At 39.8% G+C, this 61,015-nt stretch overlaps 3 protein-coding genes across 5 annotated transcripts in view; 2 read left to right on the top strand and 1 right to left on the bottom strand.

Moving 5' to 3' along the window:
• The first annotated feature begins 4,032 nt into the window (after positions 1-4,032).
• Positions 4,033-11,810, top strand: odad3 (outer dynein arm docking complex subunit 3). Its single transcript, XM_008408789.2, has 13 exons — positions 4,033-4,223; positions 4,400-4,512; positions 5,284-5,310; positions 5,452-5,643; positions 5,851-5,952; positions 8,232-8,357; positions 8,593-8,715; positions 9,456-9,602; positions 9,714-9,874; positions 9,985-10,141; positions 10,229-10,378; positions 11,353-11,440; positions 11,532-11,810. Exons 1-13 carry the CDS (start codon positions 4,145-4,147, stop codon positions 11,639-11,641), a joined length of 1,575 nt encoding a protein of 524 aa, XP_008407011.1. The 5' UTR covers positions 4,033-4,144; the 3' UTR covers positions 11,642-11,810.
• A 3,641-nt stretch (positions 11,811-15,451) lies between these two features.
• On the top strand, positions 15,452-34,359 carry rgl3a (ral guanine nucleotide dissociation stimulator-like 3a). Of its 3 annotated transcripts, XM_017306398.1 has the most exons (17): positions 15,452-15,773; positions 16,606-16,871; positions 23,031-23,320; positions 26,717-26,761; positions 26,880-27,049; positions 27,258-27,409; positions 27,507-27,818; positions 27,903-28,006; positions 28,085-28,169; positions 30,949-31,035; positions 31,123-31,155; positions 31,427-31,548; positions 31,631-31,726; positions 31,837-31,948; positions 32,022-32,303; positions 33,076-33,190; positions 33,504-34,359. In XM_017306398.1, the coding sequence occupies exons 2-17, from the start codon at positions 16,680-16,682 to the stop codon at positions 33,656-33,658; spliced, it is 2,352 nt and encodes a 783-aa protein (XP_017161887.1). In that variant the 5' UTR covers positions 15,452-15,773; positions 16,606-16,679; the 3' UTR covers positions 33,659-34,359. The 3 variants fall into 3 exon arrangements, with proteins under 3 accessions (XP_017161887.1, XP_017161888.1, XP_008407032.1); XM_017306399.1 differs by lacking the exon at positions 15,452-15,773 and having other exon boundaries at positions 15,781-16,871; XM_008408810.2 differs by lacking the exons at positions 15,452-15,773; positions 16,606-16,871 and adding an exon at positions 21,424-21,647.
• Positions 34,360-50,340: 15,981 nt separating this feature from the next.
• Positions 50,341-61,015, bottom strand: part of nfil3-5 (nuclear factor, interleukin 3 regulated, member 5) — an 11,771-nt gene continuing 1,096 nt past the window's right edge. The window contains exon 2 of the mRNA XM_008408822.2: positions 50,341-55,568. Coding sequence (XP_008407044.1) covers positions 53,178-55,028 — 1,851 coding nt within the window. The 5' untranslated portion in view covers positions 55,029-55,568 and the 3' untranslated portion in view covers positions 50,341-53,177. The remainder of the gene's footprint in view (positions 55,569-61,015) is intronic.

The following is a 61,015-nucleotide window of genomic DNA, read 5'->3' as shown; positions in this document are numbered from 1 at the left end:
ACACACACACACACACACATTCCTTTGTGTTGGTTTTAGAACAGTGTTGGTTTTTCTATCGTGAAGGTCTGTAACACATAGTGCGTACTGAACCCCATGCCTGATTACTGTCAGTGTTTGTCTTCTCGATCCCATTCGCCGGAAATGCCACAGAACGCCGGAACCATGTTTACAGTCAGAGCAAACATCTCAATCAACGGTGAATCACTTTCACAGTTTACAGAAATACCAGCTGATGCCAAAACCTTTCACATTATTTGATACTCTATAAATACTGGACCTTTTTTTTTTTTTTTTCTTGATAGGAAAACCTGTATATATGCACTGGCGCGTGTTTATTATGTATCTTTTGGCTTCAGTCTTGTTGAGACTCTCGCTACGATGGGACTCCATATATTGTATCGCCACCTACTTGCCTTGGTATTTTGGACTGGTGTTAAAAGTGCTGTGATTGTCCGGCCATGATGCAGAAATCATGACCTCTCAGACTCTCCGGACCCCGACCCCAAACCTCCCAGTTGTTTACAGACCCCTCTTCTTGCCTTGCTCTGTCCCTTCCCTGAATCTCTCCGTCTAATAAGTGCTGCATGATATTAACATGGCCTTTTGAATGCTCGCAACTAACATCTTAGGTGTCTGGAAGCTTTTGTACTTCTTCTTCTTCTTCTTCTTCTTGTCTGTCATGCTGTGAAAGCTGTAAGCTGATATTTTTATCCCCCCACTGAAATCACTGATGACATTCCATATTTACTGGGTGTAATTCCTGATTGCAAATACTCGTATTTAATAATTGTAGTTCTGTTATGGGTAAACACGTGAAGGATGATTTGGGTTTGATGGTTGGAAACGGGTGAGTTTCTGGATCCGAGACAAAATGGTGAGTTTCTTTGTCTACAGATAAAATGACTGACAATTTGACAGAAGTCCATTTAATTGTTTAATTGTCATTTTTTGATTTGTGACTCCCTCCAACAGCATACAGGGTGTATACATTCTGGACTTTGTGTGACTGTAATTTGTGAAAAAGTCTTTGAAATCCCTGAAGAAACATTTGAAAATGGAGCGACTTAAATAAATTATTTGAATCTAAATGTCCACTTTTTTTTACCTGCTTACTTTGTCACATGCTTATATACCAGGATTGTATTATAATCTTGCTATATATGTTTATATACCAGGATTATAAAATAACCTTGTCCTTAAAACCCAATAGTTTGGGCTTTAACTTTTAAAGAACATTGCCAGCTGTCAAGTAGGATGGTGGCAGCGACATCCTGAGGGTGGGTTTCACTGACGGTCAGATGCGAACGTCAGACATTACTCAAAAAGGAGAGCGTAATGAAAAACCTGGACTACTTCTTAATTCTTCAACTTCACCTCAAATCATCCCAAATACAAATCGACTGACTTTTGGGTGGATAGATGGACACTAACGATAAGCTTCTGAAAAGGAATTTCCAAAAAGGCAACGATTAAGAATTTATGGAATACTCTGGAAAGCTACGCCTGTGAAAGCTACGCCTGTGAGAGGAAACCTAACAATTTAAATGGATTTTGCCATCCATTCTGCAAAATATTCAGCCACAAGTCTGGAGAAGATATTGGCTCATGGATAGTTTTGTGTCTTTCTACATAATATAGACCATGTGTAAATTGGAGGAGAAAAAAATCACAATAAATTCCAACTTGCGCTCTCAATTCTCTTTTCAAAAAATCTTAATTCAGTTCACTAGTAGAGAATTAAATCCACTTTTGCCTGCTAAACTGCCTTTGTTGTTCATTGCATAGATTAAATGTGATGTCAGAAATATTCCTCAATGAAATTTTGTCTGTATTGACCTCATCACATGTTGGCTACACATCCATGATCAAATCTGTTCTACCACACCCCAAAGTTGCCATATTGGATTGGTATCTGGTGACAATTATATCCCTGGAGCACAGGGATATCATTGCCACGTTCATGAAACCAGTTTGCGATGATTTAAGCTTGGTGACACGATGCTTTATCCAGCTGGAAGTTGCCATCAGAATATGGGGGGTCATAAAGTGATGGACATTGTCGGTAACAACACTGTAGGGTTTACACCAATGACGATGCTTTGGTCAGAGTCAATAAATGCTCTTGCTGTCCCATCTGAATCCTCGGCAAGTCGACTTCACCACTTTTAGATTGCCAAAATGCACAGAGTTAAAACAAAGGTTCACACGTGACTTTGGAAGCCCAAAATGAATAAGAATACATTAACTTCTTATCAAAACTGTAGGTTAAATTAGAATCAGCGTCAGGAAAACGTCTAACTTCTATTTCCGTTTGTCACAGTGGAAGACCTGGAACGCAACGATGGATCAGCCGAGAGGCCCTACTTCATGTCACAAAATCTCCTCGATGTCATGAAAAAATCCAACGACACGCCCAAATCTGTCGACTAACTCCCTATGTGTGTGTCTGTGAATGCGCAGATAAATTACTGTGCCATTTCATTTGATTGTGTTTAGGTATAAACGAGAAGACTTTTTTTTTTTTTCTTTCTTTCTTTTAACATGTTGATGAGAAATTGCCAACACGGGCAACTTGAAGTACATAAGTTTGGGTATTGCTAATTTAAGTGCAATAGAATGCTGAAAGGCCTTGTTTTATAAATAATGTCATATGTTTTATTTTAACTTTTCTGTTCATTTTATTCTGACACTCAGAGAGCATGAAAACTTTTATAGGTCAGACAGAGAAAACTTTAGATTTACAAGCTTAACCAAATAAATTGCACTGTTTCAAATTAACTCACCAAAGTGGTAGAAAAGCCATTAAGAGATTATGAATAGCCCAAATGCTTTAAGCTTGATACTACTTTTTTTTTATTTTTTATATTGCTGTTTTTAATGTCTGACTGACTATCTAACATTTTTATTGTGATAATTTTGACTTTATTGCCTGTGTTTTGTTGATAAATGTTTGTTTTTATTGTAAGTTTTGGAAATGGAATAGAAAGCTCTCCAGTTTGTAAGATTTGCGGTAAACAAGATTGTTTTCTCATAAGCGATTGTCAAACTTATTTTTTGTTTGTTTGCTTGTTTTTTTTATACATCAGAAAAAAAATTAAATGGGGTGGAAAAGTGTATGCAATTTGTAGCTATTAAAATTCCTGAAACCTGAAAACATGAAGTTGTTTGGAGTCCAATCATTTACAAAGATATGCTAAACAGCTCATTTTGTGTTGGCTCCATTATTTTTTAATAATGGAAAAACAAAAGAACATTTGTTGTTACTACATCATCAAAGCTTATTTATCTTAACATTTCAACTTTACCGGAGCTTTTTGTTTCATATTAGACAGTTTGTTGTATAAAAAGCCATTTTCAACCAGCCCTGGACTCTGGGGACATCCATTGTTTATTCTCTAAACTTGGCTGAATACAGTAAGGGCTTTAGAAGAAACGATAAAATGTCTTGTTGCTGCTGTTGAGCATAGATTGAGGAATATTTCTGGAGGAAAATGTACAACAATGCACATAGAGACATGATGTTTTTTATGTTTTGGTTCTACATTGTTCTTAGTGCTGTTTAGCACATAATTGATCATTTTTGGGACTGTATCATCATCATCATAGTCTTCATCATCAACCACAACGTCATTTATAATGCGCTTTAACGCCAGCCACAGCTGAAACAAATTTATTTTGGAAAGACACATTCTTGTTTATAAAAAAGGACGTTTGATATGGATCTACTGTTTCATTCTGTTTTTTGTATGAATCCTCCAATTTAAAAAGTTTGTTGCTGTACATTTTTAGTACTGGATATCCACAGCTTTACATTTTCTGAACCAAGACCCAAAATTACAGTATTTTATGCCTATATATCTAACTATTAATCCACTTTAGATATTAATGCAAAAGCCCAATACGTTTTGCCTTGAATTTCAATTGTAACCTGCCGAAGTTATATTATATTTTTGGGCCTACGTGTACTTTCGTGCTTGTTGCTAGGATTTGTTGTACATATTCTGTTTAAATAAAGGTTGGGGGGGAATGAACGCAGCCTTCGTTTACACGTTGCTAAGCAACAGTACAGCCCTTTGAAGCTGCTTCGAGTTGAGTAAACTCCCACAGTTTTTACAAACTAGGTCCAAAATTAGCGTAAAAAATGTTGTCTTTTGGTCCAAACGTGAGACTGTCACTGCAGGAACAGAAAGCGGAGCTTCAAGATAAAATTCAACTGCTGGGTAAGTTTGTGACTTAACTGACGGTTTTGGGTTTTCAGCTGTTTTCATGTTTGGTACTAGCGCTGCTAGCTTACATTGACGTCTTACTTTTAACGGAGCTTTAGGCTAACTTAAAACGTGAATGACTACAGTGCTTACATTTCTTTGTTGCTGCTATTATTAAATGTGTCCACTAGAGTGCGAAGGGACTGCATTTTATGAGCGTTCTCAGTCCGTTATCAAGAAGAACCATGAGATCATCCTCCAACTGAGGCCGGCGAACCAGAAGCTGCACAAAGAACTGGCACAGGTCATCCTTTTACTAAGATGTATCCTATTCATCAGTCTTAAACATAAACTCAGTTGTTCTTTTCAGTGATTATGCTGTGCTACTGAGAGACTACATCTTAATAAATAAATTATTTCTTTCATTATTTCTTTCATTTGTGCTTATTTCTAGTTTAGTTATCCAGAAGCACAATGTCAGCCATTTGATTTCAGTTTTATTTACCAATCGATACAGGGAACCCAGCAAGCATCTGGGAAAAAGTTGCTAAACTAAAACTGAACTTTTTGACAATGTGCAAAAGAAAAATTAAGTCTGCTTATTATCCTGAACACCACATCCCTAGCATGAAATACTGGGAGCAAAAGACTTTATAGACTGACATGGTGGTTTACCTTCCAGCAATACAACAACCCTAAGCAAATAGCCAGAGCTACAATGTCAATTTTTTTTTTAGATTAAAGCATATTCATGTGTCAGAACTAATAGGCCTAGACAAAGTTGAAACCTATACCCAATCTATGGACAGACTTGAAAGTGGATGTTTGCAGACGCTCTCCGCTTCTCCTGACTGAGCATAAGCTATCGTGCAAAAGAGATGTTGAACAAGTTCTACATGTCTCTAGCCAGTTCAGACATACTGTAATGAGACTTGCTGCACAAAGTATTTTGTGCTTCGCTCATGTAAATTTGTGCAGTATGTGGTTAGAACTAGTTCAAGAAGTGTGGATGCTTGTGCGAATGTATAAAATGCTAATAATTTTTTTTAACAAATTTCTGTGTGTTTTAAATTAGGTTGAGCAACACAACTTGTCAAAAGAGGTGAGAGGCAAAGTTTTTGTTACTAATAAGTACGCTTGATAGGTGATATTTCTGGTTTCAAAAACATCTAAGAGCTGTTAAATGTTTTAAATTGTGCGTTGTGTTTGCCCGTCAAAAACTGCTCTCTTTTTTTTTCCTCAGAAAGCAATTTCAAAACTAGAGCAAGAGCTGTTGTTCCGAAGAAGACGTCTCGATGCTCTAACCCACACCACCCTAAAGTACCAGCAGCGCCTTGATGAGCTTAGAATGGAAGAAGAGAGAAGGAACGAGGATCAGAGCAAGACAGCTGCATCCGCTGTAACTTGGGAGTTTGATCTAGAGGAAGACGCAATGGTAGTTTACCCTCTGATCTCTAAAAACGTGTCAGGCTTTAAACACTAGCGATGGTTATCGGCTTTTAATCAACTGAACTAGCCGACGTTCGTAATGTTCTTTGCGATATTCATTTTGAATACATTGACATTGCAGCTATTGTATATTAGCAACATACTCCTTAGATCTACTAGTGGGATTATTGCTTGTTTGTGGGCATCTCCTCAGAATTTTCGTATGCTGGAGAACCGTCTGGATAAATTTCAGTTCAAGTGCAAGGAGGCTGAAAAATGCAGGAAGATCAATGTGAAGCTCAAGGCACAGATGCAGGTAGGCAGATGATGATGCGCCTTCTTAACGACACACTTTCTGTTTTGCCCTGTTTACGTGCAGTTGGTCATTTTTGACAGCGATCCTCATTAGCTGGAAAAGACACGGTAGGGAAAAAAGCTGCTCAACCGACCTGGCCCTACGTGAGAAAGTAATTGCACCCTTGGCAACAATAACATAGCAACAAAAGTACCACTCTGGAGTTGACGCTATGACCGGGGAAGTGAGGCCTGCAGTTCCTTAGATATTCTTGGTTCCTCTGTTGTCTCCTGGATACATCACTTGTGACCTAATTATGATAAGTGGGTCACTCCAGTGAACGTGTATTATTATTTGCATTTAAAACCATAAAAATGTTATTTATACAACTTTGTTTCTCATTTATTCATAAATTCCTTGCAATCGGGGTGTGAGGGATTACTCACACTCTGTAAGATATTTTAGCCTACTTCATGTTTCCAACCAGGTTCTATTAAAGTGATTTCTTGTTTCTACAAGTCAAGTATTAATCAATTCAGTTTGAGTCAGGTAAACACATTCATTCGTATTTTAGTAAGGACAGGATTTCACGAAGGGCCATAGCTTATTTTTTTTTTTTCCAAATTAATGAGATCATTATTTAAAGATGGCATTTTGTATTTATTCTGGTTGTTGTTTAGTATCAAAATATATTTGATATGAAACACCTGAATGTGAGAAATAAGCAGAAACATAGGAAACCTATAGGGTGCGACAAATAGTCCCTTATGAATTACCTGCTTGACAAGAAGCTCATTCGTTCATTGTTTGGTCTGTGGTTCATATTTGTTAAGACTTTAATCATCACAACAAAGGATGGGTAATGTGCCGCTCTGGAGAGCAAAGAGGTGCTTTTAATGTAGGACTAGTTGCTAAAGGTGAAAGTCCACAGAAGTACAGTACTTCCTGACCCAGTTTGTTGATTATCTGTCTGAATAATAAAAATGCATAGTCACCACAGTAACACCGTGTTCTGTAAATAATACCATCTACACTCCCTGAGCGGCTTTGTCAGCACCACAATACATGAGGAGCTGATACGTCCAGAGCAGGGAGGCTGAATTCCTGGGCTTGAAATGAACTCTAATACATTATTTAATGCCAATAAGATGTTTCATCGACTTTTTCTAACCAAACTTCTCACCTCAAGCTTTTAACTTCCTGTCTGGTGTTTGGGGATGTTCCTTCAATATTTCCACATTATGTTCTTTTCTCAGGATCCCGTCTATTTTCTGTAGTGCACCAGTCCCTCGCAAAGCCGAGCATTTCTCTTTTATTTTCTCATGACGGCAAACGAGGAAGCTGGATGTTTGAAGTGTTTTCCTAAGACGTGCCCAATGGAGTTCCTCTAAATTAAGCCAATCAGAAGCAAAGCCAGGATCTTATGGGCTTCTGAGCTTAAGAAATTTAAAAAGTTCTCTAATAACTGATTTCTAATTCAACTTTTAGCAAACATTAGCAGTCCTAGCTGTCATAAAACAGGCACAAACTGTCTGATTTAATATCAGATAGTGAGAAACAAATACTTTTATGTTTTTTTTTTTGTTTTTCATTTTTTCAGAATGAACCATCACAGACTGGACTTATTCTTATAACAAACCAGATACTTTTTAAAATCTTTGTCACAGAGGATGTCGAGCTTTGAGTTTATCAAAGCGATAGTAATTTAAGCTCTTCCTCAGATGTATTAATATTTCATTGATATTGTAACAAGTAATTATAGAAATTCATATACCATTTTATTAACATCAATAACTTTAATACCAAAATTATGCTCCTCACCTGTTGTTCTTTAACCTCTTCTGTTGTGGGGTCGTTTTAGTCAACTGTTTTTGTGTGTGTGCGCGCGTGTATTTGGATTAACAAAATTTTCAAAGTATTTGTTAATTCAAATTATCTCTTAATATTTGAGAGGTTATCTTCTATTTTCTGTAATTTTCTGTAAATCGTGGAGTTTAATTGACTTGCATATGTTTGTTACTTTTTATCCTTTTTTGTTTTGTAATGATTAGAGGACCTAATTGTTCAAACAAACTGATGAGGTGAAAAGCCACTAAGCTATTTATTAGAAATCTAAGACTGTATACATTCACATTTCACATAAGGAGTATTATTGTTGAGGATTTAACTTGACATGATAGGATTTGAAAATGAAGTATGTGATGCTTTCTCTCTTTCTTTCTTTTTTTCAAATGCTACCCTCCTTTCTTGCACTTTGTTTCCGCATGGTTTCATGTGGCTTTTCCATTTCAACCAACCAGGATGAGTTTCGGAGTTACGGAGCACAGATCGACAACTTAGAAAAGGAATTGCTGAAGTACAGACAGGAGCTTCACAACCTGGAGGGCCTAAATATGGAGGCTTACATCTCGAAAACAACTACCGAGGTGAACCACCGAATGTATCCGGAAAGATATTAATATATTATTCTCTCTTTGTCCAAAATTTGTTTTTCACCTGCTTAAGAGTGATGATTTTCTAACATTTATCAACGTCAGCAAATACGTTTTTGGTCAGATCATTTTATGACACATTTTTGCCATGTTGAATTATTTAATTAGCTCCCTGGTCCTTCTTGTTTTTAATCTTTTTAACCGTGTGTCTCTGTCTGATGTCCATCAGGCTGAGTTACACCAGCTGGAGGAAGAGCTGTTGAAAGAACACAAGGAGAGAGAAGGTAACATAGCGAGATTAAGGCAGAAAGCTGATCAGCGCAAGGTTCAGACTGAAAAGCCTGACAAAAAGGTGAGATGTAAATATTCTTTACCTCGGGAGAATGGTCCCATTAAAAGTCATTCACTGATTTAGATTTAGATGCAGATAAGCTTAGTATATACATTTTTTTAAAAGTTACTTGTCATCTAAGCATAAGTGATTTTGGTTTGTCCGCACTAGGGCTGGAGCAATTAATCAAATTAATTGTGATGAATCAATTGTTGAAATAATCGCCAACTAATTTAGTAATCAATTAACGGAGCAGGCAGGTTCAAAAAAATGCCGCTTTCTAAAAGAACAACACTCTCAGACCTTCAATTAATCCAAAACTTTGCCAATAATGTATGCATTTAGCATTTACGATAAAAAATATATATATTCTATCAGAACTCCTCAAGCGGCATTTTTAACCTCACCCGATTCAAATTCTGTTTTAAAAAAAAGACCTATTAACCAACCTCGTGATATTCTATTGCTAATTGGTTAATCGATAGATTAGTGTTACACTGTGCTGATGTTGAGTCAAGAAGAAAAGGTTGAGCTTTTCACATGTTGTTAGAATTTTTTTTTGTAACCTGCAGAAGCGTCCTTTGCTACAAATAATCAAGCGTACACTAAAGGAACGCTATGTTGTTGCATTTTAGGTAATAAAATGTTTATTTTCCTTTTTTTTAAAAAGACATTTAAATATTTGTCTATTTGGCTATTTTAATATCTAAATGGTAAATGGACTGAACTTATATCCGTATATTGACCCTGGTTTTCTGCAGGCTCAGAGAACAGTTCTGGAGGCAGATGACTTGGATAGCGAGGCCCAGCAAAGCACCAGGGTCGTACCTGAAGAAGAGAAAGTCAACCCCATCTTTGAGGAGATCTTGAAAAACCTCAAGGAAGCCACCGGAGTCTCAGATTTGCAGGTATAAATGTTAAAAACAAAACAAACAAACAAAGAAAACACTGTAAACCTGACAAAAAAAACCCCAGATTCATGCATGCTATTCTTTTAATCTTCCATGTCATCCACGCAGGACGTTTTGGAGCATTTTACCTCAGAGAAGGAGAATTGTGAAAGTTTAGAGAATCTGAAGAAACAGAATGAAGAGGCCCTGGAGAAGCTGAAGGAGGAGAAGGAGCTGCTTAGGCAACAGTTTGATAAAATGAAATACTCTGGGGAGGCTAAGCTGTCCAGGTGCAACCGATTCACAAGAGATCACTCACCTCGTTTATGTTTCTCCTCATTTAAACGACCTGTGCTTAAAAGACTTTGTTAAGTGGTTCTCTGTTTTTTCTTTTTGTTAGTAAGATAAAGAAGTTGGAGGAGTGTGAGCAGCAGCTGCAGGATCAGCTACAGAGACGTGACGCAGACGCAGAGCGCCTGGCCAACAACGTGAAGGCCCTCGGCGCCATCAGAGCCGGAGTTGAGCACCTGGCAGGGAAACTGCAGGACATCTCTCTCGTAAATCACAGATGCCACTCGACTTTTACGTCAACCTTTCGGCTAACGGTGCAGTTCATTTTTGTTTTGATTTTGTGCCTCTTCCAGAAGGAGGCCAAACCTTTCAAATCCTTCCCAACTTCAGACGAGTTTGTGCTGGAGCTTTTGAACCAGTGTGGCACAAAACTGTGGGTCTTACTAGAGGAACTTGAAGGGAAGGACATGGCCTCTGTCATGAAGGAGATAGAAGAAGATGAGGTAAGTGTATGACTATGTCACAGAAATAGTCGGCACTTGGGAAACCATTTTTCCCTGTACGAAAATAAACCTGCGTGGCAATTCTTGAGACTGTTTAAGACAAATCTGTCTGGGAGGAAAATCAGATAAGGCGATGACCAAATTTGATTAGAGTTGCTGATGATGCACCGTTGAATCACTCAGGTCTGACTGGTTAGTTTGCCTAAACTTCCAATTCAGGGACCAGGTTTCGTGTCAAGATTCATAAAACTAGCAGGTTTTTAGTTATTAACGTTAACGCCGTCACAAGGAAAGCTCCACATGCAGCTCTTTTCTGAGGTAGTCCTAAGTATCTGAGCCTAAGTTACAAGCTTGTGGTTCCAGAACAGTTTTGTTGTTTTATTCGGCTATAATCAACAATATATCCACAACAAGATCGACACTGGCCCAATAAGTAAATTTGGGTTGATATTAACGACACATGCTTATTTCCGTTTTGTCACCACTTGTGTTTCAGGAAGGGGGTGGGATGGGGTTGGCCATGTTTAGTTGCCCTGTCATGTGACAGTGATTGTGATGCAGCACAGGAGTAAGGCATCTGGGTCGCTTTTGCATGGTGTCAGAAATGTAGAGAAATATATATGATATATGTCGTAATAATATCGGGCTGTTGGATTTAGCTCAAATGTAATATAGGGTCGATTCATATAATTTATCAGGTCATAAGACAGAAAGCTCACGGTATCATTTTGGGGTCTTAACCTTCATTCTTATGTTGTCATTTGTAAGGCATGTTGGATAAAAACATCTCCCAGTCACTAGAGTAGATGAAATCCCAAAATTCTCAAAACATGTATGATACTGAATACTGAATACTAGTTTTCTGTAATGAATAAAGTCTGATTAGTCTCAAAAAGGCTGCTTTTACAGAAAAAGAAAGCTAAAAACAAATTCAAAACACCTGTTTTTTTTTCCTACTTCAACATTATTTGCAGTTCTTCACCACGATTGAAGGGAGGCTTCCCAAGACCAACACCAAAGTGCAACTGCCATACAAACCAGTAAAGGACATTGGCAAAGAAGGTGGGTTGTAACAATCCACACAACCACTCACACTCGCACACACACACACACACCATGTAAATGTCTCTTTCTGTCCATGCTTGTGTCACAGAGAGTGAACTCAGAGAGGATGAGCTTGACATCATATCACGAGATGCCCTGAAGCGTCAGTCTCAGCTCATCATTGAAAACAACTTGAGCAAAAAGCCTTGGAAAAAATAAGTCCTGATCCAAAGTAACAAGAACAACACAAAGTGTTGCACCACTGTGAAGTAGAAGGAAAATAACACGTGGTGAGGCTGTTTTTCCAAATAAAAATGTGAGAAATGGCGTACTCAGAAGAATATTCTCAAGTCGGATAAGGCTGCATGCATAATTATTGTATGTAAAGGAAAACTAGCACTGTCACAACACACAATCCTCACACAGTGTGAAAAGCATTGACGTGAGAGTCATAATCATCATGTCCAGCAGGGCCAGAGAAGCTGGTAATGTAGCTAATACATGGCAATCCTCCATACCCTCTAGCGGGTAAACAATGGTTACAGGGGCAGTATTATGTAAACAAATTAAACGGAGCGTTGCTTTGATTCATTCATGAGAAATCCTTGACTCTCCCATGGCAACCATTTTGCTTGCAGAAACACGTGGTTTCACAAAGCCCCACCTTTTCCTCGAAGCTCCTCCCCGGAGACACGGTTTCCATCTGAGTTTTTGCCTCAAAAAGCCCCGCTCCCCCACAGCTACCCCAGTCAGCAATGTGAAAACACCTGGTGGGACTGCGGTTCTGCTGAGCTTATCATAGGAACTACTTTGAAGGGAAGCATTGGGAAAAATGTTGAAGACTTAATGGAGAAGGTGCTCTATTAGGCGGCGTGACGGAAAGAGCAAGAGCTTGTTAAAGAGACGGTGGCACAATTTCAAGGCGTTAAATTGCAAAGTCAAATTTCTTTTAAGTCAGGTTTGATGTACAACTGAAAGTTGCATAGTTATTTGATTGTGCTATAAAATGTCACTATGTGCATGGAAAATATATAATACTGCCCCTTTAACAAACAACCAAAGGTGCAATAGAATCCTTTATATCCATTGTAAATTTGTTGCAAGACTTGACAAGCACTGTTCACAAACTCTCCATCTCTAATCTGTCTGAGCCTGAGCTATTTCACAAAGAAAAATAGACAGAAATTCAATCGCAATGCCAGCATTGTGTCTGAATTTCTATTTGTCTTTTACATAACCCAAAAGATTTGTGACTATATTTGCAGCAAAGGTGGCTCTACAAAGAATTGACTCTAAGTTGCTGAATGCAAATGCATGCCACATTTTTAAAATTTTTATTATGGTAAAAAAAATTCTAACTATTCACTAATTTGCGTAGGTATCACATTAAATCCCAGTAAATTGCATTGGAGTTTGTGGTTGTAGTGTAAAAACAAAGGGAAAATTTTCAGGAGTTAAAATGTTTCCGTGACAATTCAGTGTGTTAAACATGCCTCAGTTGCTATAAATACAAAAAAAAGTCTAACAAAAATGATTAAAAATGTTATTAATTAATGATTAAAATTTAATTAATTAATTAAATTAATTATTAAAATGATAATTAATGTCTCATTGTACATGTTGGCATCGTCACCGAAAATCATCAGTTGTTAGGTGATCCTCATTAAATGATCTGTGTGTGTGTTGTCGTGTCAGCTTTGTTTTGACATCAGCCGTGTGCTGCTGAGGGTGTTGCACCAACACAGATACTTCCACCTATCACCAGGCAACATTTCAGCCATTGCCTCCCGGGAGTCAACGACAGAAGGTTGCTCCAACTTATGAATCCTTTCACGGTGAATAGAGTCAAGTTTTGAGGACTTATTTGTCCTCTTTTTTTTTGCTTCTAGTGACTGAAACCAGTTCACTGTGAATACTCTAGGTTTCAAATTGCAGATATGACGCCGCAGAGCCACGAAAGCCTACACCTATGACATATTCAGACTCTATTGTTCATTGGGATGAATCAGAACCCTCTGGTATTGTGCATGGTTACATGCAACACGTCAGGCTGAGTACTGCAGATGCAATTCTGAGAATTCACGTGTTGTTAGAGCCGGCTCTTGAACATCAGGCGCTCACCTTTGTTCTCTGACCTCGCAAATGTCTGACCTATGCCAGAGGGGATTTCTGTTTTTAGTTGCAAAGCAAACGTCTTACACATAGACCCAGCAGCTGTGGCCAAAGAAAGCTTCGATCCAAGTAGTTCAACAGGTGCCTGGTTCTCTTTGTGTGTGTGTGTGTGTGCGTGCGTGCGTGTGTGCGTGCGTGCATGCGTGCGTGTGTGTGTGTGTGTGTGTGTCTGTGACGTAAGGAAGGTGACAATAAAGCAGCTGTGGTGTAATGTTCGCTCCAGTTCTGTTGTTATTTTCCTTTTCTAAAATTAGTTTCTCCAGAGTTTGTGTTTCGTTCGTCTTTTGTGCACTCTTTGTTTGATCCTGCATTCGTAGGTAGTCAGGCTGGCAAAAGGTAATCCAAGCTACTGCCAGACCTTGTGAAGAGATGTTAGATGTATTCATTTAATAAAGAATTCTGTTTATTTATTTATTAAATGTACAATTAAATAACAAGTCATTATTTGCATTCATCGTGCGTTCATCTCAGAAATAATTATTTAGGTATTAATGTATTTATTTTCCAGCTTCTGTCACCTGTGGCGGTGTTGTCCCTGCCTGCAGACGGACAGATAGACATGCATGATGTGCTGCAACACAAGACTTAATAATTACATAAAGACACTTACTGATTTACGCTTTCAACACATAATTAAGTCAAATTTTGATCAAATATTTGCACATTCAGTTATTTATGTTTTAACTTTCAAATGATTATTCATGAATGTTTATGTAATGTTTACATCTCCAATCCCTATTAACATCACATGTATGAATATTTATTTAATCATCAATTGATGTTTTGAAATTGAAGTTTTTTTCACCTAACAGGAAAGAACTGCCCAGAACAGTGAGATATGTATTCATATCATAATAAGTACAGCTCCTACTTAAATGTTTGCCAAGTTCATTTTTAAAATGTGTTTTGTAATTTAATTGGACATTTGAATGTATTATTGTTCCGACATTATTTAAATGATCACATATTTATTTTATGAATGTATTTGTTTAATTATGCCGCTTTTTACACTAATGAGAAAAAACAAAGATTCACCCTTAAAAAAACTAAATTAAATATTCAAAATATAAACGGCACAAGTGCATAAAAATAAACGAGGATATCAGTAAAGGATAAATTATCACAGTAATTTTAATTTTAAAAAATGAATCTTCCCCAAACGTTGCTTTCTCTGCTTTCCTTCTTGCTTGGACAAAGACTTTGCGCCTCGTCAGTATTTCCAATATGGCGTAGACCTTAAATATTGTTTTTAAATGATTGGTCCTACGCAATATTATTAATTTCTGAGAAAGTAGACTTTGACTTTTCATTATTTGCAGACCTTAGCGAATAAAGTTTTTTTTTTTTTTTTAGGTTTCACGTTATAAACTAAATTCCTAAAATAAAAAGTTTTGATGATATTCCCATTTATTGAGATACACCTGTTATCCAAAACAGTCACATCTTTGACAGGGCGTCCATCCATCCACGGTGAAGGTTACGTATGACCTCATGCTGTTTCTCATCAGCCAATCAGTATTAGGAAGAGTTCCCGACCTTTCAGTCGCACGGTTTGAAACGTGGTGTGTGTTTGTGTGTGTGTGCTGCTTCATCGAAATGGCTCGCAAACAGGTTTTTAGACATGTCTGTTCGGGTTTCAGCCTAAAAGCTCTGACTGAGTGAGTTGTCATCGAGACGCACCTGTCCGTCACTGCGTCAGGTGTAACTTTATTTAAAACCGCGATGTCGCTGTTTTCGACTCTATTCAGAGTAAAATAAAAGTATTTCTAATTTTTTGTTTTGGTTTTTTGCGCATTCCTTCATCGAAAGAATCGTCGTACTTACGTACAGTCTCGTGCCTTTTTTTTTTTTTTTTTTTTTTTTTTACGCACGACTGAAGTGAAAATCAGGGCAGCGAGTTTGTGCATTGTTTTCATGAGCAGAGCATTGAGCCGGAATGATTTGATTTTATAAAACAGCAATTTTACACATAACAGAGTAGGCTGCAGCTAAACAAAGAGGAGGCCTTTAGCACAGACTCATGCGCAGGGCATCATCCACCCACTGACTCAGAGAACAATCAGCCCTCAGAGATAAATGCCAGGTTCTTTTCCTCCACGCATTCATTTCTGCGTGAATGCTGTGGCTGGAGACACGCAGCCCCGAACGTGGACAGACAGGCAAAACGAGCCGGGATAGAGTTAAGTAAATGCATGTTTTCTGTGTTTTTCTGTATCTGCCATCTTTGTGCTCAGATTTATTCTGGTTTTTTTTTTTAATTTATTTTATTTTTGTAATTATGCACCTTATGAAATACCTCAATGTTATTTATGCATTATATCTGCCATAGCTGGTACTGAAAATGATTTTTGATGACTGCCGTAGTACTCAAGAGCTTGGATTAAGTGGCCATTACTTGCACTGTTTTTGTAATTAGTGCACAAAAACTGAATATAACCTAATGTATAAATTAGAATATAATTAAAAAGGTGATTTATTTGTTTTACCATGTGAAAAGGGGAACTTTATACAGATTCTTTATTGACATGTTTCAGGCATTTATTTTTATTTAGATTCAAATTTACTCTGATACGCCGCAAAATCCACAAAATCTTACCAAGTATGTCTAGTTCCTAGTGCAGATATCGTAACACACTTCATATAAGACAAAACTAACTTACAAGTAACCTTTTAGCAAAATATAGGAGCTTATTTTAAGTAAATAAATCCTTAATATTGATGAAGAAGTACTAGTTCCATTGGAAGATTATTTCACTTGCATAACCAGGCAAAACTGCCTTGTTATAAGTGATATAATATAAAATGGCTCTCTGGTTGGTGAGCAGTGATGGGTTCCAATGATTTTAGGCTGACATTTCAGACGTTGGCTCATTCACTAGCATGTTTTCCGCCTAAGAGCAGATCATAGTTAAATATGTGGCTGTTTTTAAATACCTGCAGACTCTGATATCACTCTGACAGACTGAAATAAGATGAATATACGCGTTTTCACGCTTTCCTCCCAAACACAGATGAGGCAGCAGGTGTGGGAGATCTCTCGTGAGAGGTGTGTGGGCCTGTGAGCGTGACCGACTCAAACCGGGAAATGAGGACCACTCTTCCTTTGTGCGGAGGCGATGATGAAGCCTGTGGTCATCAGCGAAGCCTCAGCAGGGTGGGCTGGATGAAGAGGCTGCTGTGGCTCAGGTCCAATCACTGCGGGGGCATCCACATGGACACGGAGCCCGGAGTGTGGCTCAGGAGCTTCCATCTGCTAGACACGGAGGGACAACATGAGGTAAGGCTGGATAAAGATGGTCTCCTTTGAAAGCAGCGCATTATGGCTGGCTTCTTGATTTGGATGCTTTGTATGGGGAATAGTTCAATAAAGGCAAAGTATCAACACATCTTTTCCCCTAACCTGCAGTTGAGACCTCAGTTTTTAGGTGGACCAGAGTTCGCCTTTACGATCCATATCAGATATCAATTATACATTCTCATCTCCCCAAACGAACCAGACGGTCTCTAGACAAACGGACCGGAGTTCAATTAAAACGAATTGAGCAAGGCTGATGTGAATGTCATTATTTAAGAATCTGGTTATTAAAACTTGACTGGTTCTTGCCATTTTGGACTTCATAGAAACACCAGTTTGTGTCGCTAGCAAGGGACAAAGTGACATACCAATAACTGAACTTCTTATCCAGAAGGATCAGTGACCCAGATCTTTACCGCTGTGGACAGACTGAGGGGGTCATGAGTTTGGTTGTGTGTTTTGTGGATTTGGAGAAAGCTCAAGGTTGTTTTTGAGGAGGTATAGCTGGAGTATTGGACAGCAGGGGAGCTTTAAATGGTAATTAGGTCCATTTATGCCAAATCCAAGAGCTGTATCCACAAAAAGCCAACTTGTTCCCAGTGCAGGTTGGCTTCTGCCAAAGCTGCACCTGGAGCTCTTCATGGAGAGGATCTGGTGGAAAGGAGAAAGGATTGCTTGGGAACCTCAGGATTTCATCACTGATTTTAGCAGATAATATCATTCTTAAAGGTTGGCAAATTTAAAGATTGAGCTTTAGCGTGCACCACAGAAGGGTGAACCAGCTGGAATGGGAGACGGATCCTTGAGGCCATGGTTCTTGTCCCTCAACATCTAAAGGCTCCAGTTTGGGAATATAAGAAGGATGCCTCTCGTTTGAGGTTTTCCAGGCACGATACTCTGGACTAGTTGGGTCTGGAAAATGTGACTTACTTGCAATAGTATCTCTTTTAACTTTTCCTCATATTGTGTAGCGTTATTGGAGGCATAGTCATATCTCCTTTCAGTAGAGTCTGACTAGACTAGAAGGGAAAATGACGGTAAATCAAATGTCTGAACTGATGTGTAGTTGGCACAAATAAAGTGTTGTACCAAAAAGGCTGCCAGTTTTTATATTTTGTACCAAATGTAAAAATTAGTCAAGGTGAAAGAAAAGTGTAATAAATGTTCTTTACAAGTTTAACATAAAATAGAATAAAAATGTTTTTGATTTTATCCTGGGTTATTACAGGGAACAAGACGGTTTGTAATGCAAATTCTTTCTCTTTTTTTTTTTGTCTTGGGACTTCCATTATTGCATCATTTCATATAGTTTCAGAAAACGAATAAGGAAACACAATGTAGAAGATTTTCCAGGAAGATAGATTGCTGTTTTGTTTTAGCTGAAGGAAATACTGATTTAAAAAAAAAAAACATATATACATTATTATTATTATTATTATTATTATTATTATTATTATTATTATTATTATTATTATTATTATTATTATTTTGAAAACTTTAACCAGTTTGGCCTCAAGATGAATGTTATAATGAAGAAAAAAAATTAAATACAAAAAAATAACCAGCACATTTATGACACGACCAGGATTCAAACATGGACTACTGCAGTCGATCCTATGAGGTCAAATTATTGACGACTCTGACACTACCGGGGACAAAGGAACATTGTTATCTTTTGGTACTGCACTTTCTTAGCATGTACCTGAGAGCAGACAGTAAAAATGATGAGGGGAGAGTTTGGCTCAGCGGGGATAGCTTGTGTTGCTCTACTGACAAGGCTCTTCTCTCTGAAATCGGTCAATATTTCTTTGGTTTTTGAAAAGTTATTCTTCAGAAACGAACGGTCCTGATCATCAAGCAGAGGCGGAAAGAGTTTGATGTTTTTCCGCAGTCGTGCTCTGGCTTCTTGGCCCGCCACCACATCAACCTTTCATGTGTCTAATTTGAACTAATTGATGTCTCTCCTGCCACTCTTTTGTTTGGCCTTTGTGAATCGCTGAGGCTAGAGAAACGTGAGAGACAGAAACTCATTAGACAAACAAAACGCTCGTTATTCATCTTTTGACTTAATGAGCAGCAGAATCCTGACCCCGATTAAAGTTCTGCTGATGCTGTACAGAGATTTGCTTTTATCACGAGTACGTCCACAAATCTGTGACGCAAGTGTTTACAATGTAATAAAAGGCACTAAATGTAGAGGTTTTCCCATGATGCCGTCCGGGGTGTGTCATACGAGTATTTTTAGAATCAGAACCGACCTGTTTGACGTGGTACTTTCTCTTGACTTCCTAAGGTGACAGGCAGGAATGTCAACAAAACTCTGGCATCTTTCTATTTTTATTAGTTTTCTTTCTCACCTGACTGTTGGCCCACAGTCAACTTCTTTGATGCATTTGATTAATCATCATTTATATTTTATTTCTTTCTATGAATCATCTCTCTCCTGATTGTTAGACATAAATAATACTTTAAGTACCTGTAACAAAAGTTGTAGGTCCAGTTTTGAGTCAAATATTTTTTTAAGGTGAAATTGTTTTTGTTTTGCTTTTTGATTCAGTCATCAAATGTCAGTATTATTTAGCTTTCTACTTGTATGTTGATTATATATATATATATATATATATATATATATATATATATCTTTTAAGTTTTCGCAAATTAACAAGTGAAACTAAGATCTCTATGGGAAATGATTTTTAAAACAACCGTGTTGATGGTAAAAGGTTAATAAAATGCATGTATGAATGAATAACTTTCTAACATGTCAACTGCAGTCTAAACTCTCTCCCAGCGGCTGGTGAAGTTAAAATTAACACTATACACAATATAAAAGAGATAGTTGGACAAATTCACAAAATGCAAGAGTAAGTGAAATCTGTCACTTCTGGGATACGGTTTGAAGTTGCTTACTATGGTATAAATATCAAGCCTTAATGTTTTAAATAACTTTAAAGTTTAAAATCTGTTATATTTTGTCTCTTTAGGTTTTGTTCCTGGGTTTAAATGACTATTTATTGTCTTGGCATGAAAACAATGAAAGTTCTTTTTATTCTTGGAAAGTTGAAAGTTTAACGACTGATCCAAAGACAATTCAACGAACGGAATCAATACCAATCAATAAGAATACAGCAAACCAATGAGAGTGTTTGTCACCGCTGTTGTAAAATCTATGCGCATGATTTACAGTCCACTAGATGCATCATAGAAACCCAGCTGAATGATTTTAGCTTGTAAACAAAGTTAATCGCCACACTTCCCATTTCCAGTGACAGGATAGGTATCTATATACCTCAGCAGGAGGATGACGCTGTGCTTATGTCCAGCAGACATCCCGCAAGCCGTTGTTGGAGTAAGCACTTTTTGCCATTGGTTTCTTTTTTAGTAAATGGAATAAAATGTGGAAGTAGAGAATGTGTAAAACTATTTTTCATAAAGGAAGTCGTTACTTTGTTTTGCTTCTAGTTTTCACTGTAAGACTTGGGGAAGTGGGGAATTCACATCATAACATCATAACAGCTGAATTTAATGCAGTCAATCAAATGTTTAATATAGTAATTGCTGTGGATGCACAGAGTGTATGATAATTATTTTTTTGTCCTAATTTTCAGTAAGTTTTGGTTCACGCCTAGAACGTGTCCTCATCACCACATGCCAGACTCACCTAAACTGACTGACGTTAATGCAGAAAAGTCTTGACTCTATTCTGAGCTCCCCTCGGCCCTGCTTTTATATTTTATTAAAAAAAAATGTTTGTCCCATTTAAAAAAAAAAAAAAAATCTGGTTCTAATTTAGTTTAGTAAATTCTAATATAAATTACATAGTTTGTAAGTTGAAAATGGAAGACAATAAATGCGCAAACGAAAGAATTGTTGAGTTAATTTTGTTTCTTTTCTGGTTTTAATGAAGATTTTCACATAGGTTTTACAGGACATATTCAAGTTGGAACCTGTGATTTTATATGTAATGAAATCTCTCTACTTGCCCTTCAGGCTCAGTGGTTTTACTGAGGACTGCGCTGTTCTGGACCAAGCTCTCTTATCATATCCCCATTCCTGATATTGGGGGCACAAGTCTGAGTGTCCCCTTGACCACTAGCAGAACCAAAGCTGCTTTTTTCTCTTATTTTTCTTCAAATTTGTGATTTTTCTTGCGGCTCTCCTGTTTTTTTTCCCAGAGCTTTTATTTTTTTTTGTTTTTGAGCATAGAGTAGCTACTGAACAGTGTGTTATATAACAGTGAAATAGGTTTTCCCTTTATTTTAAAAGTTGAATGAATTGATAGGTTTTGCTTTATTCCTCATTTAAAACTGACGTTTCAGCAACTGAGGGGATTTACACCGTTATTCCTGGTAGTTCAACTACTATTATCAGTTTTCTATCAGTATAATAATAGTCCTCCAAACAATGCCAGTATCTTCAGTGTCAACATCAGCACACCTGCTGTCGTCTGCTCCTAACCGCTTATTGGTCAGCCTGCACTGGCCCCGCCCACACCTGCTTCCTGGCTCCGCCCACCTCATACTAAACGTTGTCAGACTTCTTCCTCCTCAGTATCCCACTGCTTTACGAAGAGTTGAACCCGTTGATTTATTTTTTGTTAGTTTTGATAACATGGATGTTTTAAGTTTACTTCAAAGTCGAGTAAAGCGGCTCTTTTCCTAACTACCCGCAGTTTACGTTGAGATTCAGGAGTAAAACTAAGAAGGATTTATTCACCGCATCTCCTGTCAAAACATGGGAAAATGGCAGTTATCGATGGTATGTAAATTTAACTTTAGTTGTTTGACCTTTAAGCCCGCAAACCAGGAATCTTTATTGTGTTTTTTTTTTAATGCTGTTTTTCGTGGTGCGCACGTCGCTTCGTGTGAACCTGAGTGTTTCTGTTGACGTGCTGACAAACGCTTGCATTAACTTAACAGGGTTATAAATCACTGCACCGCCGTGCTTAACGCTCTGGTTGCAACTTGTTGCATACTTTGCTTCTCTATTACGTGTGTGCCAAAATAAGACTTCATGTACAGCAACATGTTGCCAACCAGTGCTCATACGAAGCCAGGAAAGCTTATTGTTTTCAGTTGAATTATTTCATTTTATGGTCCTTACGTTTTATTTAGTCAATATTTGTTAGAAAATATTACCTGATAGTGTATATTATTGATGATTGGGGGTCATATAAATATCAACTTATCTCACTGGAGATTATTTGTAGATGTGTTTTAAAGCCACCAATCTAAAATGGCAAAAAGACGAGGAAAAAGTACTCAATGTGTCGCATTGTAATAGGTTTAGCCTCAGCTTTGAAATAGATAATGTGGAGTCTCACATAGCAGCCACAGAATCACTTCAGTACATTTTTTGTGAATTTTTATGCAATTAATCAACATGGAGATTTTCTACAGTCACTTAAAGCTAATTGTCTTTTTTAGGGGTTCCCTCTCAATACATCCCCACAGCATAATCCTACCACCACCATTTTGGTGGTGGTAGGATTATGTAACATGGTTGAAAAGTGGTGACTAAATAATGTTTCACCAGAAAACATTGCTGCTTTGCATTTTGTCCCAAAGTTTTAATTGTGGTCCTGTCTAACCTTCTTTTTACATTTAGTGTAACGGATATATTGAAGTACAGTTTGTGCAAGTTTTATTTTTAAACAGTATTTGTGTTTGTAAGGCTCCTGACGATATGCATTTGGAGATTTATTGTCAAAAAGCCTGTGGAGAATTCTGGAACACTTAATTTCAATGCATTTGATCAAATATTGGGATAAAATGTCCAGTCCATGTGGTGTAAGGTGAGGCTGTGCCTGATGCAGTGCCCCGTTTAATTGAACCGATTCAGAGGAAATGAACCAATCCTAACATGGAGGAATCTAACGGTCTCCGTGTTTTAAAAACACAAGCGGCGTCAATGAGCTGTTGAGTCATTGGTTACTTTGCAGTTTCTGTCGTCTTGTTGCACTTAAAAGCTGCGTCAAGGAAGGTTAAGAATGAAAACCATCCATGTACAGTTTCACCCGAATTCCGAGTACAACTCTAAAGCAGCTCCACGTTTATGGAAATTGTTTTTATTTTGTGCAAATTTTCCCTCAGTGTTTGTGTTGACTCATTTTATTTATTTATTTTTTTTGCTTTGCTGCAGGAACCAGTGCAGGAGTGGGGCGAGGAGGAGGAGGACGGGGCCATTTTCGGGATCACCCTTCGAAGGGAGCCCGCCCCGCCGGGCTCGGACTCCCCTGACCTCTCGTCGGCCTTCGGCTGCGTCCAGTACCACACGGTGAAGGTTCGCAGGCTGAAGGCCGCCACCTTGGAGCGCCTGGTGTCCCACCTGCTGGACGCGGAGCACCGGGAGCCCGACTTCATCCGGGTGTTCCTGTCCATGTACCGGGCCTTCACCTCCACCGGCGCCTTCATCGAGCTGCTGTTTCAGAGGTGAGTCTGTGGGCGGGCGCCAACAGAAGTCATGAGGACCCAGTCAGCCGCTCTCCCAGCCGCCATATGAGCTCATTGTTGCTGCTTGATTTAGACTGATCTGTTTAACAGAAAACATTCAGTGTGCAGGAGGGAAGGAAAAAACAATAGTTTGACATTTTCTGCAATCCTACATTGTTTGTGAATAACAATTCGTTCGTAAGCTGTCTGGAAAAGCATGAAATTTGATCAGACTATTTTTCTAGCGTACTGATGAGAAGAAAAAAAAATCAGCTTAAGGCTTTATTCCCCAACTCAATTGTTCGAAGGTTGTTCAGCTTTCCACCTTCGCTTTCTTCTGTCCTTCCATTGTTAACGTTCATCCCTGCTTTTATCATTTTTTTCTTCCTTTTAGTCTTATTTTCTTGAATAATATCTCTTAGAAGAAGGTGATGTAGAGTTAGAATTTTATCACACCACTTACTTAAAGAAGCAGGGTTTAAACGTCCCACTAGTTGCATTCAATATTTTCAAATTCGCCGATATTTGTGGAACAAATTATAGAGACAAAACTAAGAGTTCTGTAAAATATTGTCAGTTTTGTTTTGGCATCATTAATTGAAATTCATTGACAACAATAAACGATACAGTGCTGCACACGCCGATGCCTCCCATGTCTTGTACCGGCCTTCCTCACTTTTCTTTTCTTGCATCCTCCCTTCCTTCCTGGTGTCCAGTCTTTCCTTCTTTAATTGCGCTCTTCCTTAGTTGTGCTTTCATTTATAATTCCTTGTGTTTTTCTTTCCTTTGTGTCTTTTATTTATTTATTTTTCTTAAGGCTTCATAATGTCTAAATCGATCTTGGCAGATTTTAATATTTTATAGTTTAACCAGGAATAAAATGAGTAAGATTTCTTGGTGTTTCCATCTGGAGAATTATGTTTTATTTCAAAAGATTCCCCATAAATGTACAATTCTTAAAAAGAAAAAGTTGTGCCATAACAGGACCTCCTCTCATCTGGAGCTGTGACGCAGAGATGTTCACTGTACTTGCTTTCAAACTTTTCTGACATTGATTTATTTTTCCCAGCTTGTCCTAATTTTTAGGAAGGACGTCACTGCCGTCAAGCGTTAGCGCGGCGTCTGCGTCAAATGGGTTTACGACCGGCCAGACGCACATATCAGTTTTCAACACAGACAGCAGCTTTAACAGCTTCCTCGCGTCCCATCAGCTGCTCTCAGAACAAATCTCTGCTTGTTTCTATAGCAGGTTTTATCGTCACGTGGTAAACAAAGCTTCCTAAGCTTTGTTGCATTGTGAGCGCTTCACGACTACACCCTCTAGACCCTCCACGCCCAGCGGCGTACCTGGTTAGATTTTTATTTATTTTTTTCTCTCTCCCTGCTGGAATGTCTTAGAAAGAGCGTCGTACGTTTTAGCACATTTTGTCCTGAAACAACTCCTAAAAGACCTTCGCTACGCTGCCTCACGTCTTAAAACAGCTGCTTGCTTTAATTGGCGCACTGATGGATTTGTTATTCGTCAGACAGCCGCCCTCATCGGAGCTGTGCTGGTGGCGGCAGGCTTCCTGTAAGCTTCAGTGGACAAGGAGGTCGGGGCAAACTGGAAAAGGTGTCATCCCAACAGGATTCAATACAGGACGTTCCATTTCTGTCATTAGATTATACAACTCTGCTGCTTACTCATCATTGGTGTCAATTTTATTATAATTGTGAACTCTTAAAGATGGATTTACACTTTTTTTTGGAGTTGCTTAACAACTTTGTTCAAATTTCAACAGAATAGCTGCTGATAGAAGTTAAGTTTAAGAATTTAGTCGTGGAACCTGGTTTTTATAAAAAAGAATTTTCAAAGCATAGGCGGTGAAATTGGCCCTCATCATGATGCAGCTACTGCCATGCTTGACAATGGGTCCAGTGGTCTTGGGTTTTAAATCCTCAGTCATTTGTGCTTGAAGGGAGTCCATTTTAGGTCAGGCGTGTCTTTCTAGGTCAGTCGTGGTCTTTTGAAACCAGCTTCACTGGTCTTCCTACATCTTATGGATTATGATAGATTATGCCCAGTTGGATTTCATTTCACACATTGGGTTGGTGTTTCAATGAGAGGACGATCCTAAACAAACATCCATAGTGGTTTTGGTGAAAAAATGTTGCCGTTTGGATCTAACTGGGTTATAAACGGGTCAGATCCTCCTACTGGGTAATTCCCTCATGGATGGGTTTTCTTTCAACTTGTCTAACCAAGTCTGTGTTAAGAAGGGTCAAAAAGTTGCCATCAAACAGAAAATAAAAATCATTTAATGAGTTGCAAGATCTGCTAAAATTTGGTGAAAAACTGACCAAGGCTTTATTAAAAACTGGAAGTGAAGTGGAGAATTCTAAAAGAAATTGTGACTGGTGGTCATTAAAATGTTTGGTGAAAGCAAATAAAGGAGAAATAACAGAACTCAGGGCTGTTTTTAATAGTGAAAGAGCATTTCTACTGTATAAGCTTGAGCTGTGATCTAGGGCTGCTGTTGTTGGTCAGGTCCATGATGAGGTCAGCCGACTACCTCAGTAAATTACCAGGTTTATATCCCAAGCCGACGTCTCTAATTGTGACAGAGTGGTTCAAGGAACAGGAGGCGTCTCTTTCTCACATGGTTCATCCACCAGAGTCCGAACCTGAAATGTCCCTGACCTCAAACACCTGCTCAAAGCTTGTGAACTAATACGTTTTATTGATCTCTTCAGACCTTTTAAGAAGAAAATTAAATCAACCCACTCCAAAATGTGGCCAAGAACTTGTTGAAGCAACTTGCTAAGGGGTTCTTATCTAAATATTAGTTGTGTAGCTATAAATTTGAGTCTGTACAAAAGTGGTTGATAAACATCAATAAAATGGCAAAGTTCATCATGAGTGTTTGTGATCGTCTGATTGCCACCAAATACTATTCTGTAGTTTCCCATAAGCTATAATTTATCAGCGACTTGAGCGTTGCTCCATGTCTGTCGGTTTTTAAATCGTTTTCAATCACATATCAAAACCATAATCATCAGGCTCTTGTTGTAAAACTGCAGTTCGGTTTCTGTGAAGCAGACAACGCGGAGCGATACGTTAGTTTTACCGCACCTATGTTTTACAGCAGGGTTATAAATCCCAGAGGAAGACGGGTCTCTGTTTACTCTCTGTGCCAAGGCCAACGTCTCTGTGGGGACGGCGGAGTGTTGCAGGACATTTCCACAGGATGGACAGTCTGGCCGTTCAGCTGGAGCAGTCTCCATTGTTTACAGGATGATTTCTGTCACCACTTAGCTGCCATGTGTTTTTTTTTTTTTTTTTTTTTTTTCTTTTATCTGATGATGTGTTGATTTATAGTCCAGCTGATAAGTGGTACCGTTTCCCTTTCCCTTTAGAGACGAAGCGCTTGCCAACTTGGACAACGCGGTCAGTCTGCAAAGGTGAGTTCAGTCTCAGCTATCATGGCTTCAGCATCAGAGCTTCACCTGCACAAAACAAGCAGCTGTGACTTAATTTCTAAGCTTTACGTGTTTTCTTCCTCCCTCTGCTGCTCTTCAGTCCCGCTCTCCCGGTGGTCCGGCTGTGGTTGGAGGAACACAGCGCTGACTTCCAGGAGCCGCCTCAGTACCAGGCCCTGAGGCTGCTGTGTTCCCGCCTGCGCCATCGACTCTGCTTCAGACGTTTGCTTCAGACTGCTGAGGCTTTGCTCAAGAGACTCCAAGAACAAGGTGCAAAAAAAACAAAAAAACTATCAGTCTTTGAGCTTCACTTTCAACTCAACTTTGTGTCGATCTATCTCACAAAATCCTAATAAATACACAGAGGTTTGTGGTTGCAAAGCGACAAAATTCAGACAAGACTAAGGAGTAGGTTCTGCGAGGCCCTGTAGCGATCTGCTGATCATTCATTTCTCTCATTCACGTTGTGTTTTGACAGATTGCAGCCGCTCCGTGTCGGAACAGCTCAGTGCGTCTCTGCAGCACTCCAGTCTCAGCGATGGAGGAGAAATGTCCTCTAAACCAGACAAACACAACTTCCTGGACTTCCCAGTTAGAGAAGTAGCGGAGCAGCTCACCAGATTGGACGCCGTATGTAACATGCACACAAATCCACAGTTTTTGGTGGAGTTTAGTTGATGGATTCATCTCTTACGACTTCTCCTTAATGTCCCCACCAATCCTGCAGGAGCTGTTCATGAAAGTGGAGCCGTTCCACTGCCTGGGCTGCATCTGGTCGCAGCGCGACAAGAAGGAAAACCGTAATCTGGCGCCAACGGTCCGAGCCACCATTTCCCAGTTCAACGCAGTGACCAACCGTGTCATCACTTCCCTTCTCTGCCCATCCTCACCCAACCCATACACTTCCTCCCCCGTCTTGTCCCCATCCTCGACCTCCACCTTTCTGTACCCGTCTTCGGCACCCGGCTCGCCTAGCAGCTCGCACGCCAGTCCGGTTCACAGGGCGCGCGTCATCGAGTGGTGGATCGCCGTCGCACAGGTCAGGATCCAGACAAATTGCCGCAAAGTTCAACAACAAATGTTTACGTGGACCTGCAGAGTGAGCAGCGTTGTTTCTTCGCAGGAATGCAGACAGCTGAAGAACTTCTCGTCTTTGAAAGCCATCCTGTCCGCCCTGCAGTCCAACGCCGTGTACCGCCTCAAGAGGACCTGGGCCGCCGTGAGCAGGTGTGCTGATGTTTTCAGAAAGCGTCAGGATTATGTCTCCGAGAATCTGGACTGACCTATGAATTGAATGTCTTTTAGGGAAAGCACGACCGTCTTTGATCACCTGTGTGAGACGTTTCCCGACGAGAACTGCGTCCTCACAAACGGAGAGATTCTAGTTGAGGTAAACATGTTTTTCCGTCCACCTACATGATTGAAACATCAAATTATAAGTGAGCTCCACTCTCAAATAACATGGGATAAAAATGAAGAACGAATCTCGTATATTCCTGAAATGAATCCCTTTTCCCCTGATGTTTCATTTATCAGAGAACCCTTATCTGACAATTATGACAACCACTGAAAAGTCGCACTCTAGTTACCCGGCATAAACTTCTCTGATGAAGTAAAACTGCTTGTGTTTGCAAGGAACTGGAGCAGAAAGTCCTGATTCTGACCATTTAAAGAGAAACGATTCCTGCCAAGGATTTGGTTTGCTACAGAGCACCACAGCTGAATTTGTAAGGCTTTTGAATTTGCTGCCCATGTTTTTCACTTGAACAAGAGGAAATACAATCAATCAGCTTGACTGATCACAATTTTATGCTTATTTCTGACATCTGGGTTTTGGTTTTTGGAAAGATTTTGGTTGATTCTGATATTTTTATTTTTTTTTAAGTGTCAAAGTGAAAGAAAAGACAAGAATAACACTGAAAAGATTTTATTTTAGCGACCCCGCTGTGAAAAGTTAATGATTTATATCTTGAGTTGGTTGAGCGGTTGCCATAATACAGCATTTTAAACAGCCTTTAGCATCTTATATTGGCGATTTTCAATTTTAGCAAAGCTGGCATCAAAAGCGAGAAGTCTCTATGCTCATCCTATTGGGAATGTAGATCTTTTCCTTAACTGTGAGGTTTCCAAAAGGCTGAAGTATTTAAAAATCCAGGTTGATGGCTAATAAAATGGAGCGACTTTGCTGTAATACTTCTAGCTTTCCTGTTATAAGTTGAAAATGTTACCATCTCGGCCTTGTGCAGCCTGAATGAACCGTGGCCATGTGTTGTAGAAAACGGTTTCCTTTTTAATAGCTTCTTAAATCTGTGCTCACTCTGATTTCATTTTAATCGTCTCACTGATGCTGAAAATATCCGACTTTTGCATTTCTTTCCCTCAGTAACAACAGCTACTCTGAAGAGTGTTATCAGTTCAGTCTGGCGCTGGTCTCGGATCGGCCACCAGTAGATTTCTTGGTGGATCTCAAGGAAAATCTTAAAGATGTACATGTAAATCTGCACAGTATTAAAGTAACTACCTCACCTTCTCATCTTCATCCAAAAATAGTTGGTTTTTTTTGCATAGTTTGTTTTGCTGGTCAAGCATTTACTAGAGCAAAACTCTGCAGGATGTAGTCTGTACTTCAGTCTGTAAGTTTGCTCTACTTTTCTCTAAAGATAATCTGTGAAGGACTTAAAAAAAGGATCTGAGGGCAATTTTATTACTATGTTTGGAAAAAAAAAGACTCATTTTTAGAAAGCGATGCTGTCTTTTACAACAGCTCTGTTTTCAGGGAAGCAGCATACATTCGTTTTGGTTTTAAAACACCTCTTCATCATACAGGTGTTTTTTTTTTTTTGTTTGTTTTAATCTGTCTTTTCGATTGAAAATATAACCACCATCTTAAGTTTTATTTTATGCTGGGACGTTTTGAAATTGTACAGATCTTATGACTGAGTGCTTATGCTCAATATATTTTCAGGTTAGTTTTGATTAAAAAAAACCCAATGAAAATCCCAGAAGTTTTTACAACTTGGCGTACTCATCTATAGAAACCCCGTGAGCCAACTGTGACTGAGAAATATCCAGTTCAAAGCAAAGAAACGTCCAGTAGAACCAGTCCAGTCTGGACAGGAGCAGCACAACAGGAAGAAATTGGGTGAAACTGCTCTGACTTGTGGAGTTTCATTTACCGTCTCAGTGCAAAGACGAGGGCCGATGCTGAATCTGGGACGGCAACAAGTAAATGTCTAGATCCTGCATGTTTTATTTAACGCCAAGCACAGCCTGGGTAAAGCAGAGCAAGCGGACATTTCTCTGAACCTGCAGCTTTCCTCAACGCATAGCATCTATTTGTTTGGTTGCCAGGTGGACTTTTTTTTTATTGCTCAAGGTGTTTCACACATTGGATAACTTTTCACCTTTTCTTTTTACTGTGAGCAACAGCCGATAAGGATGTGTATTCAGTGACTCTTGCAGTCGGATACTCCAGTTTTTATAAAACCAGCCCTCTAATGTTGCACAATGGCTGAAGCTTAACTGGTCATGTTGCGCCCTCCCACATCCCCAGCTCCACTCAGCCCTGCAGGAAACGGTTATATAACGCGTCCACTTGTTTGTTGTCGCCTCGCTTTGATTCACGAGCGTTGACACGACTCCTGTCCCCTCTCTACGAGAGAGGAGTCATCGTGAAAGCAGCGCAGCGCGTAGCTGTAAATCATGACTGCGTCTAGACCCACGGTGAAAGGAAACCCCGCGATTTGCTCTGAAATCGCCTTTCACTTCCCAAATTTCAGTTCTGACCACTGAGATAAAATAAATGTGTCAGCTGGTAGAGAAACGTGTGACATAAATCCTTAATTGTCTCCCTGAATCATCAGATCCACTTCCCTTTAGCTGATTTGGTCTTTTAAACTTCCTCCTCCTCTGTTTGTGCTTGAAAATGGAAAATGTTTTCAAGTTCAGCAGAAAGATAAAGGAATTAAAAAGTGATTCCTGCATTTATTATAATGATTGCAGGCTTGTGGTTGTGGAAAATGTTTCGCATCATATTCAATGTTTCAGACAGAGTAGCAAGTTTAAAATACTTTTATTTTATGAAGAAATGAAAATCTCAGGTCAGAATATTTTAAATTTCTAGTTGTTTTTCTATGTGCTTCATGCTTGGTGTTTGTTTTCCCCCTCAGAGCTTCAGCTGTGGTGTGGTGCCGTACCTGGGGACGTACCTGACGGTCCTCACCATGTTGGACACGGCGCTGACCGACACTGTGGAGGTCGGTTCTTTACCTGCTCTTCTTTATGGTCCAATTCAGAGCTGTCTGGTCCCATTATAACTTTGGTTATTTAAAAAATTTTTACAGGGGAACCTCATCAACTTTGAGAAACGGAGACGGGTAAGTTCTGCCCCCTAGTGGCGCTTCATAGGAATGATTGAACGAGCTGAAAGCATTGTGATTCCCAGCACTCCTAGTGGATGGATCTTTATAATAGTCAAACTTTTCATTTATATATTCAATTAAAATTGACTAAAGAGAACTTCAGGGTCTGCAGACTTTGAGTGTGGATACCTCTGGCTTTTTATGACGTGTGCAGAATGTGATTTATTATCATCAGTTTTATATGTTTCATGGCTTACTCTGTGTTTTTTAACTTTGCTTCCTTTAGGAGTATGAAATCCTCTCTCAGATCCGACAGCTGCAGGCTTTCTGCTCCCACTACAGCCTCTCGGTGAACTCTGACCTCACAGCCTGGCTCCAGGCTCATACTTTGCTCACGGAGCAGGAGAGGTAAAACCAGGAAAACCAAACGGTTTTGATGGAGGTTTCACCAAACCTTGCCATGTCTCATATTGTCTTCTTGTTTCCATAGCTACGAGCGGTCTCGGGACTTGGAGCCTCCTGTTGACCCCTGCCCCAACTCTCCCAACTCTTGGAGCCGCCGCCTGCTGGCCAATAAGCTCGCTTTGTAAGTTTTGAAAGATCAGCTGTCAAAACTCAAACAAGCTACTGGTTGCTGTCAGTTTTTTTTTTTTTTAAGTGTAACCTTTTTTTTTGTTTGTTTTTTTTTATATGCAGGTTGCGAACATCGCACTCGGATCAGATCAGCGTGTCGTCGTCTGGGTCCAGTGGTTCAGACCTGGAGGACCTCTCCACGCCTCAGCCTTCACCCTTCCGGCTCAAGCTGAAGGTAAAAGAGCCCCAAAGTGTCCAGACTAATGCTTGGACTCCATTAAACTCAACGTTTTCCCCCTTGGCTTCAGTCTCTCCCAGGCTCGCTCCACAACGTAGCGGAGGACTTCTCCATGTCTTCCTCGTCCTCACCGAGCCTCTCCAGCTCCTCCTGCTGCTCCTCGCAGCCTGACCTCTCCTCTTCTTCTCTGGCGCTCAGCCCGGAGTCCTCATCGTTGTCGTCGTCTTCATCGCAGTCCGCCTGCTCTCCTCAGGCTGTGCTGCCTCTCTACAACAAGCAGATCGCAGACTCGTGCATCATCAGGGTCACAGTGGAGTGCGTCAGCAACGGAAATGTCTACAAGAGCATCCTGGTACGTTGGCCAAACTACTGGAGATCTGCTTCAGTTAAAAAAAATGATCTATTCCTGCTTTTATTCTGTTGTGGTTGCAAGAACCACTCGATTTATAATTTACTTCATAATAATGAAATAAAATTGTTTCAAATTACTTAAAAATTATTATTAATTTATTATTGTTGAGCAGCTTGAATAAAATAAAAGGAAGAATTTACTTTTTTTATTTCTGTCAATTTTTCTGTATGAATAACAAATTAAGAATGAAATGAAGTTTATTACTGTTCTTGTAATAGTAGTGGACAATGTAATATTGCACATTAAAAACAAAATTTAAAAATGATTGCAATATTTTCGAACTGCACCAATGTACAAATTTGGGCCGATGTTGATATCCGATATTAATATTGCTGCATATATGCAATGTCTGATATTTGCAGACATTGCATATAAATTTGACTAATCTTTCAACGCCTTAAAATAGAAACCGCCTCTCTGCTTCAGTTAAACTTCCCACAATTCTTTGCTGCATCAATTTCATGACCCACCTCCTCCACTCCAAAAACAAACAGCAATTGAAATAATATTGATCATTGATATCAACCCAGATTGATATCGATATGTTGAAAAATAACTAACACCAGCCAACATATTAGTGTAGATATATCATGCGTTCCTAATTTGTTCATTCTGTAGTTGCAAATTAGACATTAAGATAATTAAGCTAATGTCAGGATTGAGTTTGCTGTCCAGTAACTACATTGGAGAAGTCTTCCTGTTTTCCGTGCAGCTGACCAGTCAGGACCACACGCCGCAGGTGATCCAGAGAGCTCTAGAGAAACACAACATGGAGGATTTCAGGAGCAGCGACTTCGGCCTCTACCAGCTGCTCAACCATGGAAGAGGTAAACATCTGCACTTCAATCTGTCTGAATAGCTAGAATATTTCTGCTTAGATCATCATTAATATTACAGGTATTGCGGTTTTGGTTCCTATTGGACCACTGTTCCCTCCTAAACTGAACAACTTTTAAACTGCTTGTATGAAAAGTATTGTTTTAATTGAATTAAATAGAAAAAAGCCCGTCTTGTTCAAAATGTTCTTGCTTTTGTTGTTCTTGCTGCCAAAAAAAAAAAAACAGTGAAGATTTTTTGAGTCCAATTTAGACGGCACAGAACACGCCCAGCAACTCCTCACGTGCGTTTTGTTTTCCTCAGAGCTTCACATTCCCGACAACGCCAACGTCTTCTACGCCATGTGCACCTCGGCCAACTACGACTTTGTGCTGCGGCAGCGCTGGAGGAGCCACGGGAAACAGTTTGGGTCCTTCTCCAGCCCCGGCGCTCGGCCCAGGGGCCGGCACGTCAAATGAACGACAAGCTTCTGCACAGGCCGAATATTTATTGACTGACCGCATCGCCTCGTCGGCGCCAGAAGCACCGAGATGCATCCGAGGCTCCTCCTCGTTTCTGTTTATCACCACAAAGACCGTCGGTGTGTCTGACTGACTCTGACTGAAGATTAACTCAGAGCAGCTCTCACTTTACCAGCAGCAGTGAGGGGAGCGATGACACCAGAACAATCCAGATGCTCATCCTGGATTTCTCCATCTCCTACAGTGGTGTTTGTTATTGGATGGTAGTGGGATCTGAATCCCCAACTGGAGGAAATCTTCAGCAGTCCTGAGTTTGACTCATCAGTGGAAACTCCTGAATGACGACAGAAGCATTTTTGCTTCACCCAGATAATCTGAAAGCCTAACAAGAGCTGCTGACTTTCACTGAGTTCGCATAGATCAAATGTAAAACCAGAGCATGTTTTTATATTTAAAACACTCCTTGGATCCAGAGACATTGTCCTGAGAGTCACTCATGAACATGCACACGTCTTCTAGATGAAAATTTTAATATTTTATACAATCTAAAATGTAATTTTAACTGTTTAAATTATTTAACACACTTCAGTATTCATGTGTCAGAGAAATGGTGGCACAATGCACTGCAAAAGCACAAAAATATCAAGTTTTTTTTTTGGTCTAGTTTTTAGTGCAAATATATTAGTTCACTTAAAGTAAGACAAAAACTAATCAACAAGTAACTTCAGCAAGATACAGAAGCTTGTTTTAAATCAATAATTCCTTAATATGGATGAAACAATACTGGTTCCACTGGCAGATTATTTCACTTGTAACAAGAAAATGTCCCTATGTTATAAGTAAAAATTTCCCAGTGGAAATAGTACTTTAAAAAAAAAATGTTAAAGAATTATTTACTGAAAACAAACTCTTACATCTTGCTGTAAAGTTTTTGGTTTTCTTTTTTTTAAGTGTACTAAGACATTTGCACTAGAAACTAGACAATGAATAGTATGTGAGAGTTTCTGTTTTTGCAGTGTGAGAAAATATTTGAGCTTGTTTTTGTTCTGTTACGATCTGACCTGTACAGAAAGCGGAAAGATCTCCCCAGTAACAGCTACTCTGGTCCTTTTTAAAACACTTTTAAAACAAAACCGGAGTTATGAAGGATTTTCACGTTGATTTGAAGTTTGTAAATGTCTCGGCCTTCCAAGCTGTAGGTTTCAGTCAGACTGCAGCGGTTTATGGAGCGCATGTAGGTTTGTTGCTAAAAAAGATTCCCATCATGTGTAGGGTCTAACAAACACCTGGGTTAATATATGGAGGAGTTTGGTTTTTGATGTTTGTGCCTAAATCTGGCATAAAACCTTGATTTACTTCAGTTCTAATAAGCTTTGCCTGTATTTGTTTCAGTTTAAATGAAGTTAGTTTTTTCTTTTTCTGTAGTGAACAAATGAAGGAACATCCTGCAGATTTCAAGTGGTTTTGCGCTCTAAACTAGTTTGCATTGTGTAATTGTTTTGTTGAAGTCTTTTTCTATACATATACTTTTATTTTTTTGCTGATTCAGTGATGTAAGAAGCTGCTGGTCATTTGAAGGACGCACAGTGTGACCCTCAGCTTCGCCGTTTCTGATCTGAAGGAAGGCTCTCGTATGTGAGAAGACGCGTTTCTGCATGTGACCCGTAAAGCTTTGACGACTAAAGAGCTGAAATGTGCAGCAAAGAAGAAATCGACGACTTCTGCCGCTTGTTCCTCCATTCGTTGTGCAGTATTATGTTTATGCATTTGCCTTACTTGTATTGTCACTTTATAAAAATGTTTTTGTTGTTGTTTTTAAAAGAGATGTTTTATTTTTGTTTAATCCAAGTACATGATGTATATATGTAGTATTATATATTCACTAATAAAGCAAGTCTACAGTTTTACGCTTTGTTTTTCGTATTTGTGACATCGGGTGCGTACACCTTGATATTTGGTTGAAGCACATTTAAAATCACTTTGTTTAATTTTCCGGCCTCTCCCTCGACCAAAAATTCTTTCAAATCTTACAGATGATCATATTTCCTGTCCCTCCTCAGGTGACCTTACAGATGTTCCTGTCAAACTTTATTCTGGGATCTGGTGAAACCAGTCAAAGATGTATGTTCTTCATTTTGGCTAAGAATTCATGTTTAGTTTATTTATCCTCTTTAGTTCTTGCTTAAAGAATAGCAGTTTAAAGGATCTCTATGAGCACTTGACAGATTATTCAGAAAAATTACCGTAAGGAATAATTAGCTCAAAAGTTACTGAATCTTAACTGCTAAATCTCGAAACGGCATTAAAATCTTTCATCATATCTGACCGCTAGATGGAGACAGATCCAACACAAAGATCGCATTCTGGTTTGTTTATTCCTAAAGTGAGCTCCTCCTTTTTTTTTTCTTTTTTTTTTTTCCCATCTTCTGTGTAAGACTGTTTATGAGAAAATAAAATATTTATTTCAATTAGGTAAATTACAATTTAGGGGTTGTATAAATGATAATTGTATGTTTGATTTAAAACCATGCAGTGTTAGGAAAAAGTTTTGTTTTGTTTATGGACTCGACCTATGAAAAAAAAGAGAAGTTTAGACAAAAAAAGCAATTTATAAAGCATTTCCATAAAATGTAGTGAATGTTTGTTTTCAGTTACAAATTCTTTGTTGATTAGATTTTTCTAGTTAATATTATCCAAGTAAAATAATCATCTTATACTGAAAGAGAAGGATGATGTTTACTGCAAAGGAGAAAATCAAGTCTAACAGCAGGATCAGATATAGTTACATGAAAAGTTATTAAAGTGTTAAAACGATATGTAAAAACAACAAGCTTAACAACTACAGTAGTTATAATGTACTGTACAAATATCACACACATATGATCCAAGAAATATATAATTACTTTGTAAAAGTGTACTTGATGTACATTTGACATAAAATAATGTTTACAACACAGCATGTTAGTGCAGAAATCAGATCTTTTTCTACACTCTTTTACTCGCCTTTCTTTAATTATATAAAAGTATCTGTGTAACAACATATTGTTTGCATGTTCAGCATAAATAAACAAGAGCAAACATGAAGTTGGGAGTCCAGAGGGAGCCCAGGACTCTGTGAGGCCCCACGTTACAGAAAGAAAACCTGTCCAGCCAGTTCTGTTGCTGTTAAAACTCTTCATTTGCATATTTAGGATCTTGTTTCTGTCCCAGTTACGACTTCAGCTGGGAGCATAAAAACGTAGTTTCTTTCTGCTTTTTTTTTATTTGCTTTAAATTCCTGAAAAGAAACAGGACTGGTAACTTATTTAACAAATTATATCATATAATTATAATTATCATCAAATTAATTATATTATATCAGTTTTACATTTATGTGATTAACTAAATGCATAAAATGTTCATAACTATTTATTTGTTGTGAACATCCACCTAATCAGGCTCGTCTTAGCTTCACTGGTAAACATTTACAGATAAATGTGTTTAACTTCAGCAGCATAATTAATTATATTTTCTTTTTTTTTAAGCCTTGTGGAAGTTTTTGATTGTTTGTGCAGGTTGCACGAAGTTTTCCAAACTACTACGTGTGAAATTTGTTCCATTACTTGTACACAATTATCTATTTAGTATTACCACACATTGAAACTAGGCTGGTTTAAAAAGTAACGTAGAATCAGATTCCTTTTCTTTTTGCAAAAGTGACGCAAAATGCATGAAACAAAGGACATTCACATCAGGAAACTCCACATGGTGTCATTTATGGAGAGAAACTATTATATTTTGATAAACATTTGGGCCAATTGCATTTAATCTGACCAATATGAAGAGTTTGTTTGATTGGATGAAAAGTGACATAAACATGTCGACACCAAAGGAGAGAACTAAGCTGAATGATTCATTTGAACTCAAGGTAATTTAGTTGGATCTGTGTCAACTTTCCTACCCAAACTGCCAAGAAATTCTCCTTTTCTTAACACACTTTTGTCTTTTGGAGCTGCTTTTTAAACAACGTTTGTTCTTCCTCTCTACGTTTGGTTACTTGTGATGAGACTACGGTTGCATAAGACAAATAAAACGCATCACTGGAAATGAACGCGGTGCATAAAACCCGTTTAATCTAAAGTCCCCGCAGAGGAACAGCTGCGATCAAAGAGCCCAGAGCCACTCGCTCAACCTTAATGTGTCGACGGTGTTTATGAGCTGCATGTAAACTGTTCTCAGCTGAGGTTTAAATCATTAACCGTTTACAGTCCCGTTGTATTTTTCTATGGCTGCCGTTAACACTTCTAGGTGGAATAAAGCGGTCTGATCGGTGCGTGTTGATCACGCTGGGGCCGTATGTACAGCAGGTAAGATGGAAAAGGATTTCCTTATGTAAACATGAGGCTGTCCACAAAGCCTCTTTTGCTGTGCAGTGTGTGTGTGTGTGTGTGTGTGTGTGTGTGTGTGTGTGTGTGTGTGTGTGTGTGTGTGTGTGTGTGTGTGTGTGTGTGTGTGTGTGTGTGTGTGTGTGTGTGATCCCCTCGGTGCTCGTGCAGAACCATATCTGGGGAGCTCAAGTGGACAGATGGGAGAAGTGGCCGAGACTAATCTAAAGGGGTTAATCCACTTAATAACCACCGGGAACAACAGCAGGTTATCTCAGCGACAAACATGTTGTTTGTCAGGCCTGCAGAGCTCCAGGAATGCCAACATTGTTCAGATGAAATATCAGCAGCGTTCACTCCACCAACCCAAAACCCTGTGAATATTCCCGTCCCGCAGGCCTATTCACAAAAAAACAAACCGGTGAGTTTTAGTGGCATTTTCATGAGCCAGATGAACTCAAAGTGGCGCACAAATCTAAACTAGAGGGAATGTGATGCTCGGTTTTCACATTTTTAGGGATAAAAAAAAATCAGAAAAGTGATTTAAATTCTTCACTCTGTTACCCCTGAATAAAATGAACCGCTTGCCTTCAGACGTCACCGGGAGTTTTTCTATGTGCTGCTTAATTACAGTAATAATCCAAACAGCATCGTAAAGAACACAGCGTTCGTTTAGAGAAGCAGCCAAGAGCAGTGTAACTCTGGAAGAGCTGCAGAGATCTACAGCTCAGGTGAGAAGGACATTTTAACAGGACAACTATTGATTATGCGCTCCACAAATCTGTTTTTTTTTACAGAAGAGTGGGGGGGGGAAGAAAACCATGAGAAATCCCATTTTCAGGTCCCTCAACAAACAGCAAACATCTGAAAGGAGCTGAACGTTTTGGCTAATGTAAAACGCTACCTGTGACTGAAAACTAACTCTACAAATGTGATCGTCTATCGCATAAAAACCTGTACATATACCACGAAAAAAGTGAGTATGAAGACTGTCCAGTATCGATACAACCAGTATCAACTACAGGCTCTGTCAGATGTAATATATTCCAATCAAATCCAAAATGTTGAAAATCACTCATCAGTCTGCAATGGTGTAATTTACATACAAATATGTGTAAGTTGTTTTTTTTTTTTTATTTCACAAAATAAAACCCAAAAATCTTGCAAACTTACTCAATTTGGGAAACCTTTTTCATTCTGAAATGGCTTTATTTTGCTAAAAATAAAAAAAAATAAAAATCGCAATAATTGGTCAACTTCACTTCCGCTGGGATTTTAAGACAACCTACAATAAAATGACAGATGCCCACCAGAACATTCGTTTGACCTGGTCAGATTGTGTTCATTCGAAATCAGCTAATCCGAGACCAAAGATCTTCCAGTTCCTCTGTAAGCTACAAAGAGAACCTGGGTTTTTTGTTTTTCAGTGGCCTGGTGGAAACCAGTGGAAGTGCAGCTGCAGCAGTAATCAGGCGAAAGGCAACAAAACACGATGTCGTTGGTCAAAGGTGCAAAAGATCCCAAAAAAACTTGTGCAACCAAAGCTTCGAGGTCATTGCCCAGGCGCAGCTCAACGTGACACAGATTGCATAACGTTCACCTTTGACTGGAGTTCATTTGAACAGCAAGAGCGGGGGAATAAACCAAAGACGATAACATTTAAAGAAGCTTTCTTTCTGAGAAGAAGATAAAAGCCCAGCATTGACGACCGACCGCATGGACTGGAGAGTTTCTCACACAGAGTCAGCAGAATGTTTGCCTTCTGGGTTCATTCATCAGGAATCACAGAAACGAACAGCTTGATCCTGTTTGTGAACCCTGTTGCGTGTTTCAGGTCTGGTTAGAGGGCTTGTTGAGCTGCTAATGATACAGCTTTCATATCAAGTTATATTTTTATTGGCATTCAGCTTGGCTGTTTTTTTTAATTATTATTATTCTTTAGCCATTTTTTGAAATAGAAATACTACACCAGAAACAAGCAAAAAAATAAAATAAATAAATAGGTAACTAAAAATTTTTCTGCTGATTTCTGCTAACCAGCTTGACGTAAAGATTTAGACAAACTCTTAACGTTTCTCACATCTTTAAGCTAATTTACTTTTATTGTCCATATTTAGGTTCCTTTGTTTATTGAAGGTTATTTCACAGCATCTATGTTAAAATGAAGGAACATCTTGTGAGGCAACAACACACAGCTTCCCTGAGTGACATCAGTGAAACTTAAAAGAAATGAATCACGATACCAGAAACTCCACAGATTGTCCTTCTGTATAATTTCCAGAAGCCCGAAGACGCCGCCGCGCTCATCCGTTCAAACGACTTTATGCGAGAACAATCTCCACAGGAAGGAGACGAGCTCCGTGTCCCAGAGATGAATGTGTTTTGGTCAGAAACGCGCCAATAAACACACCCAATTTTGTTACTTTTTAAATTGTTTTTGAAAGGTCACTTTTTGTTCGTTCCTTTGTTTTCAGTAGATGCGATTATTGAAGATCAATCATGAAATAGTGAGCGCTTTGGTTCCTCTTTCATGGCATCTTCAACATTAGCAGTCTGGTACTTACTGTACGGTCTGTCGTTATCGTTTGGTTTTTACAGCACAATTGCAATTTAAAGCACACAACAACAACAACAAAGAAAACTAAATGAAAACTGCATCTGCGCATCAGGATCCTGATAAGGGGTTAAAAAAGCGACCTCTGACCCCGCTGGCTCTGCGGGGTCGCAGTCGGTATAACTCATCGTCTCTTTCGCTTAAAAATGCCTCTTATAGCTGCACTTATCTCTACAATATAAACACAAGTTTGCAAAATGGCGCCCAGAAATACGTTTTTGCCGTTTCACGTTCAGATTACAGATCTTGTAATAGTTGAATATTCCAACAAAAACCAGCTCAGATCTAAAGTTTAATAAGCAGAACAGAAATAAATGTGTTTCCTCTTCATGTGAGTTGGCCCAGTTGGGCCTCAGAAACATTTACCTCATTTATGGTAAATGAGGTACAGTAAAAGGTTGGCGCAGTAACGTGGAGCGCCTCGGATCTTCACCGGTCAGAGCAAAAGAAGCTGCTCCTGCTCCTCCTCTCCATCCATAAACCTGTTGCGTTTGCGGTAGATTTCATACTTAAGATTCTGAAACAGGGTGAGAAGCGATCCGACACACACTGAGCACTGATCGCTGAGACCTTTTGAACTTGACAGACTTGTTTGCGCCGACATATCGACAGTGAGTTCCTGGCAAGAGGAAATTATTCTGAGTTTGTGCTTCCTTGAAAAATGTTCTGCCTTGACGCTGCCGGCTCCTCTTCACAGGTTGAATCAAGTTGATACCTAATCTGAATTATTGCTTTGGTGACTTCATGTAAATCCAGATTAGTTGATCATGGGGAGAAATTCTGGTTTGGCAAAAAAAAAAAAAAAAAAAGGGCCAATAAAAAAAGAGGTGTTTCCATCATCATCACTTGAATCTCAGTTCGTTTTCAAACGTTAGAAATCTTCCTCTGTGGCTCCTGCAGACTAGCTGCTAGCTTTAGCCTCCGCTGTCAACTAGTCTGGATCTAATCTAAATGAAGATGCCAGAAGAGTTATTCTCTGACCTGATACAAATTTAAACTGATACAAATTTAACCACAACAAAACAAACAGATAGTGCGACTCTGACCTAATACCACGTTTGTCCGCAGACAGTTCACATTTCCTTTATGGTTCACATATGGGCAAGGAAATTGCTGTAATCTTAACAGAAGCGAACGCTGACATTTAACACATTTCTTAAAATCCATAAACATAACGTGTTGCATCCTTTGACGCAAAACGGGAGCCGGTTATCGCACTTTAACGGTATTCTGCCTCCTGGAGCTGCATGTTTCCCAGCCGGAACAACTATCCCCCCCCCCCAACGTTTTCAGAGCAAATCTGAGTCCTTGTAAATGGAAACATCCCTATTTAATAAATCCCAACGGCCTGTTATTCGTTCTCAACATTTAACCAGAGAAAAACATTTTGAAGGCTAGAAGTGAGACGATCCTGCAGCAGAGGCCCTGTCTCCACTCAAAAGCCACTTATTACACAGATCAGTAAAGTCATAAAAGTGAAGCACTGTTTAGCGGAAGGTAGTCACGCCGATTAAGTTATGGAAAACGTTAAATATTCAGCTCCTGCGCCGTCCTGTGTTTAGTTACCTTTATTGATCCGCGATGTTCCACGTTGAAATATTTATGGCGCGCTGTGCGCCTGAGCTCACGGAGCTTTGGGAGCCATTAGCGTCGCTCCGCTTTCAGCACGTTAGTTCTGTCCACGTTCGTGGCTCCAGTACGGATGTTTGGACATGGAAACAGGCAGCAGACGGACTCAGAGTCGTCCCGCAGCAACGTGGGAAACTTGCAGCGGTTCCCACGTAGCTGTTTGTCTGAACTGAGTCAGATCGGGCTGCATTTTGTTGCATAATGCAGGGGATTTTTTTTTTATTATTTATTTTTTTTGTTTTTGTTAAATGAGCAAATCCAAATGATCAGATCCATGATCTGAAAGCAGCGGCCGTATCTCAATGATTTTTGCCACGCTTATATACATTAAGGCGGTCCCTATAAGCGTCTTGGTAATGTAAATATTTAACTTCCAGACTGCAGATAAACTTGTTTCTTTATCTTCAAATTTTGTGACATTTTGTCCTGTTGGGGGGGGGGCTGTCACAGCACCAGCTGGAATACAGTGAAAACAACATCTATGTTAGTTTGTAATGCAACAGATGGCTGCAGGACAGCATTTTTTAAAAAACAATTTTCCCAAGGCACACATACCAGTACATAGACAGAAACAGATCCAGTTCCACCGGTAACAAATAAAAAAAAACTGAATGCATTTGGAGTTCATTGGAGTTTATTATGTCTTGATGAGGTCTAGTGACTTCTGGAGGTTTGTTGACACATTAGAGGTTATCTGGCAGGAGAGGTGTCAAAATACTTTCACATTCTGATGACATGAAGATGAGCTAGTCCCCTTCGCCTCTTTGTTTACAGTGACTTGGAAAAGAAATAAGAAGGAGGGATACTGATTAGGTGATCAGTTATACTTGAATGGAGTGGAGGGCCAACATGTCCTTAGATACAGCTAAATTTGTAATTATTCACCTAACTCTTTACCAACTCTGGGTTTTAGAAGACAAACAACCGCAGGAGGAACTGATGCTGGAGAAAAAGCAGTTAATGGCAGCAGCTTTTCTTCTTCTTTCTTCTTAGCCTCAGCGATGGTAAGCTCGCTGCTCAGCTCAGCAACGCCTCCGCTAGACGTCTACCTTCTTTGCACTCGCATTAGCTGACCTCTGACCTTGTTGGTTTCTCAGCTTGTGCGGGTTATGCAATAAGTGGTCGCCGTGGGGATCTGTGCAGAACAAATGCACTATCAGATCCTGCCTTTACGAAACGGTAGATGGTGCTCCGCACAAATGCAGCAATTATCCGTCAGGCGACAATATTTCCCCCTTTTATAAGAGGGGAGATAACAAGGCGCCGCATAAGATTATTCAACACAGTGCAAAAAGAGAGACTCATTCCTGAATGTGGGTAATATCCAGAAGGTGAATATAAATTACTTCACAAACTTTTTCACAAAATGATGATTGTGAAACTACCAGATTTTACTCCAGAATGAGATCAAAATGCTTGAAAGTGAGTGAAAGGAAGAACAGAAGCAACACTTTACCTCATGCTGCATTACATACCCTGACGTGCACACCTGCAAGCGACATGTTTCACCGCGAGGGCACAGGATAAGGCTGAAGAGGCTGGAGTGTGGCTTAATCATTGCATAACATGAAGCTGATTCATCTCTTACACATGCGCTCACCAACACACATGCAGTTATTCCTGATGGCCTACTTTCATTTCTGAAGCGCACAACTTCCTTGTGACCTATTTTAACACTCTGAGATGAATGCGTTGGTGTGTGTGTGTGTGCTTGTGTGTGTTTCTGACGCAGAAAGCCCTCTGCACGCACATCTGTAGAGTTACACACTGACCTATTTTACAGTACCGTGTCAGACGGAGGGAGTGGGAGAGTCACTGGGTTGTTGCAGGCAGCATAACTCCCTCCTGAATGTCAGCCAGTCGAGGACTTGTTTTCAGTCGCTCCGGGTTTTGTCTCCCCGATTTCCTGCAGGCTCAGGGGCCCAAATCTGCTCCGAGGGGAAATGTTTACATTTTTACCAATGTGAAACGTTTCGGTTTCGACCAGAGGAACTCTCGTTTTAGGGCAACACATGAGCAAAACTGGGTCAGAGGGATCCGCGAAGCCAGATGCTTGTTCTTATTTAAGTTATGCTGAAGGAAATTTAGGCAAACGGGAAAAGCACGGAGATGTTATCAAAACAAACACTCAGTTGGAAAGGGTGAGAACATCACGTTCTGTCATGCAGCAAATATTCACAACAGAGCGTCTCTCCTCATTGAAACTTGACAACTTTTATCCAAACTTCTATTGCTGCAAAACAATAAATGCTTTTATTGCAGCTTTAAGCTAAATGCACACGAGAAACAAGATATAAAATAAAGACACTTGGCGTGATCTACTTTGTTTACAAGAACTAGAATGTGAAATGGAAACATTAACCAAGTTAATGTTTGAGCATGTCTGGCTTGGTTGCACAACAAGGTCCTGCAGCATCCCCCTTCTGACGATTTCCTCCCCTCTGCCTCCAGATTTCCAGGTCATTAAGCAGAGATTTTTTTTTTTTAACTAGTGACTGATGTAGTCTGACGTCACCTCGCCGCGGTTTAAGCGGCACATCCTGGGTAGAGCGGGTGAGCGGCTGAGAGGACAGGCAGCCTAACACACACTCCACAGCTTCATCCGCCTTACCCGATCCCTGCCTCTCCCTGTGCTGCTGACCTACATACTGCAGCATCCCGGTTACATAACCAGCCAGTGTTGTTGATCACCACAGGCGGCGGCAAGGCCAACACCCCCTTCTCAGTCTCTAACTTTCACAAGCACGGTATTACAGCCTAACTTTACTTAAAGGGACAGTACGTTTATTTTACGTGAGGTTATCTGGTGGCGTTATCGTCAATCATTCACCGAGGCGCTCCGCAGTCTTCAGAGAGGAAGATGTTTCTGTCTGGAAAGCAGAGCTGATGGCACGGTAGGGTTAAGAGCAAAGCAAATGTCTGCTCCTCTAAAACAACAGCAACAAAAAGCATGTTTTATAAACACCTTCACCACCTTTGTATTAGATGGTTTTCACTAAAGGTGTGCTGTACTGCAAATGTTAGTATCGATCCGATACCAAGTAAACTCAGCGCCAGTGTCACCGATACAAACTCCGATACTGATATTCATTTGATATGTCAACACACTAACTGTGTTATTGCAGTTTTTTCTTTAAAATGGTTTGTTTGAGTTGAGGACGGAACGTGGACAAAGTTTATAAAAATACTTTAGCAACAAATTAGCACGATGAACAGAAACAGCAGAAAAACAAAACGTGTTTGTGTGTGCATCTTTTTATTTGAGAACAATTTAAAAATGCAGCTACTTCTTGAGCTTGAGTTGAGAGACTACAACACCAAAAATAAAATAAAATAAAGATTGTTTAATAAAATTGGATTCTCGCCAGCTTATAGTTTATATGCATTAGTTTTTAGGTTAACTGGTTGTTTGTCTACGTGTCGACTTGGTATGGACTGGATGGAAGTGAATTAAATTTAACTTAATTAATTTGAGCAATTTAATTCTTGGAAATAACTTCAATGTGATTGAATTTAACACCTTGTTCTGATAAAGTCCTGCTTCTACAATCTGCCATGCAAAGTATATTTCACAAAAAGATACTGACTGCTCATACCCTCCTCACAGGACCCTTAAAACCGACTTACAGGGTTGTTTGCATCTGACAGAGATGGATTAATTCAGAGGAGAAGCGGCGTAGAAGTCAAATCAAGTATAAGTCTCAATAATTCTCGATCTTTTCCAGCTTTTAAATTTCCACACTCGTGCATCCATCCCTCTGCTCAGATTCTAGTATGTAACTGACAAAAAGGCAACTGTTATATTAAAGTTACAAAAGCAAATAGTGTCTCTTTTAATCCGTCTGATAATCTGCAGTTTTTTCACGCAGCATTCCTACATAAAAGTGTTTTGGCTGAGAGGAAATAATCGGCCATTGTGAGCTGCTGACCTGCTCCCTGGAACAGAATAAGGCTCCTTTCTGAGCACTTTGCCGAAGTTTACTCTGTGGAGGGATGTGATGTAACCTTCCCTCCCCCTTTCCTTCCCGGCTCTCATTCTCTCCACTTTGAATAACCCCTCTCTTCTACATCGCCGCTCGCCCCTCTCCTCCGTCCTCTCCCATCCCTCCTCACTGACCTAGTTTTTTTTTCTCTCCTGGCCTGTTTTCACAAGCCTCTGCACAACACAAAGCAGCTTGTACAGCTCAAAGATGGGCTGGAGAAAAAAAAAGAAGAAGAAGGAGAAGTAAGGGGAAAACAGGAGATCCGATCCAAAAGTGGTTTCTCAGGAACGTCACCTTGTTGTAGCTGGCTGCCGTGGGTGGCGCAGAGGGCAGGAGTGAAGACAAGAAACAACAACATCGAGTTTCATATTACTCGTTGGAACCACCAGATCTGTTTGTGGTGAGCCGCTACCACCGCACACCCTTCACTCAGTCAGTCTGAAAGTGAGAAACAAGACAAGAAGCCGTACATTTGATTTACTTTGCGAAGTTGCTCAACAACGTGAGCCACTGAAAACATGGCGTGAAGTTCCTGGGAGGGGCTCCCTGTCATCCATGTTGACATTTTCCAGCCAGAGCTGCTGTCATCGGTTCAGAAGAAAAATAAAAAAGATAAAAAATTGTGTTTATGTTGCAGACTGCAACAGCGCAGTGTGCGATAGGCTCTCCTTCCTGTCATTTTTTCTTATGTAACTCCTGCTCCTCTCATGCCAACCTGCTGTTCCCAGCAGCAGCAGTCGCTGCATTAAAAGCAGGCAGGATGGGGGCCGGCCGGCTCTGCATTCGCAGCCCAACGCTCTTCTTCCCTTCAGGCTGCTGTTGTGTAACTTTCCCTGTAAAGCACTGAACTGAAATATTGTGCAACTCTGGGCAACACAAGACAGTCTAAGCTAATAATTGGGCTTTGTGACACGACTTCACTTAAGGTTTGAGGTTTCCCATTATGAACTGCCCTTTTTTTTTTTTTTTGCTGGTTTAAACATGTTCTTGAAGATGGTAAGTGTGTTCTGTGTTGTCTAAAAATGTATTTAGTATTAATTGAATATTTCCAGGTAGTGAAACAAAAACTGGGACATATATTATGACACCTTTTGTACAGTTACAACCACAAACCAAAGCAGGATTTTAGTGGGATTTTATGTGATCGACCGACAGAGTGCTGCGTGATTTTGACGGAGAAAAAGGATTTAAGGATTTTATTTACTTCTTTTTTTGCTAAAAAAGCTGAAGAGAATGCCTTTAATACTTCTTAGTGAAGTCCAATACAACCAGCTGTCCTCAGATGGCTGAATTGCAATAATTTTTATAATTTTTCTTGTGGTTGTTTTTAATAACATTATGACTTTGTTTTTCCCCACAAATGATTGAACGTCACAGTTTTAAAGCTGGCTTTTGATTCAGCACTGGGTCATTTCACTATATCATCTGGGCAAACCCAGTTAATAATTTTATTCATTTAGTTAGTTGAGATTGATAATACTTCAAACAAAATCTGGTTGGGGTTTCCCAAGGACCCCAAAACATGAGAATTTCATGGCTTCCAAAATGGACCCATTTTAAGATCCAGTCAAACAAAATAAGAAGTGAATTACACTGGTAAATGAGAGATCTTTTTCAATATTAGCATTATGTGCTGTCAATAACTCAAGAACTAAATGACGCTACATTTACAGAGAAAGCTACAACAAAATGGTTTTAGAAAAGATTTTAAACTTTTCGATGTGTCCCTGGCCCAACACACTGGCTAAATTACCTCCTCAGCATACAAATACTGCAAATGTCCTAAATATCTGATTCAGCTGTGCTGAAACGGCTGAATACCTTCAAGCTACAGGACACCAGTTCCTCTGGGGTTGAAGTTTACGTCCCTTTGCTTATAGAAAAGCATTTTTACCTGTTTCAATGGTTTAAACTCCAGGCTTTTCCATCGAATCTGACTGAAGAATGGGGCAGACTCTTCTAGCTGTGCAAAGCTGGTAAACATACTTCAAAAGACTCAGCTGCAGCAAAACGTGGTTTGAGGTTAAACACAAGTTCGTGCTGCACTTTTCAGATTTTTTTGTTTTGCCACATAAAATCTCCATGAGACATGCTGAAGTCTGGGTTGTAGCACGACTAAAACGCTCAAGAGATACGGATATCACCTAAACAGTTTCCAAAATGACTTACTGCCAAGAAACTTACACCATACAAGGATCTTTGCGACTTTTGACGAATAGCAGAACTCACCGTGTAGCTGCAGTGCTGCTCACAAAGATGGAGTCTATACGCACCAGCCACATAGCATGACGGTGTCTGATTATGTAATAGTCAGGTCCATGTGTGGCTCTGGATTGTTGGTGTGTTTGAGAAGTAAGAAGCAGCACAGAGGCGCTGCTCTAAAGCTGGCTCTGATGGAAAGGTAAGTGTGCATTAGGAAAGCACTTAGTGAGCAGCGTGAGTCAAGCATCTGAAATGAAGGCTGGAGCCCTGAACGAATGGAGCCAGCTCCAGTGAATCATGTTTTCTTGCTGGTTGTACACACACACACACACACACACACACACACACACACACATATACACACACACGCACGCACACGTACACACACACACACACACACACACACGCACACACACACACCCAGAGGGGAATGCTCGGAAGTGGCATGAAGCGCAAAACTAATGATCTCTCACACCTGCTTGTGTCATTTCAGTGGTATTTCCTATTAGATGTGGTAAAAATCTGAGTAAAACTCACTGCTCTGCCTTACTGCACAATATTCTCAGGAAACATCTAAACTTGACAAGGTTCAAGCCGTTTCTTTCAAATAATTTCACTTTTCTCCAAGCTGTCGAAGTAAAGACTGTCGAAGTAAAGTTAAATGTGTGCTCGTTTTTGTCTGTTTGGTGTATGTGAATCTAATTTATTTGTTTCATTTCCTTTGGAGAGACGCTTTAAATTGAGTGACCGCTTATTGAATGATTTCATGATAAATCCCTTCGTTTTATCGGACCACCCAGGTGACAGTGATGGTGGGCTGGGAGGTATTGATTGTCAAGCGTAAAGAATATTTTATTTCACATGAAAAGAGGACATTTGGTAACTGAGGAAGCTGCCCAGGAAACACTTCTGCCATTGTCTTTGGTTCAGGAGACAATGGCACACACACATCCAGGAATGCGTCCTGGATGTGTGTGTGTGTGTGTGTGTGTGCGTGTGTGTGTGTGGTGCCTTTCAATGAATTTACTCCAAACTGAGTCCACACCTCCTGAATCTGATCTCCTGTTTTCCTCCTGAAGCAGCTAGCTTGTTTAGCAATGGCCTTATGTGACTTAAGGAGTCAAGTTAGCATTGTTACCTGTAAATGTGTTAGCCACATTATATTTCTGTATAAAAATATGTTTCTATAAGTCTTATGTAAAATTTGAACCCTTTCATGCATTATGATCCTTTGTGTCAGGATTTTTTCCCCAAATTTTCTTTGATTTTCTTAAGGCTTAAAAAAAAGGTAGGAAAAAAATTTGTAAAAAAAAAATTATTTTATTTTTTTAGGTGATCAATTGTAATTTTCTCCAAATACAAAGTTTTTATTTGAAAAATACATCAGCAGTATTGTTCTTTAGGGGTTATCTGATGTCACAATATTTTTTTTCTACCATCTGCAGTAGGAGGGACCGGGTCGGTTGGCGTGCTTTTTTGTTTGTCGGCCATTTTGGATTTAACTAAAATAATTTTTTGCATTTGCAGCTGATGGCCAGTAGTTGATGGTGTATTTTTTTGATGCATTAGTGTCCACTTCAGTGATCTGTGTGCATTTATAACATAAAAATCCACAAGAAGCACAAGAACAGCTGGCCACTGTAGGGACCACTATGCATGAAAGGGCTAAATTCTATTTGCAGTCCATTACTAAAGTGTTTGCAATATATTACTGTACACTTATTTTGTAGAATATGTTACTTTCACTCAAAACTGAATAACATAAATGTTATTCAAAACTATTGAGATATGTGTGTAAATCATTGGGTTTATGCAAATGTTGTACTTGTATGTCACTTTTAATAAAACAAGATTAAGACAGTCTTAAAAAGGCCAAAGGAGACATTCTTTAGTTCAACAACCTTTAATTTGTTTCCCCCATTTTCAATCTTTCACAATTAAAATTGAGTGTTTTCTCTTGTAGCCATTTGCATATCAACGTGAATTATATCAATACATAATTACTTCTGAACAAGCTGTTTATTTTTTTTTTCCATTTTCAGGAAGCCTTTAGGCAAAAGACAAAGATTATACAGTAACACAGAATACAAATGGTAACTGCAGCAAAGGGTAGCAATGGGTAAATACACAGCACAACAAGAAGAGCTTAGAGCATAATGAAACAAGTGGCTGAAAAATACACACAATAATAGAATAGAAAAAAAACAATATTGATAAAATATTATTAAAAATAATAAAGACAGCAGTATACAAGAGATAGAGACAATTTTACATTTATACATAGCGGCCAGAGGCAGGCACCAGGAAGTAAAACAGTTTAAATACCGCATCATCTACTGCAGCTACTGTAGCTAAAACAAATCAGTGCAGAGTTGAAAGGGATCTAAGACATTGGCCGACATGGGGACGAGGAACAACACAATAAAGAGGCACCTTATCCAAAAGAGAGCAGCTTTGCTGGTTGTGACTGGAGAGATGGTTTGTTTAATGGATTCAATGGATTTTGCTGGATGAACTGCTAACAAGGCTTGTGCTTGTCAGGTTCTGCTAAAGGCCATGTGTTGCCTTAATTGATATGAAAAAAAAACTGGTCAAGGAGCGCAGGTGGTTTGAGCATGGATCCCACTCTGAACCTGTGTTCGACATGTCCACTCGTTCACTCATATAAAGACCAAAGTACTGGTGAACTAACTAACCAGTGATAAAAGTTGTGTAGCGTCATTAAATGCATCAAACCTCAAAACTCCCACTTTGGTCAAAATCAGGTGGATGTTAGGAACATGTGCTTTGATGCATAGACTGAGATAATCTACAAATAGAAGTTGGTCAATTTAATCAGCCTACACAAAATATTTTTATGTTTTTTATTTCTTAGAAAATAGAAATGGCTTGTCAGACATCAAGAAAACCATTAATTGGCATCAGCAGTTAAAATCCAACTGAGCTATTAAATGGGATTTGCAGGTACTTTTGTTTCCAATTTGAAAACTCATCGATACCCTGCAGAAGCATCCCTAAATATGAGACGACGGACAGCATAAGGCTGAAAACATAATTAACATCATGTACATTTACAATACAAACATAAATGTCACACAAAACTGCTTTTTTACTTTTCTTTACTGTATCCACTTAAGCAGCATTAAGAATGTAACTTCAATATATATATAAAAAACTGTAAAGACCCATGGAAAGCTATTAAATATCTCATACAAACAACAGTTTTTAAAATTGTAGTGTGTGCAAATAAACATATGAGCACATGGTCGAAATTAGGCTCATTATTTATGTTCTTATATGTATTTACAATTTATTTTTGACATCTTTATCATCTGTTTTAACTCAAAACTTTCAGAAATGCTCCAGGTCATTCTAATAGGGAATTGCTGGAATTAGACATTTTCAGTCTTTGAATAGCAATTATTAGTTCAGGAAACTAGTATTAACAAATGCTAAATCAAATATCAACAGCTAACAGTGGGATGCTAACACCATCCTCAGATTACCATGCTAATACTAACATTACAATGCTAACTCTACAATGTATAAATGGAAGCACACAAGTGCCAACACTAGTACTAGCATTAGCATGCCAAAGCTAACATTAGAATGCTAACGCAAAAAGAAAGTGGTTAGCATACTAATGCTAACATTACCATGCAAGGTCAATTCTGTCCCTACATTTACAGTCTATTTTAACTGACCTTATCAGTGTATCACATGACACAAACCTCTAGTGAACCACATAATATCATGAAGCATTATAGTGTGAGTTTCCAACCCACAGCAGAAATGGCTGTTTTGTTTAAGGTGAACGAGTGGACAATCTGAACACAGTCTGAGAACTGATGTACCTGTCTTCTTTTTTTACGAGTAGTAGCTCACAGTTTTAGTAAAAGAACGATTTTTGAGGCATTTATTAGAATAAAAAAGAACAACAGGACTGTACAAGAAGTTTCAAAACAACACACATAACTTGTAAGTCTTTTACCACATCCCGTTTCTTTACTAATTTTTTTTTGTTTTTGCCACATTTTTTTTCTTAAAATATATATTTGATATCTGCAAATTTATTTCACAGTAATATACAATCTAAGTGCCTTTGGGAGTGAAGGGGACTTGTGTGCTGATGGTTGTTTGAATCCAGTTCAATTGACCAGGCTAATGGTGATAAAAAAGTAGATAAATGGAGGGGGGGAACGGACAAAAAAGGGAGACAATAAAGGAAATATGCATATCTTTGGTAAAAGGAATGCTCCCATAATGCCACAATACAGACTGACCAGCCAATAAGGCAATTAATAAAAATGAATAATTGAATTTTCCTCAAGGGAAACTCCAACTCTGGAGTTTCATCCATCCCTCCTTAGTCTGCTATTTTAATTTTGAGGGATCACAGGGAGGTAGGAGAGAGAGTAAAGGAAGGAGTTACAAGTGACACAGTGAATCTGATGGTGAAATATGAAAGAAAACTTCACTATCTGGTTGTGAGAAATTCTCCTTCGCAGTTAGAAACGCACCACGCTCTGGGGAAAGGATGTCCATCTTCCTCCAAAGCACGGATCTGGGATTTCACATATCCTGATACTGACGTTTTCACGCAGTGCTAAATACACCTCACATAGATCACTGCCTGTCCTGCAAAGTGCCAGTGTGAGTTGTAGCTGTCTAGTTTCATCGAATGACAGTTGACAGGAAAATACACAAGCTGCTTATGTTCGTTCTTAATCTCGCCTCTTATTCCGTCCACTTCTTCCACTGACATATCCCTTCTTCCCTCCTTCCTTTTTAGCCTCTGCTCTGTCATTCACCTCAGCCCTGACGTCTTCCACATACTCAGTCTCTTTGCCCTCTCCGTTGGCCTGGCCATTGGAAGAGTTGCTGGGCAGGGCTAAGTAGGGATGCTGGGGCAGAGTGGGAGAAGGGGACATAGAGTTGGAGACCAGTCCCTCCACCTGAGCTCCAGCTGCCCCGTTGGACAGAGCTCTGTACTTGAGGCGGAGCTTGTGGGGCAGGGCAGTGACGTGGACCTCGGTGTGGTATTCACTGTGCAAACCGCAGGCTCCCTCTGCCTTCTGGTGGTAGCTGCTGATGTCTGAGGATGACGATGAGGGGGATTCGTCATCGGTGGAGCCCTCTTTATCAGAGCTACGAGGGTCTCCGTCGCTTGAGGAGGTGTCTTTAGCAGAGGAGTTCTCCTGATAGAAGCCATTGGGTCGGGGCCCTCCTTCGTAGGTGAGAACAGGGGGCTCTTCATCCAGTGTGCCGAGGTAGCCATTGTGCTGTATGAAGGACTTGCTCTCCTCACTGCTGATGAGCTCAGGGGCGAAGGAGTTCTGGGGACTCTCGGTGTGCTGAAGACGGTTCTCCTGAGCTTGGTAGCTGTAGCGGTGGTGGTCGTCACCTGGCAGGTGGATTCTGTGACTGAACCTTTGCTGGAGCTCCTCGGAGGACTCCTCATGATCGTTGGTGTATTCATACTGAGGTGAGTCCATGGTCTTTGTCCTCTCAAGCTTCTCTGCAACCTCAGAGATGGTGACTGAGCAGTCAGAGAACTCTGAGGGCAAACTGTGCAGGATGTGCTGCACAGGAGGTCTGTTCTGCTGGGACTGCTGGTCCTCCAGCTTCTGGTTCTCCATGGGGTAACAGCCACTGCTGGAACGGTACAAGATGACGCTCCTCTGCGTAGAGGTGGCCTGAGGAGCAGGACCAGTGGTTTCCATGTGGCACTGCTGGTGCTCCTGCTGATGATACTGGTAGTCTCTGGCAGTTTCAGCTAATGTGGTGTTTTGCTGGTGAGAGGAAACCAGAGTGGTGTTGCCACAGTAAGCTCCGTTTGGTATCCCATTGGCAACTCCATTGGGAATCCTATTGCTTTCAAGTCCACCCATCTCCATTCCCAAGGGCTCCTTCTTGATGTTGTAGTCAATGGGTTCGGGGCTATCTCTGGAAGAACCATCAGACATATCAGACACAGAGCCCAGAGGGGAGTACTTGTGGAGCATGGTGTGGCGTTCACTTCGGCTGGATTGTTCAGCTTCAGATGAGTCAGAATTCAGCATCACTTGGGACGCGCTGGAGTAGCCGCTGCTCGAGTGGTAGGCGTTGCTGTTAGGGGTGCCATTGGTGCTACTCCCATTGCTACCTGGGTTTCCGTCTGCAGCACTGTTGGAGATCTGCTGACTTTTCTCCATGTAGGAAGATGCACTAATGAGACCGAAGCGCAGTTTGAGCTGAAGGAGTTCTGTCTTCAGACGGACGTTCTCTTCGTTCAGCGCCATGACGCGATTCTCCAGCACCATATCATTGATGCGACGCTTCTCCCTCGAACGCTTGGCCGCCTCGTTGTTCTTCCTCCGTTTTTCCCAATATGAGGCGTCTTTCTTCTCATCAGAAATGAACTCTCGCTTGCGACGTGAGGTCACGGTTGATTTAGAGCCTTTGGGTTGGCGGCTGATCCGTGCTGGACCGTCAGGACCAGGGGAAGGGAGGCTCCCATCGTAGGGAGAAAATGCTTCAACTTCCATGGTGTTTTTGTTAGTGTTGGATGGGATGTTTAAATTGAGACTTTCCATTTTTTTCCCCAACTGGGGGTCACAGTATGACCCTATTGAAGGGCAAAGGGGGGTGAAAAAAGATGGAAAAGTTATACAAGCCTTTTACTTTATAATGTTTGGCCTATGTCGCTGGATCAGTAAAAACTTCTGGATGAGGTATTTGTGCTTGATGAAAGGACTGCCTCATTGATTTGCTCTTACTTATCTTCCAAGGTCAAATTTTTCAAGTGTCTAAATTAGCCAAAAAGATTAAAAAGAGGTGGAACTCGACAAAAACTTCAGACATTGAAGTAGTGTTCTGAAAAATGAGCGTCGAAAAACAGGAACCAAAGTTGGTGCTTGATTTTAGAGATATTTACGCTGATTCTTCAAATAGTTCAGCGCACTCCAAAGTCTTGCAGGTGACTTTGAGTTTATCTGCCTCTCTGTCAGTCTTCAGGAGCTTTTCAGGCCACCGCTCTGGTTCTCGCTGCGTCTTATGCAGGATGTAGGTCAGTACGTCTTCTCCAGGGCTCTTTCAGAACTCTGCCTTAGCGATGTCGACCTCTAAGTGGGTTACTGAGGCAGCAGGAAAGAGAAGAAGGGAAGGAACAGAAGAGAGAAAAAGTTAGATGAGGTGCAGAAACAGTCTGACATGACATTTATTTGAAAAAAACATTACGATTATACGTTTTAACAATCGCAGAAAGCTGCTTGCTGTGCTTCATTGGGTACAGAAAATAGCTTGTTTTTTTGTTAATGCCTTAAGAGATAAAGAAAAAGCTGTGGTTACACATGTGCAGACGGTGCTGCATATGCAGAAGTCTGTTACATGACGAGGAATGAAATTGGCTGACCTAGTGCAAGCTCTGCAGAGGCAAACTATTAAAGAGCTGAGGGAGGAGTGACTGGATTTGTGTAGTGCTGATGGTTTACTATGGTGCAAGAAGAAAGAAACTGTTGATGCTGTAATTTCTGCTTTTTGGCTCGTGGGAGGTTCTAGCACAACAACAACATCGCAGTTTCTCTGATAGCCATCGCAGTTTCTAAAATTATACAACACTGCAAACTGAGCTTCCTCGTGTCATCTCAACTTTGCAGCTAAACAGGAAGTCTTTCCCACCCATCGTGCGTTGCACCATAAAATTAAAAACAATGCACCACAAACGGATGTTGACGGGCCGCTCCGTGTTATGTAACAGCCAGATCTGCTCTGGTTCCTCTAGTTTTCTCGCTGCACAATGTTGCGCAGTTCGTATGCAGAAATTAATTACACATCGCAGCACTGAGCCCTGCAGTGCCTCACAAGCATGAAAACATCCTTTTATGACACACAGAGTGAACGTAATCTAGGTCACTGTGCCTCCGATCATGAGTTTGGCTTTGCTTTTTATTGACCGCACTGGAATTAAAATGGAGCTTAAATTAGACATTTTCAAATACGATCACTTGTGTGAAAATAGTCTTTTAAAACATGTTTTTTGAGAATGAGATTTTAATTTTTAGTGAAGCTTAAGTTCAGCTTGATAGACACAAACAGGAAGAGAAACATCAGAGTGTAACAAGTGACCTCTTTAAAGTTACTCAAAGAATCAAAGACTAAAAATAAAAGCAGTGCTGTCATTGTTTTGTTTCCACAAGAGCTTCGGATAATTGCAGCGATTCGCCAAACGACCGTCCAGAGGTTGGAATTATCCAACCTTTCCACAAAGCAGCCCAATCAAAAGCTAAAAATGTCACTTTACTTTTTAATGTAGCATTTGTTTAACAGCAAAAACACCAATTCGTGTATTTTTTTTAACACATTCATTCAGAAATGGGTAAGAATTAAGTGAGCTCTTGTGCAAATGTAAGGTTTAGATACAGAAAGTTCTTTGCAGAGCTGAACAAATAACCACTCCTGTTAGCCAAATAGTGAGGATGTAAGGGTCAAAATCGCAGTCCTCCGCTAGGTCTGCATGAACATCAGGGAAACATGTTGCTGTGATCATATTGATGAAAGTGGCAATAACTGCAGCCATTACGACGGCCCACGTTTCTCATATTGTCTTATTTCTTTTCTTTCATTAAAATGTCCTCAGTTATTACATGAAGTGAGGTCGCTGAGGCCAGTGGAAGTCTGTCCCAAAGGCCAAATATATTATTAGCACACAGTAAAATTATGCATTGCACTTGAAATATAATATCCTACCAAATACTGAATCCAAGAAGTACTTTCTGTTCACAACGTTGATCATGTTTTATTGCTATGAAGGTTGCAATTTGATCTGCTGCGCAGCCTTTCAGCAAAACCTAGTTAGTGGAAGAAAACTGACCTAAATGTGCTGTTCCCCTTTAATTAGAGCTGCAGATCTAGTGCCACAGACGTGCTTTAGAGTAATACATGTTATCCAATCTTTCTTGGCTTCCTCCAGAGTCAGTGACCCTGTTACATAACCCCTCCATTTATTAAAAAATAAACAATATTATGACCACAGACAACCTAAAAACTGCTCTGGATACAAAGCTGTTTATTTGCCTTCTTGAATCTCGTGTCTTGTCTAACTTTGGCATTCAGCACAAAGAGACCTGAACTTAATCACGCAAAACGATGTGGAAAAATGTAGGCTGAAAGCCTCCGCCCTCCCCGATCTTGGATAATTTTCATTAAGAGCGAGGAGAGAGGCAGCGCGAAAACAAAGGCGGGCGGGAAGAAAGCACGCACGCACACGTCTCTGCGCTGTCCCACTGACCTAGAAACGGCGCAAAGCAGTAAACACTCCTCCTGTCTTTGACGGTGCGCCACTAAATAGGTCAGTGGGACTGCAAGGGAGGGGAGAAGCAGGAGCGTATTAGAGCGTACGCTAAAAATAGTGAAAGAGGTACGGGAGGGGGTGGGGGGGACAAAGAGGGAGAGAGAGGGGGGAGATCTGGTGACAGAAGGAATTCAGTTAGTGGACATGAGAGGAATTTTACAGACGCTGCTGCAGCACGATGAAACAAGGTGCACTCAAACACGTCATCTGCATCGACATAAGGGGGGATTTTTTTTTTCTTTCTTTCTTTCTTCCTTTCTTTCTCTTTCTTTATGCAACATTACCTCCTGAACACCGGAGAGAGCACGTTATACCTTTTCCCGAACACATTACAGCAGAAACCTATGGCAGATGGGGAAATTATAACCAGAGATAGCGCAACGGCATTGACGTCATGGCACACACCCATCTCTGCAGCCAAATTCACTCCCATGCTCCCTCGCAGGCCCGCTCAGGGAGGGGCTGTCGTCGTTGCTCATCGCCTACGTGCTCTGAATTTTCTCCTGGTGAGGACCAAAGCTTGTGTAACACATTCGTATTACAAAGCAGCAGACGCCACAGGTTTACAAGCTGACCTCAGATACCTCTGCGTAGCCCCGTAGACTCAAGAGATAAGAGCTGAGGCACGGCGCATTGTGTAATTTGCTCTTTGTGCGCCTAGGAAGACTGATTCACTGTAAGATGTTTTCTGTGCGTTTTCCCGGAGGAAAAACAAACCCCTCCCCCCCCCCCGGGGGTAGTTCACAGCCACTTGCCACTCGGCGGAGGAATGCTTCACCTCTGACCCTCTCCGAGGCAAGCGTGATTAAATACGCAAAAACGTCCTCTTCCCCCCTCCTCCATGCTTAAAAAGATCCAACACCACACACGTGGAAGAGGCCCCAGATAGGAACCTCCATTTTTTTTTTTTTTTTTGTTTGCACCAAGGCTTTTGTGTCAAACAAACCAGGAGGCGAGAATTCCCTGACAGAAACTAACCTCCATATGACAATGTGCCGACGAACAACGACTGGAAACAATTACTGCGGAGGAAAGGGTGCAGGTTTTTAAGGCATTTTCTTAATCAGCACAATTAGATTTCACATTAAGATATGGAAGCTGGGACAAATCAGGAATTACATCTCTAATCTTGTGCCTTTCAGAGCCTGAGCCAAATAATAACAATAAAAAAAAAGTAGTCCAACACATGCCCTGTAAACCTCGTGTCTCTCCTCCTCACCCAGATTCAGGTCTGACCTACATTTGGAGAGTTGGCTGGGACGGAGTGAGCAACGCACCCACACTGTGAAACCAGACCAACTGGCAGCAGCCGGATTCACCAGCGCTGCGCCTGCCCTCGCCAGACAGGGGTTTCCGATGCATTGCATCACAAGGCTGGACGCCCTTCTGCTAACTTTACAACAATCCCACAAAGAGATGTGGTGCAAAACAGAAAGAGATGAAGGAAGAGCTGCATCTGGCTCACCCTATACGTTTTCTGGTGGAAGAAAAGAGGTAATCGGGTTAAAAATAGTAGCAGCAGCAGCAGACACTGAGCAGCTGTGTTACATCACCGCTGAAAGCATTTTCTAAAAACACAGCTCCCACTGTGGAGATTTACCCTTACTTCTGCTTTGGAAATTTAAAAACAAAATATGTAGAGAGTGCTTAAGGAATCAGCAGGAATCCTAGAAATTTCCCACTAAACCACCAAAACTTTCAGGAAGTGTTATAAACATTCTGGGTATCTGAGCATGAAACGTTTGCCTACTTTATAATGTGCATGTTCAACAAGTCTCATAACAGCTCAGCTGCAACAGTTTGATGAAGGGATGATTTACTCTGCTTTTCTAGGTCAACAAACGCAGCTGACCTCCGTTTCAAAATCCTCATTCGACACTTGAAACATGTGGGTGAAATATGGAGCTTTCCACATTAAATACAGATTATTTAAATTAATTTGCTCAACACTATTACCGAAGTTAACATGCTTTATTTGTAATCTAATCCTGACTTCTTTTTTTTAACAGTGTCGATATAATTTGCTCTTGAAGTAAAGAAACGGCTTTAAAATTGCCCTTTTTATTTATAATTTTTAAAATTAGGACATCAATCTGATTTTTTTTTTTTAGATATTACCATTTCTCTCTTTCAAACATTTACTGAAAATCAAACATTGTCCAAACTCAGTTTCATTTCTTTTACACCATTCCAGACTCCTGAATAAAACAATCAAATGTAAAACTTTTCAACAGTTTCTGATACTGCGCTGCTGGTTATGTCATATCCTCTGAGTTTACTTAAAGGAAACTGTGGTCTTTAGAAACGACCTAAAACAGGAACCAAAACAGCACAACCAATTGATCCACAAATCTGAACAAAAACACATTTCTAGTAAAAGAGACATGAAGACGCTGCTGGTAAATCAATTTTCTTTGATTCAAAAGCACAAAAATGTTATTGTCACTTTGTTCAGCATGAAATCTTTCTAATAAGGAATTGGAAAGTACTAGATTGATTTAAGTTTGGGTTTTTTCCGAGCTGAAGCAAGCTAGAGTAAGACAGAACATCCCCTGTGCCTACATGTTCATGTTCTTGCACACTGCCAGTCAGCTGCCTAAAAGAAGGCTGCAACACATTTTCTTTCTATTATTTATTATTTAAAAAAACAGTCATAAAGAAGAAACTGAAGCAGCGCAACCATCTTAGCCTTACCATTGGAATGCTGTATTGAAACTAATGAGCTACAAATGGCATGTTCATTACTACCAGAGCAGATAGCCTGACTAATTAACCATCTAATATCAGATGGTTAGACTGGTCTCCCTTTGAAAAAGGCTTAATATTCAGAGTAACAAATACTTTATGTCAAGTATTCAAACATGTCATCATTTAACCTTTTTTAAAACATGCTAACAAAAGGTCAGGTTTATATATGGTTATTTGTTCCTAAACCATTACATTACTATGTTTTACACCTAATTACTAAGCTATAAAACTGTTGCTAAATTTAGAGATAGTTAACTATTTTATTGCTTAATTTCATGTATCTGAACCAAAATGACACGTTAAATAAAACATTATCACTTTAAACAAATATGCTTCATTATTTCAGCTATGATTACATATTCGATGGGTTTTTCATTTCAAATTGAAATCATTATATATATTTTCTTACTGTAATTTTTTATGTAAAGCTGCATTTTTGCTTAAGGTTATCAATATCTACCTAATGTCTATTGTACACCAATT

This window comes from Poecilia reticulata, linkage group LG1 (assembly GCF_000633615.1).
Source record: "Poecilia reticulata strain Guanapo linkage group LG1, Guppy_female_1.0+MT, whole genome shotgun sequence".
Classification (NCBI taxonomy): Eukaryota; Metazoa; Chordata; class Actinopteri; order Cyprinodontiformes; family Poeciliidae; genus Poecilia; species Poecilia reticulata.
This window is presented reverse-complemented; position numbering and strand designations above follow the sequence as displayed.

Coding starts and splice junctions, on each gene's coding strand:
- odad3 (XM_008408789.2), top strand. CDS start 4,145: ATGTTGTCTTTTGGTCCAAACGTGAGACTGTCACTGCAGGAACAGAAA. Junction 5,311..5,451: donor AACACAACTTGTCAAAAGAG/GTGAGAGGCAAA, acceptor TTTTTTCCTCAG/AAAGCAATTTCAAAACTAGA. Junction 8,358..8,592: donor TCTCGAAAACAACTACCGAG/GTGAACCACCGA, acceptor GATGTCCATCAG/GCTGAGTTACACCAGCTGGA.
- rgl3a (XM_017306398.1), top strand. CDS start 16,680: ATGAGGACCACTCTTCCTTTGTGCGGAGGCGATGATGAAGCCTGTGGT. Junction 28,007..28,084: donor ACCTGGGCCGCCGTGAGCAG/GTGTGCTGATGT, acceptor AATGTCTTTTAG/GGAAAGCACGACCGTCTTTG. Junction 33,191..33,503: donor GCTGCTCAACCATGGAAGAG/GTAAACATCTGC, acceptor TGTTTTCCTCAG/AGCTTCACATTCCCGACAAC.